This window comes from Pollicipes pollicipes, unplaced genomic scaffold (assembly GCF_011947565.3).
Source record: "Pollicipes pollicipes isolate AB1234 unplaced genomic scaffold, Ppol_2.1 Scaffold_5724;HRSCAF=6776_pilon_pilon_pilon, whole genome shotgun sequence".
NCBI classification, from domain to species: domain Eukaryota; kingdom Metazoa; phylum Arthropoda; class Thecostraca; order Pollicipedomorpha; family Pollicipedidae; genus Pollicipes; species Pollicipes pollicipes.
The window spans coordinates 30,791,212-30,863,300 of NW_023596746.1; the positions used below are offsets into that span (position 1 = coordinate 30,791,212).

Genomic DNA, 72,089 nt, shown 5'->3' on the forward strand with positions numbered 1-72,089 from the left:
CTGCTAATGGAAGGGATTCAGTCTTAGGTGCCAGTTCTCTGACTGCGAACAGAGTGCCATGAGTTTTGCTTTTGGTGAAAGGGCGATTCCTCAATGTACCAACGTGCGGGCGCAAAGCAGGGGCGAATGCTTGCGATACTTAACGCAGGGTTTTAAATGAGTCATCTCAGCACATGCTTTCCCTTTAAGGCCAATACTCCCAAACCCCGACGATAAAGCATATTATGATCTGGATTGCACCAATCGCCAGCCGCGGCAAGTCCAACCAGCATCGTGAACGGCTACGGCTGACTCGTCGACAGCCTTTTCCACGATTAAATCCCCGGAACGCGCGGCGAGAGCTGCCGCGCGGTCCGCACCGTTAGCGCGAGCGCGCGCTGGCCGCCGGCGCGCCGCAGCGCAAGGTTAATCGGCCAGCAAGCCGCCCAGATGAAAGTGAAACTGCGCCACCGGCGCCGCGCCGCGCCGTTGTTCGGCCGAGCGGCCCACTCGGCGCAGATGGCGGCTCCGATGCCGGGCCGATCCGGGTCGGGCCGCGCCCGCCTTTGCGTCGTGCCGCGTGGTGTCCGGAGGAGGGGCGGAGCGTGTACCTGCAGCGCGCTCGACCGCCGGTCATCGAGCGCAATTCGCCCGGCGCGCGGCGCAGGTTTCACAAGCGTCCGCTGGCTGATCTCGTGACCGGCGCGCAGCATGGCTGGCCATGAGGCTGATTCGGCCTCTAATGGAGCCTGGAGGGCCACCCACATCAGTCCCCCTCCCTCTCACTCCCACCGCCCGCCCTCATAGTCACGCACTGGATGGGCGCCGGAGGGAGAGGAGGGGGGGGGGGGGGGGCGCTGGCGGAGCGCGTTCGGCTGGCGACCCGGGCGAAACTGGCCTGACAGGGCTGGCGACGTCACCAGGGCCTCGGCGCGAGCTTAGAGTCGACGGAGGCGGCCGGCGGAGGCAGCCAGCGGAGGCAGCCGAGGGAAGCAGGCAGCCAAGCCGGCTAGGATCGGCTGAGCCAGTCCGAGGCCGATCAGCTCTGTCCGCTCTTCACTCGCTCTGAGCTTTCAGACGGACCGACAGGGACAGTACTGCATTGTGGCGCGGCGCAATGAGCTGCATAATCCAAGTCTGTTCCCGACACCGGGCGTTTTGGAAACCGACGTCGGTGGTTGAAATATCAGGAGTCAAACCTACGCTGATGGCTGGAATATCAGGAGTCAAACGGACGCCGATGGCTGAAATATCAGAGGTCAAACCGACACCGATAGCTGGAATATTTGGAGTCAAGCCGATACTCGGATAAGCATCTTGATATAGACATTCAAATGTTTAACCAACGTAAACAACATTTGGAGCACACCGTCACCATATCTGTGAGGACATACAAGATAGGACATAGGACACAGGATAGGAGAGGACATAGGACACTGTCACAATATCTGTGAGGACAATGCGGTACTTACTCTAGCAGGTAACAGACTGAAGACACGTGCCTTGCATGTTTACATCGTAATCGAGCCCTCATCTAAATATCGTGAGCTACTGGAAATGACGTGCATACTTACACTGTGCAGTTTATCCTTCTTGTACCAGACGTCGTCCTCCTCCTCCTGATAGGCGGCTTCGAGGTTCAGGTCGTCCCGCGACCGACTCAGGATGCGGCGACGGCTCACCATCTCGTTGGATGCGTTTCTGAAAAAAGACCGTATGGCTTAGCCGACGTGGGCAGTGGGTGTAGATGGCGCCGGCCATCGTGTCTCGCCTGTCGCTCAAGGGGGAGGGACGCTTGTTGGCCAGGCTGTTGCCGCGTGAGCACATTTGCCGCCGCTGTTAAATGAGCGACGCCGGGGTTTCAAATAGTTGTAACCACCCCATTCTTCCTTACGATTTCTGGGCTTTAGGAGTTGGCTGCCGAGGTTGCGTCGGGATGACTCACTGTTATGAGCTACTCAAGTGAGAACCGAGGCTAGAATGCTGAACCCAGGAGCTATTAGGAAACATGATTTGCCTGGGAGACATATGTCGGCGGCTGCCGAGGGAGACAAAGGCAGGCTGCCGTAAACGTTTGGAAATGGCTGGTCGGAGGGAAACTATTGTAAAACGGCCACGTCATGTCCCTACCCAGCCGTTGCCAAATCACGACGCGCCGATACCACTGTTACGCCGGTTAAAGGGAAAGCTCGTCTGGTCACGTGCCCCTTAGCCGACGCTGTTCATCGTACACCTTTTGAAACGCGCCACGGGAGTGAGGTCGGTTCACCGCCAAACAACACGAACGATTCGTGATATCAAGCTCGTCTTGTCCGCATGTCAGCTAACCCGTTCAGCAAAACACCGCGGCTCAAATTAGTCCAGCTTCCAGCCAAGGCCAGCGCTCAGCAGAGCACGCACCCTGACTGGTCAGCGCCAACAGGCCGCCCAAACCTGCCACGGCGGCAGCGCCGGACCCCAGCCGCTGACGAGCGCGGGCGCAGCGGCGCGGCCAGTTTTTACCCGGCCCAGCGTCACGCCACGGAGAAAGTACAGCCGGTCCTGGCTAAGACACCGCCGCCGCTCCAGTTCATTAAACAAGCTAGCCGGGCTGAAAAAACCGGCGCCACAGAGGCCGCCCCCGGCGCCGCTCTCAAACCGATGGCTGCTGTCCAGAGCTGACGTCGGTCGTTTGATGGAAGGGGGAAGTAATACACCACACGCGCGCGCAGCTTCGGCGCAGGCTAGCTTACTGAAAATCCCAAATATGGCACGCGGCATGACGCCAACTAACTGAGGGCTGTTTGGAATATAGCGGACTCAAGCGCTAACGAGCGTGAAGTGTTGAAGCGTTGGCTTGCATTGAATGCCATGAACGTTTTTGTACGGACCGCTCAAAGCTTGGCGAAGGCACTGAACGGATGCCACTGTCGCCTGACCGTGACGTTACTTCCGCCTGCGGAACGGCGAGCGATAGCAATCCGCAAGCATTCCAAGCGAGTTTTGCTATGATTCACGTGCCGACCGTGAAACACGCAACGGGCCGAGGCTTCAGGGAAATCGTTCGCTGTCAGTGGCGTATCCGTTTTTGTCTAATCGAGCGGCCCAGCTGCAGACCCAGTCCACAATGGACGGGTGTCCTTCAAGCCCGAGGTATGCAACACTCGCTCTGCGGTTGGGCCACACTGACCCAGATGTCCGGTTGGTGGCGTTGCCAGATACTAATAACGATCCGCTTAGCGCGGAATGTCTTTGATAAGTGGATCGAGGGCGTGACAGGTGAGAACTCTCGCCTGGTATGCATTACGTCACTGCAGGGAACCACGAGCGCAGACGTAGTGAGTGCTGTTTGAGTGGTAGCTGTATTATAGCTGGTGCTTGACGGGCGCACGAGCGGACGGCATTTCATGACGCGGCAGCTTTGCGGCGCGTGCGAGTTTTGACGTTGAAGGGCCACTCGCTCATGTCGATAAGATCTTGTGGGAACGTAGAAGCAAGCTGTATTCTGTCGAGTTGATGCGTTGAAACGAAAAGGACACGTGGACAAGACATGCGTGTCATGTGACAACTTTCCACATAAGATGTGCTGAACTGGTTTACAATGTTCCAGAACATGACATTGAGGCAGGTTGTTGACGACAAGCCGCATCATGCGGAAGTAACAAAAAATTGTGAACACAAATCACATTTTGAAGTGTTTGCAATCCTAACATATTCAACGTACCCGTGCAAGCTCGCACAAACACAGCTGACAGAGCGTTTTAGCCGAGCCTGTTGTTATTCAGAAAGGCAGATACTATCATCTGATAGAAACATTATATAATGGTAGGTGAGCCGCCTGCCATTACGCTAAATTACATTCCCGACTAAACCTATCTCAGCATAATAACACAGCGGGCACTGCAACGTCCTCGTGGCGTGCTGAACAAAGGCACTTCCATTCAATCACATGGTGACCACTGATCATTTGGAGCCAATTAATGGCACGCTGATTGATTGTGAAGCCTTGAGAACCACTTTCAGGCCGGTGACCAATCAGCGACTGGCGGCCCTGTGACGTCACCAGGGACCGCGCCCTGTCACAAGGGGCTGCGCTGGCTGCCCGGAGCCGGCAGGTCCCCTCCAACTGACGCCAACACCCGCTGGAGGCATTTCTGTTGGATGGCGACGCCTGGTCGGGTTTTCCATTGTATTTCTATTCCCGATGTCATTCCATTTCAGATGGAACAGAATGGCACTTCCGTCTTTTAGAGGGAATGTTCCAAATTTGAGGATATTGAAGCAGATATCCGATATGACGGAAAAGTTAACATATGACTATTGATATACTTTTAAATAAAAAAGGCTGTCCTGGACAACACAATCTCTCTATTTAGCAAATACGCTCCTTATTATGTCACTGTTTGGGTCATGGATCGTTTGTATGATAGCATTCACTTGCCGTGCTTCAATCACCCGAGAGGTGGCCCGCGGCGGTGCTGAGTGTGTGCTAAACCAAATATCATAAGATGCTCGTGTGCCGGCCCTTTTCGGGACGTTTGTGCTTATTTATGAGTGAGTTTAAGATTTTTACGCGAATTTGCATGCTCAGGTATAGCGCTGTTCTTAAGGTATTTGATTACAAGTCTTATTTCCGTAACAGCTAGGAGGGATGTACAACTTCTTATATTGCGCAGCACAAAACGTTGTTCATGTTAGCATATTGCTTAGCTTGCACAACATTGGGTAGGAGCTAATTGACGGCCATTGCATCTGGAAGTCGTTCTTATGCACGACAGATATGAACGAGTTAACAATTATATTTTTATTGACCCGGAACTCCACATGGCCAGTGGAAAAGTAGAATTTCAGCAACGTTGTTATGGTGGTATGAATGTTTGGGTAGCCTTTAAATGACCTGCAAATCTTCTTGGGCTTGTAGCTCAGAAACTAGAAAGTTTTGGATCCTTAGAAGAGCAGGGCTGTAAACTGCATCGAATTGTTCTTAAGATGGCTATTTCAGTTAAAAATCCCATACAAATTTGGAACACTCCCTTTAAAGAGGCATTTACAGCTGCAACTACTCACGACCCCTGTGATGGCCCTGGGCAAGCCCCCCCCCCCCCCCCCCCCCCCCCTCTTCCCGAGTGTCTGCGACGCGGTGTGTACATGTCGGCGAGACATGCAGGATTGGGTTTGTGATCAGCCGACCCGAAGTGGCGTCTAATCATTAGTCAATAACCCGGAGCCCTTGACGCAGCATTTACAACTCCAATTGGTGTGCCTTCGGCGCCACGACCCCTTGCTCCACGCCTCGGTTTCATTCGGCGCTACTGAGCCTGTTCCAGTTGGGATGGCCTCATCACGTGCGGCGCGGCGCGGCCTGAGAGACGCCGGCATGCAGACGGGGGGGGGGGGGGGAGGGGCGGGGAACGGGCGTGGATCATTTTCGTCATCGGTAAAAATACCGGTCCAAGGTCGCCCGGCCAGTTAACGCTGCCGATAACTGTTCGGACCCCGAAGGCTAACCGGCCAGCCTGCTACGCTGCCAGCACGGACGCGGGGCTGGAGGGCGGCTCCGCTCAGGCGGAACGGTTCGCTCCTGCCCGTGGGAACAAACCTAGCGCAAAAGCTGTCGCGCGCGGAACGTCCTGCTGACACAGAACAGCGGACCGTTCTCGCTCCCCCCCCCCCCCCCGCGAACTCATCACCGAGCGGGACCAAGATAAACATGCACGCGGAGGTTCAATGCCGTCATTCCTGTGGTGGGTCGACCTCCCTCGCTGTCAGCGCAGAGACCGTTGCCACGCGCAGAGTGTCTACAAAGCGCATTTAACTTTGAGTTCATATCAGCCTGACCCAAATACCCAGGCATTGTTCTGCATCGATCGGTTTTGATACGCTTGGGCCTGTGCATAACTTACGTTACGCATTTTTGGCACTTTTTCCAACCGGGCTCCTTTCCTGCTCACTGCTAAGGATGAGAGAAAGCCACCTCCTCCCAGCAAACTTGTTAAAATGTTTGTTACAATTTCGTCATGAAGCTATCCGAGTCTTGTTCGCGTGCTACGCTTCGGTTACGCTTGACCAAGACCCTCCCCCCCCCCCTCCATTGCGTGTAGAGATGTATAAACGGGCCCAGAAATACTGTATGATCAGTTTAGGTATCAGCATTATTTGCCATTGTCTCTTTATCTATGCAATATATCAACTCCATAGTTTGTCTTTTTCTTGGCAGATCAGTATATTTTAAGTGACATCCGGCCATCCTATGCCATATGCATCAGTGCATATTGAGGTGAATGCTGAATGCTTGTAACCGTTATGCAGCTCAGTTATGGCAAGTTCCCCAAACAGACGAGGGATTAAACACAAGGGATGTGCGCGAACAGGCACACAAGTAGGTAGACATTAGACGGCTATGAAACCCACACAGACTTTTCAAACGAAGTCAATTTATTTCACACCAGGATTTCTAGTATTCTGAAAGTGTCTTGAAAATATTTTGAAAACTACTGTCAACGAAGGCATTGTTGACGTGTTAAAACACTTCTCTAGCATGTAGTTATATCTACTTGCGACATACCTTGAACTAGATGTAGGAGGACTTGGAAATGTATTTCGGTGGTATTTTGAAGCATTATGTGGTAACCACAGCGTGTACTTTTCGGAGACAAAATCAAACATATGAAAGCCCTACCGCATCACAGAAACATGATTTAAGAACGATGGGCTAAGAGCTATACCAACAATGTTATTAGCTGCAACATTATAATGAATTGCCTTCAACACTGGCAACGGGAAGAATTAAAGCACCTTTGAAAAACAAAAATACAGGATACAAATTAGCCAAATGCCACAAAGACCTTGCATACTTTTGTAAAAACCTTGTGCATTCGTCACTCGACCTTTCCTTGCAAGACAGAAGGTTGGACAATGGAGACGATTATCGGCATTAAGCTTACATATTAGTCTCGTTTTTAACATGCAAGCAATAAAGCCGTAAGCAAACTGCTAACCTTGTGACGAATGACACAACAAACTTTGACAAATGGGAGGACGCAAATTATGAAATCCACACGACGTTACTGCTTACTTTTGTTGTGCTCGATCTGGCTGGAAAGCTGCTTAAAAAACAATATGAAGCCTATTGCCAGCAAGAAGCAAGCTATAATCGTGAGCATGTAAGGTCGAGCACACTGATTGTTCGTTTCTTAACCGTTATGTGCGGCAGTTTCTTTCACTTCAGAATAGAGGATGGTTGATTACAACAAGCGATGGCTTTTGCTGTGCCCGTTGGTCCTTGTGAGCCCAAATTTACTCAAATGATCCACACAAAAAAAAAAACAGTGACGGCGGCCACCATCGCTTGCAATCTAACTTCATGGTCAAGATGACGAGGCAGCTTTATCTGACGCTACCCTCCTGAATAATGCAACGTGCTTAAGTATGCAAGGATTGCCAGCTCCACAGTGCAAGGCTGCAGCGCAGAGCATTGCATGCATGTTGCAATCAGCACCTCAATAATGCGCATTACATTCCATGATCTCAGATAAGGTATTGGAACTATAACGCTGCAACTATGAGGCATCAATGGCGTATTACACTGTCATATTACGGTTTTTCAGAAATTTCAAACATAACTCACGGTGTTAGACTATATTACTCTAATATATTTCAAATCACTGCAATGCGAGCCGCAAGGTAATACAGCATCCTCCCACGTGTTTGCCCTGGGTACTAGGCCTTCACGGTCCGCGCGGCACAAGCAGGGTACCGCTCACTTCCCCACCCGCACACCTGGAGGGTATTGCGCGTTCCCCGGCAGCAGCTAGTGCCCACGTCTCACCAGAGGCCACCAGAACTTCTCTCATATCCTCGCCCGCACAGCCAGCGAGTCTCTCCTGGCTCCCCGGTGCGGTCGGCGCGTGTCCCCCCTCACGTTTGCCAACGCGGCCGGCACGTCTCCCATGTTCCGCCAGCGGTCGGCGCGTCTCCCATGTCTCGCCAGCGCGGTCGGCGCGTCTCCCATGTATCCCTGCGCGGTCGGTGCGTCTCCCATGTCTCCGCCAGCGGTCGGCGCGTCTCCCATGTCTCCGCCAGCGCGGTCGGCGCGTCTCCCATGTATCCGCCAGCGCGGTCGGGCGTCTCCCACGTCTTCCGCCAGCGCGGTCGGCACGTCTCCCATGTCTCCGCCAGCGCGGTCGGTGCGTCTCCCACGTCTCCGCCGCGCGGTCGGTGCGTCTCCCATGTATCTGCCAGCGCGGTCGGCACGTCTCCCATGTCTCCCAGCCCGCGTCGGTGCGTCTCCCACGTCTCCGCCGCGCGGTCGGCACGTCTCCCATGTTCCGCCAGCGCGGTCGGCGCGTCTCCCCATGTCTCCGCCCAGCGCGGTCGGCGCGTCTCCCATGTATCCGCCTGCGCGTGTCGGCACGTCTCCCATGTCTCCGCCATCGCGGTCGGTGCGTCTCCCACGTCTTCGCCAGCGCGGTCGGCACGTCTCCCATGTCTCTCCGCCAGCGCAACCAGAGCTCATCGGCTGTTCTCCCGTGCGGTTGCCTCCGCGCGTGGGCCAGGTCGGACCGCCGGCAGAACAATGAATGAGACGCGCATTGTCTTCGATATTGTGCTGGCCGAGAGCTGGAGAGCGGCAGCGACACCCAGTGCGCGTGTGCGAAGCGGACTCGCCATCAGCTCGTTCGCCTCCAACGTGCCGTGCCAGTCCTAGTCTTGCGGTTTTGGGTTTGGATCGTCGGATTAGGGCACATATGCGTTGGTTCGCAAAAGGGTCGGCGTTTTGTGCCCTATAGGGTCTTTGGAATCAAAAGTTTGAAAGGGCTTACACGAAATAGGCCGCTCCGAAGAAAATGAGGTCAGAGGAATAGCGAATTGTCAAGTTAAAATGGTATCGACGTGTTAATGATTCAGTCAACCTGTAATACAAGATTGGTTCTGAATTAGCGTTAGTAACCCTTCTGGCCAAACAAGTCATCACCGAAGTGACAACCTCGATTGTGATAGCCACACCAGCGGAAGCATTTAAGCGGTCGCGGTGACAACGAGGGGCCTCAGGGTCACGACGGCTCAAAAGACATCCACACACCGAATTCGAGGGCAATTTCGACAGTTAGGCATCGTTTTCACCCTCTAATGCTGCTGGAGAGCCATTGACCTCAGCTGATTAAGGCATTGACCCAATTGCGGTGGGGCGGGCGGCGGTAGACCCCGGTTCGTCCGCGCCGGTGTGGCGAAACTCGCCTCGGAGGGACCTCGAGATCCCTCCCCTCCCCCCCCCCCCCCCCGCCGGGACGCGACAATTGAACGGATCATCGGTACGCGGCGTCGCGCCGTCGAGCATCTCGTCCTCAGACACGCCGCCTCTCGGCAGCTCCAGCGAGGCTCGGCGGCCGGCGAGGCGAGGCGCCCGGCGAGGCGCAGCGAGGCGAGGCGAGGCGCCCGGCGATCGCCTCCGCCCGCCTCGCGCGCGCGGCGGCCGACTCGAGCCGGCGACAGATGTTTCCCGGCGGCTGGAGAGATCGCGGTCAGTGTCGGCGCGGTGTGGGCGAGCCGGCGCTCTGCTCGGAGGCTGCCTGAGCCGCCTCGAGAGAGTCGAGAGGCGTCATTTACGGCAGCCGTGTTCTGACGAACAGCGGACAGAATGCAGGCCAGAGGAAAGTGAAATGGCATTAGAGCCCCGTCTCTGTCCTAGCAGGACGAGGGGCGTTGCCGTCTTCATCCTCATCGAGCGGCGTTGTGCAACTTATGCTATTCCGTATTCATGCGAGAAAGCTGTAGCGTGCATGACGTGGAGGCAAAAAGGCGGCTGCTGGCTGGCATGTGAAGGTGCCATTCGTTCGCGACAGGGCAGGTCCAGACCTTGCGCAAAATTTGCCAGTTGTTTCGGTGTACGCCCATGATTTCAAGCTGCGTCACTGTATGCAAATTACCGCACAACCTGGAAGATACGCCGCGCAACGAGATCACTAAATGGGCCACCAGTTCATCTCAAACGAATTCGGACCACGGGAACAGTACGCAGCGTGCCCAAAGCGCCAACAGAACACGTCAAACACAAGGTAGGAATCAGTAACTCGACAATTCACAACTCGTCAGCAGCCACTTGCCAACGGAGAGGGGTTACGCGGACGACTCAACTGACCTCTTGGAGTTTCCCGGACGGTGTATGGGCAGAAAGTCGTAAGTTTTATCCTCACGCGCCTCTGACCCTCTCTGTCCGCCGCGAGGACGTCCCGAGTACGGGTCCTCTATCTCTTCATACGGCGGATGGGGGCGCGGGTTTCTGTACGCCATGGCTGCGGCGACAGCTGCGAGGAGCGTCCAGCCCCCCAGGTCACACAGGCCCTCGGACGGGCGCGCTCGTGACCGGGTCACCGGTCACGGCTGGGTCACGCACGGACACCAGGTCAGGTCGTCGTCACGGCCCAAGACGTGGACGCTCTCGGACCAGTCACTGCTGCTGCCGCTCAGCGCCACCACCAGTCACTGTCCCGCCGTACGCCGCAGGCCTTCGCCGCTCACCGGCTCTGCAGCGGCGCGCTCCGCTCGCCGTGCTGCGGGGGCGCACACTGCGACGAGCGGCGCTGGCGGCGCGGCTGGGCTGACCGCTCACCGCCGGCGGCCGGCCAAGGCTGACGACCGGGCCAGCCGGCCACACCTAGCGCCGTAACCCGGCCGGTCGGCGCCCGCGGCCGGTCGACCCGCCGTCTCGAGGTCGCGCCCGCGCCCCTGCCGCGGCCAGGTCCCGACGGACGGCCGAGGTGCGCGCCTGCGGTCGCGACGTGACCTGAGCACTAACGTGACCCGGCCGGTCAGAGACACGCGGCTGAACGCTGTCCCGACTCCGTTCGTCCACCGCACGACTGTCCACGGCCGTTTTCACACAAGTCCTGATCGGGTTCGACGTATACGCTTTTCCCAGCGGAGTCCGCTTTCTAACCATCCGACGGGCGTTATGTTCGCGACCACGGGCGCACCATAAGAGCCAGCACAGCCCTGAATTTTAACCATCGCGCACTTTACAACTAACGACCGTACAACGTTATGCTGTCGGTCAAAAGCCATGCAGTCCTCATCCTCATCCTCATCCTCATCAGCCGCCAAATTAAGATTTGCCAAATATTTGCCGCCGGCCTCTTTCTTGTCGGGTGTCTGGCGGCCGGCGCGCCAGCTTCCAAATCTGTCGAGCGACAGTTTGGCCGGCGCGAGCCATCTGGCCCTAGCGCAGCGGCGCTTCCCACCCTCAGTAGGCGGCCGGCGGCCCGGCCCGGCGACGGCATCAGGGGAAAAAGCTGCCGACAGACGCGACCAGGACCGCTCTCGCCAGCCAACGCCATGCGTGTCAACAAGGCACTGGAACAGCGTGGATCCTTCTAAAAATGGCAGCCGGGTTCCGGAGTTGGCACAACATTGGACTCCTCGTTATGGAAGCAAGGTGATATAGATGCCCAGGTAATATACCAGTTGCACATGGAAGTGGACGTGGTCCGCCACCTGGCCCCGCTTCCGTTGACGTGTTTGGTCAAGATCAGAAGACTAATGGTCGCAAGCGTGCAATCGGCGCATTATCGCATTAACCCAGCGTAAAAACGCGATTTGGAAGTATCCAAAGGGACCACTCTGGCTTTTCCGGGGCCCGCTCTGTAGAAAGCCGGTAGCGATGGTCTGATTGGTTTCACGGCAGGCCCCTTTTTGCGGCGCTGGTTTTTGAGCGCAAGAAGCAATCGTGGGCACTGAAGATTCCCACGCCATGGCCTAATGTGGCACCGGCGCTGTAACCAGCGCGGTATTGCAAGCACCACAACAAGCACGCAATCGCGTGCTTGTCTGGATCATGTGCTGCGGCGGGGTGTTGCAACCACTTCAATAAACTCCCATGCGCAGGCGCGCCGCACTGGTGGGCCTGTCTGATCCGTGGGATTCTCGAAGTCGGTGGTTTAGATTGTGACGCGTGATAGCAAATCACATTGGTTTCTGCATCCATGTCACGAGTAGGCTCTCCGATGATCTTGTTGGACGTGACGCCGAGTCACGGTTCATTCCTGCAATCCGCTAGATAACTTTTTATCACTTTCATGCACCACCGCGCCATGCCAGCACTGTAGTTTTATTTCGCGGGAGCATCTGGGAACAGCTGCGTTTGATTGTGTACGTGTTGCGTATATAGAGCGTCCACTTTTAAGGTCTAGATCATGTGCTCCGTTTAAGTAGGCCACGTGGTAAGGATACTTATCGGCAGTGAAGCAAGCAAGACCTCAAATGTAGCTGTTGTAGTTGGCGTGTTTTATAATATACACAGCGTCTGGCCAGGGTAATGAAGTTTCTAATAAAGCATGCACGAGCGCAATCGGAAATTGGCCTCTGAGTTTTACTGCTTAGTTGCATATGTATAACTGAACTGAACTGAAATGCAATGACCAGTTAATTTCTCCGGTAAAATATTGGATGTTTTCCATGCCTTTGTGTTCAAGATTGTGGTTTTACCACTCATAAGCGGGCGGTGTTCCCCCCTTACGAACATCGTGCATACGTCTTTAGAGGTGACAGGTGAATTTTTGGACATTTTGCATTTTATCTGAAAGGGTCAATTACTTACTAAGCTAGACCACTGAGCTATAGCATCGTTTTCCGGGTTTGTACGTTTGTACTTACGAAATATTTGTCATTAACGCACCGACATTCACCAGGAATCTTCGAGGTCAAAGCGAGACCTGGTAAAGTCTTGAAGTTCGCCTCAAATTACGTCCGTACCGCTTGGCCATTATCAAACATCACTGCCACGTGTCATTGATGACGTCGGGGTCATTCCAAGTCAAGGATGCTGCAGGTGAAGTTATGCGATGCGTCTAAGTTTCGGAGTGTATATTTTGTAGCTCCAGAATGATCGCTGCATATTGACATCGCGACATTTCATATGTATGCACGGCATCCGTAATAGCTTCGTAATGGTTGGAAAACATCGTACCGCAGCATATATATATATATATATATATATATATATATATATATATATATATATATATATATATATATTCAAGTATAATGCTACAGGCGTCCATCACTACTCGTGCGTCCTTTGACGACCCTGTCGATGTGCACATCGCAACCCAAGCCCGATGTTTTATTAGCCGTTCCGTTCGTCACTAGCCTTGTTTACTTGTTCAGTCGTGGCGACCTTCAGTGAGCATTTCAACGGGTGTTCGGGGTGGAACTGGGGTGGTGCGCGCGTGCATGGGCACATCGCCCCGAGATACAGCTCTGGACGTTCCCACCACGTAATCCAGCCACCGCAACAAACACCTAAAGAACCACGCCATTGGAAATCAAGACTGCCCCCCGGCGCGGGGCGATTATTCAGCGAAGCCGAAAGTGGTACTAATAGTTCACTGTTGCCGACTGCGCCGGCCGGTGAAGTTCATGTGTCAGGGACGACACGCGCAGAGGGTGGCCCACAGGCGCCCCGGAGCGCCATCCATCACAGACCAGCCGGCGGGCACGCGGAGAGCAGCGGCAGGGGCCACCGCACGGTGCGCCGAGCGACCCGCTGCTATCAGCAGCGCCGACAGTGCGTTAACAGATAAACGCTTTTTTTTTTTACTCTGAGCCATTGCTTCATGGAACGGTTCCTTCTGTGAACTTGGCTGAACCCGATCGAATTCCAGTGTGGTTACCCCCGTCACAGGCATTAGCGATTCTAATCGGCCTTATTAGGACCGCGGTTAACCTAATTCTTAGAGCCCTGCGAGGTCCTGCCTTGTTATTCATTTCAGTGTCGCGAATCGTGATCGAGCTTGATTAAACTCGGCGTAATGCCCTTGCTGTTGTCATGCCTCACCCCCGCCTGCTGTGGCTGTGTCTAATCCGTAACTTATGGTCAGCCCGCCCACCATACCCGTGCTACGCCCATCATTCACCGCGGTCCTGCCCCCTGCCGATGTCCTCTCACCGGTCCGCGTCCTGTCCGTGTCTTCTTACCTGTCTGCGCCCCGTCCAAGCCCTCTCGTCGGTCTGCGCCCCGCTGATGTCCTCTCACCGATATGCAGCCTGCCGATGTCTTCTCACCAGTCCGCCTCTGCCGCTGTCCTCTCACCGGTCCGCCCTGCCTCTGTCCTCTCACCGGTCCGCGTCCTGTCCATGTCTTCTTACCTGTCTGCACCTTGTCTATGCCCTCTCGTCGGTCTGCGCCCTGCTGATGTCCTCTCACCTGTCCGCCCCCTGCCGATGTCTTCTCACCAGTCCGCCTCTGCCGATGTCCTCTCACCGGTCCGCCCCTGCCGCTGTCCTCTCACCGGTCTTCGCCCAGCCTCTGTCCATTCACCTGTCCGCCCCCCTACCGCTGTCCTCTCACCGGTCTGCGCCCTGCCGCTGTACTCTCATAAATACGTACGCCCCCTGCCGCTGTCCTCTCACCGGTCTGCCCCCTGCCGATGTCCTCTCACCGGTCTGCCCCTGCCCCCCGCCCAGTCAGACACAGGAGCGGCGCCGTACTTCCCGCCAGGCCGGAAGCGCGGCCCGTGACATGCAGGTCGTCGCACGCGCCGTCGGTGCAGTACGGCTTCCGGCTTCTCACCAGTCGCGCTGCCTGGCTAGCCATCATATCCTGTCATTATACAGCGCCACACTCTGCCGGCGACCGGCAAGGACAGCGGAACCATTAGGAAGGACCTCATTTAGGCGGCATGCCTGGACCGTGAAGCCTTGCGTTGCGCTTAAGGGCGCTTAAGCGGGTTTCATTCCGCGGCGTGTCGTAAAATTGCCCTTTTTATGCTCACGCTAATGAAGACCAGTTACCCAGCATTGCTACAGCTAGAGCGGGGTAAAGGTAAGCGAAAGCGGCTCTTGCCACCATGAGCTGAAGTTGTTTGTGCGCCCCGAACGAGCCAACAGCTTCCGAAACAGACCATAACTAGACGCGGCGTGACGCGGCTCACACGTTTAGCCGCGTCCTGGCCACCTGACTTCAGCGAGGTGGCGCCAGCGCTGCATGCAAAGCCGCGCTGTGCTCTCCCGCGCGGTCCCCTCGCTGCTGCCCAGTGAGCCCAGTGGAAGGCTTGCACGCGAAGAAAGCAAGAGTTTCTAGAAGACGGCCGCAGCTGCAGGCGGGGCAGTGGTCCGCATCAGGCCGGCGCTGGCACGCCGTCTCGCCGCTTTCGCTGCAGGAAGTGCCGGCCGACTGCACGTGCACACGGCGGCCGTTGTGCACGCATGACCCGCCGGTTTGACGGGATGGCGGTGCGAGCGCCCGGCAGCCGAGGTGCTCAAAATACAACAGCTGGTACGCTGGGAGATGTGCTCGCGTTGATCACGACCTAACTGGATCAAACGTGCTGAGGAGTTCAAACAGGTACAACGTAGGCACAGCAATGCCAACGACCCACGCATACCTTGTGATGTCGCACGCTGTAATAAACTGCGCAATAAATCAGCGCGCCAGCAATGCCTCTGGCTCAAGCTCTGGCTCGGCCAGGTATGCGAGTATGAAGGCATGTACTGGCCTGGCTTAAGCTTGGAACCTGCCGGGTATGCCAGTGTGAAGAAACACGATGGACTAATTTGTGGTTTTGTCCCTACAATTTAATGTCCCATTGTGTTGGCCTTCAGTCAGCCGCTTGAGGTGGCTGCTGTGGAAAAGGCACATGAGGGATCATGACTTCCCTCAGTGGTTCCTGAACAAAACAAAGTGATCCTCGGGAGTTCCGGCAATTGTCGTTCATCAACGAACCACCCGGTCGTGGCTTGTAGGCGTAGCACTCTTATGCACCGGAGCCGAATAAAATGCAATACAAGATGTACCTGAGCTTGTTATGCAGCGCCCAGTCTGGAAAACGCGCGACTGAGCTCCTAGGCGCTAAACCAGTGATCTGTCGCTCGAAGAAATGAGCCAGGTGGGTGTTGACTCTACCCGTTCTTCGATGCCTCAAGAGCTTTTTCGGCTGGACTTTATAATGACGCCCTTAAGCACCGCCCGTCGTAGCGACGCCTTCCGACACAGCGAACAGCATCGCAGCCCATCCCAGACAATCCGCCGGTTCGATGCCACCCTCCACCCGCACCCGTCCGGACAATTTTCCGAGCCACTTCGCCGCACACGCTCTCCCTGATCCCTGCGCCCAATCCCGACTCAGCCCGACCCAAATAAAACCCGACGTGTTCGTTGGCCAACTCGCTATGCGCCCAGCATCCTGACGGCTCGAGAGGGCATTGGGACCGGCGGCCGGACCCGCGGGCCGTCCCGCAGTGGAGCGGGCGTCGCACCGAGCCCCGAGCGCCGGGTCGCCGCGTGCCCTCCAAGGTCCAGGCGGCGGTGCGCCGGCCAGCCGGCTCCTCGCGGAGAAAGTGGCTGCACGGCCCGCGGGCTGCACTCAAGGTCCGGCCGCGGCGCGGCGCCACCGTCGCCACCGACGCCTCCCGTGATGGGGCGGCCTCCCCCGAGACCCGGGACACTCTTGGAGTAGGAAGCCCCTCACCAGATGACGGGGGGGGGGGGGGGCGCCGCCCGTGACCGCGGCCCGTTAGCCGCCTGGCGCCGACACCGGTTTCCCAGCTCGGGCCCGGCGTGGCGGCGGGGTGAGACCACAGCACGGCCTCATGTGCACCTCCTTCCGCCGACCGGCTCTCTAAGGTCGCCGGGCCTCGCCAGCCTCCCGAGCGGGCTGCACGCCGCGGAAATGACTTCGCAGGCTTTCCGCGCGGCACGGGCACGCCGCCGGCGCCGCCGCTGCGCCGGGACGGCGCTCGCGACGCGCGTGGCTCGGCGCGGCGCTCCCCAGACGCGCACAAACACCTGGCGCCGCGTTCAGGGATTCGAGGGGAGCGGGTCGCGAGGGTCCGATCATCGCCTGTCAATCAGTCCAACCATGGGGGACCGAGCGCTGTCCGCCTAGGCGGCGTCAACGACCCACTTAGCGGACCACGATTAGGGAGGGGGCTATTTGGTGCTTCGGCTCGGTTGCCAGGCGCGGCTGGTGAAGCCTTGCGACTTGGCCGGAGGTGCCACGATGGGACTGCGGGAGCGCCGTGGTGGTGTCGGAACGCAATGTAGCGCCATTCCAGACCGCCGAGCCCGTCACGCCGCTGGCAAAGGCGCCAGCTGCCCCAGGTCTCTTGTGGTTTCTGCGTCTGTTCAGATTTATGCACTGTTCCGGAACTGGACGCTTGTGCGTGTGAACACTTTCACTGACGAAGCAATCAGTTTCAGAGCTGATGGAATCAAATAGGCGACGTGACGGATTTGTAAATTGAGCAAGTGTGCACTGGTTTTGCTCCTTGAAGTGAGACCACGAGGTTGGAAAGCATCTGAGATACCCTGGCCTCTTTTAGAAAGGCAAACACAGCGCGTCTCTGCGTGGTTCGTATTGCGCATGCGCGCTGATTATTGGCCTTCTGAGGTCGTTGGAAGGTAATTGCTGAGGGCTATCCGAGCAGTATGTCATTAGTTAGAATCATACATCATATCCGCCATGCGTGCCACGAAAAGCACGCATTCCGAACGAATCGGATTGTAAATTACATATATGCCAATCGCATCAGCCCGTGTCCAGCGTGATTAAAGCGTTATCGATACCCTGCCAGGTCATTTACTGGAGAGGAACGTCGCGGAAAATACCGAGACGGCAGAAGGAGGAAGGTACACACGATTACAAAATGCACGTGGCGAATTAACGTCGCAGAATGATCCTTCCTATGTCGTTGTGCGTAGCGATCGAGGCTATCTTTGCAGCATTTGGAACAACTAGGTCATATCACAGAACATGAAGAACGGGTTGCCATAAAGGCAGAACGGATTAGTTGCTCGGAGTATTTGGAACGGTTGCAACATGGCGGGCAGGCTTTATGACACGAGATTCATATTGCTGCTGGCGTTCTAACCTAATGGCGGTCTAACGTGCCGGCGCATTTAAGGTCGTCAAGTGGCGATGCATAAAAAACGCCTGCCGAGATATCATCGGACCGACGACCGTTGTGAAACAGTACAAGCTCGTTTCTGTTACGTTGTACGCAATGCGAGGTCTGGAGGCCGATATCAGAGATAATGGGATCGGGGACATGGCGACACAGCCGGCCCGCCGCGCCCGGGGGCAATGTCACCAACTGTCCACTCCGCCCGGGGCAATGTCACCAACTGCCCACTCCGCCCGGGGCAATGTCACCCACTGTCCCACTCCGCCCGGGGCAATGTCACCAACTGTCCACTCCGCCCGCGGCAATGTCACCAACTGCCCACTCCGCCCGGGGCAATGTCACCAACTGTCCACTCCGCCCGGGGCAATGTCACCAACTGCCCACTCCGCCCGGGGCAATGTCACCAACTGTCCACTCCGCCCGGGGCAATGTCACCCACTGCCCACTCCGCCCGGGGCAATGTCACCAACTGTCCACTCCGCCCGGGGCAATGTCACCCACTGCCCAGGACAGCCGGCTGCGGACGCCGGGAATGCTTGCTGCCGCCGAGAGCGGGCTGGTCCCGCTTACGAGCAAGGCCGGCGGGTGCCATATCACGCTATCAATGCGTGGCAATCGTAATACGAGGGCTCATGTCTCCCGGATGCCACGGCGGCTGGGAAAGGTTCGGTCGGAGGAGACGTGCGTTTCTGCCGGGGTTTGGATCTTGTTTGTGTAACTCGTGATTTCGTAGCGGTATGTCATGGCTGCGCCGTAACCGACGGTCTAGCCAGAGTCACCATAGTAATCCGATTTGTGTGACAGTTACAAAGACCGTGACTTTAGGGCTGCCAGGATTTCTCGCTCGCGAAAAATGGCAGCATAGCTGAGCGGCTGGGACTGGTCCCTCGACGAGTGTCGCCACTCTCACAGGGGGATTGAAGTCAATCGTGCAGAGCAATACCGGACTGCGATAGGACTTACGCACCGATTCGGGCCAAGCCGTCCGGGCACGGCGTTAGGGCAGGGATTGCGTCCAACAATGATCTGAGACCGGCACCGGTAAGCCCGACCCAAGGCTGGCGTCGTTCGGGCGTGACCTGGTCCACCAGCCGGTGCCACCGAGACCGAGGCTACCGAGGTCCGGGTCCGGCCACCGGGGGGCTCTCCTCCCACGAGCGGCTCTCCCCCAGCCGGCCAGCGTCGCGGCGCCTCGCGCTAAAGTGGGCCGCGACCGCCGCGGCCGCTCTAAAACAGAGCGCCGCCTGTCGTGACCTCCCGAGCCGCGATTCACTTTCGCCGGTCGGTCGGCGGTACCGGCGCGGTTCCGGCGAGGCTCTCCGCCCCGACTGGCATGCCTCGCCCGCCGGACTGGCCGCCAGCTCTCGCTGGCTTAGCTCGTGTGATGCTGTAACCGAACCAGACAGGTGTGTTAGCTGACAGAGGCGGGCGATTAATGCAGTTTTTTGTGTCTGAATTAAATGAAGGTCTTGACCAACCCGTTAACTCGGTTGCCCGAGGCGGCGGTTATTTGGGTTTTTCATTAGGATGTGCAAACTAACCTTGTGTTTCGTTAACACGAAACGCTAAACAAGTCAAGCCATGTCTTCAGACGCATGCTAATCACCTCAGTTCCAGACCGCTCCGAGATGCACGAAAAAGCCTTTGTGATTTATTCATGCCGTGGAGCGTCTGTGACTCTGAAATACAGTGCCGCTCTCCTGATGGTAATGACTCGGTGAGCGTCGCAGGGCCGCCAGGTTTTCCCGTGTCTGTAGCGGCGCGACAGCCCCGCTTACACGGTCTCTGCTGGGTGCGCCACTGGCCCGCACGCGACGATATCGCCGCACGACAGCTTCCCGTGGCGCCGCAACAGCGGCCGAGCGATCGGCCCAACAGCGGCCGCGCGATTACCACAACAGCGACCAGGAGATCAGCCCAACAGCGGCCGGGCGATCGACACAACAGCGGTCAAGAGATCAGCCCAACAGCGACCAAGCGATCGGTCCAACAGCGTCCGAGCGATCGGCCCAACGGCGGCCGAGCGACCGGTCCAACAGCGGCCAAGCGATCGCCACAACAGCGGCCAAGCGATCGGCCCAACAGCGGCTGAGCGATCGCTACAACAGCGATCAAGCGATTGGCACAACAGCGGCCGAGCGATCCGCACAACAGCGGCTGAGAAATCGGCCCAGCATGCCATAGATTCCCAACAGGGACCAGGGGAGCGGCGCTAAGTGGGTGGCACAGCGTCTTATGACGCCAACAGCAGCGGCTGATGACCACACAACCCTGGCGGGTCTTGCCCTCCGTGGGCCGCATTCCGACTGTGAAGACCAAGCAGACCACTGGCGACGAGAATGTCATGCATGACGGCCCGACAGCTGCCGGAGCCTGCCCTCATCGGCCGGCACCGCTGCGACGCCCTCTGGCGGGGACCAGTGCCGAGTCGCGCGTCTCTCCTCGCGTCGGATCCGCAGACCAGCACCGAGTCCAAAGGCGGCTCATTATGACCGGGCCGGATATCGGAGGCGATCTGGCCGCCGCGGTCATTAGACGCCAAAGACTCCGCATAGGGCAATATGCCTGGCAGAGACAAACACTCGTCTCAGCGGCGGCTGTTGTCGGCGATACTTTAGAGCTCACGACCAAGGCTACGACGAATAACAGAGCTAGACAACGCTTGTAGCTCCCAGGGTGGCAGCGGTTGAAGCGGCGAGGATTGTTGAACTGAAGGCTCGGTGAAAGATCGAGCACACCATCCGCCGGGAACTGAAGATGCAGATGCCAGCGAGCCGCAGGGGGCCGACACCCCGGCCTCGACCGTCCCTCCCTCATGTCACACCCGCACTGGTCTTCCATCACGCCGATTGTTGTCGTAAACCGATCGCCTGGCTTCACCGGTCGCTCACGACTCAATAACAAGAGCCGTGCCTGGCCGACGGCTGACTGCGGCAGCGACGCGCGCCGAGCGTCTCGCATTGTGTACTTCCCCTCCTGTCGCCCCCGCAGGGCGATCTCGCCGTGCGTACCGCCTCTCTTGCCGCTCCGTAGGGCGACCTCGCCGTGCATACCTCCCTCCTGCCGCCCGTAGGCCGATCTCGCCGTGCGTACCTCCCCTCCTGCCGCCCCGCAGGAAGATCTCACCGTGCGTACCTCCCCTCCTGCCGCCCCGTAGGCCGATCTCACCGTGTGTACCTCCCCTCCCGCCGCCCCGCAGGAAGATCTCACCGTGCGTACCTCTCCTCCTGCCGCCCCGCAGGAAGATCTCACCGTGCGTACCTCCTCTCCTGCCACCCCGTAGGCCGATCTCGCCGCGCGTACCTCCCCTCCCGCCGCCCCGCAGGAAGCTCTCGCCGTGCGTACCTCCCCTCCTGCCGCCCCGCAGGGAGATATCACCGTGCGTACCTCCCCTCCTGCCGCCCCGTAGGCCGATCTCAGACCGCAGCGTGTTTGGCGCTAAGTGGTCACGCAGATCCGATGGAGGCTAATCGCCGTGCGCGCCGCTTTCATCTGCAGCCAGCGCCAAAACAATGGCCAATCACGACAGCTGGTTATCAATGAAATATGGGGTCTTAAGTGCTTGTTTTCGCCCCGCTAATATTTTTCTTTTCGCCTCCGTGCTGTCATGGGTTTCGGTGCGTTTCCTGTCGCTGTTGTATTTGGCTGATGGTAAAGAGCCCTCGAGGCTTTTTTAGTTCATATGAGAGTTGGATATACAGGTTGAGACCGCTAGAACAGAAGTTTGTTAGGGCTCCGTCGCATTCTCAACCTCGACAGTATCACCATTGCGCCTGGCAGATTGGTTGAGTTACGTTCTATGGTCCTAAAGGCTTACGCACGAGAACCCTTGCTATTTTGTTAATGGCATTACCAATGTAGGTCACGAACTGAAATGTATGTCACGACATTCTCTTCATGACCTTCCAACTTTCGACGCGGAGATCATTCATCTTAATCATTCGAGATAGTGAACATCTTTTTTTGTCGCCACCGGAGGACGAAATCGTAGCAAACGATGTTCTTAGTGCTGCATTATCCATGAACTATTACGCAGTGTGTGCATCCTTGTGTGGATCGCCAAACCGAGGTTTAAATGAAGTCATCCATCGGAGGGAACGGCATCAAAGTACCCCGGCTTCCCGCACCGCTCGAAAGCCCGTATGTCCGAGCTTAATGCGTAGGGATTCCCATGCGCTAAGCTGCGAGTCGGCAGTTGTGGCAGAATCCCGAAAAATCCCGTAACTTCCTGCCTTCCCTTCAGCCTGATATATCTGCAATGGTCTGTCGGAACCGCAAGAACTCCAAGCAGTCAACCAAGCACGATGCATATATTTCTCTGGGTCGTATCGCTCTATTTAACACAAAGGCAGTCGTAAGCAAGCTTGTTGAAAGGTGCGACTGCGCTTTTCCTGCGCCCGCAGTTCAAGCCCGGCTCCGAGAGGGCAGAGGTCCTACCAAAAGTCGTGACAAGCTAGTGCCAATACAATGACATAACGCAATACCTCTATTTAGTAGACGAGACTTTGATAATGACACCATCTCTTTCTGATCGTCTCAGCCCTGAGCCGTACCCTCAGCCGACCCAATCGAGCGTGATTCGGTCGGAAGAGAGACCACGCTCGAATTAGCCGGAGTTCCGAGCAGTCACCGGAATTAATGGGTGGCATTCCAATCGTGGCGCGGTCCAGAGTCGTCAAACGCCAGAGCCAGCCATTCCAGCCATTTGCCGGCCTGGCCTGCGCTATTTGTTTTCGGCGGCGGCCGTCGGCCCTGTTTCCCAATAGCGTGATGGCCGTCTGCCGAGGCGCGTGGAAGGTCGACGAGTGCTGCCAGATCTCAGACCGAGGAGCGACGAGAGCGCTGCCATATCTGGGCTGCGCCACGCTACTACCGGTCTTTGTTTCTCTTGACTTTCGGGTGCAGGAAATCAGTAAGTCCTAGTCAGTTCAGCTTTCCCCGTCCATTGGTAAAAATGAATCGCACTGACCACAGGCACGACTTCTCTGTAGCGTACGGAGTCGCTCGCGCTAGGGCAACAGCAACCACGCATGACGTCCGCTAACAAGGACAAAACCAAGCTGGCGACAACGCGAGCGCGACGGAAGCAGATCCGAAGCCGCGATCCGTGCACCTAGCCATCAGTCGTCGATTTGTGGTTACGGTCACACTGGGCACGCCTCGAGCCAAGGCCGCTGACGCATCAGGGCGGCCCTCTTCCGCCTGCGAGCGCCGCGCGCCCGTGCCGGTTACCTCAAACCTTGCCGCGGGGCCCGCCGCTGAACCAATTCCGTCCGATGAGCGTCACCGTCGCAGGCCCATCAGTCAGGCGAAAATTGACGCTCCGCCGCTTCACAGGCCTTGGCGTTTGCGATGCGGCGGGATGACGAGGGGATAACCGCCCGCGCGTCGGCGCAGCTCGCCCGGCCCACCAGCCTGAATGGTCGGCCGACCGTAACAACGTAATCGAAGACCGCCGTCCTGCCTGGAGCGTGTATGGTCGCACGCGGCGGGACGAGCGGCAGGCGGCGGAGGCCGAAGCTGAAGTTCGTGGGGGAGGACGTTTTGGCAAGCGCGGCGAGCAAGCCACGTGCACCGACGGACACTGTCACCTGAGGAACAATAGCAGCGGCACAAAAAGAGCGCACGCGACGTGCCACTGAGGAATGCCGCGAGGAGTCCTAACGAAGATGTAAGGGGTGCCGTCACACATCGGCGTCATCGGCGTCATGGTCGTTGTTGAAAGCAGCGCACAAAAACGGTGCGAGGCCCCCAAGCGCCGCGGCCGCGATAGATTAGGGTCGTGGCTGACACGCCGTCGGTTCGAACCCATGTCCTACTGCTCCTTTAAAATAACCGCAGCCGGTGCGAGAGACCGTCATTTTCACTGCCTGCTGATTTAGGTGCGCGGCTGTACACTTGGGTGGATAACTTATGGATATGGCTGGAAAGCGACCCCACCGCCGGCTTAATAAAAGTGCAAGATGATATTTATATTCTATATTTATATACATATATATATATTGTTTTATACATATATATGCATGTGTATATACATATATATATATATATATATATATATATATATATATATATATATATATATATATACATATTAAAATATAACTTATGAATAAACAGATAAAATAAACTAGTCATTTTACAGTATTAGCGTCAAATCGACCGCAGTAACTTCGTACGGCCTCCAGAACATTTCGCATTGCACAGCCTAGCATACTGAGCAAAGCGTGGGACGTTGACTATTAGGAAATGGCCGCTATAGAGAAATATATTGTCAGTTCCGAAACAGATGCTTGATGTCCAGCAAAAAAGGCTAATGCCATAAACTGTGGGTGCACCAGATACCGGGCAACGCATCCAGATATTCATCCGCGCTCCTCGAGGCGTCTGAGACCGCCGCTCTCCGCTCTCTCCAGCCAAGTGATCACCGCAACACTAAAGCACCGTTTAGGCACATTACTCCGCCACAAATCCACCGCCCACGGCGGCGCCTGCCGGCACCACGACGGTCGGCGGTGATTGGCCAGGCGTGTGCAGGCCCTGGTGATGTGGTGGCCCACACACACGCACACGCACACACGCGCGCAGCTGGAACTGGCACGTCCCCCGCCTCTTTACTACTGGGCGTCTCCGCGGCTGGGGCACGAGCGGGATGCGGGCTTTGCCTCGCGACTCCCAGGTGGCGGCGGCGGGCGGAAGAGCGCCTCCGATGTATGTACAGATGCATTCTGCAGACATTAGATGTACTTTTACCTGTCCACCGTCGTTGCTTTTGCGGCTGCACTAGATACTCAGTTTTGCCAACATTTATGCGATTAAAGGTGGAGCGTTTCGCTATAACTGAGGGTATTGCGTCTGTACATAGTGATGTGTGCGACCGTACCACATATATTAAGGCGACTTCAAAGCTTCTGCCCACCACGCGCCAGACCTCACGCCCGGCTGTAGCTGGCCCCCGCCGTCCCTCCCCCCCCCCCCCCCCCCCCCCCACCGTCCCCCGCCGTCCCCCGCCGTCGGCGCTCGGGTGCAGTCACACCGGCGCGATCCATCACCGGAGTTCAGTCACACCCGGCGTATCCGATCTGGCAAGCCGCAGCCGTTGTGCAACCGATGGCGGTCCGCGGGCGAGGGGACAGCGGGGGGGGGGGAGGTACGTCCCCCCCCCCCCCGGAAGTCGAGCTCGCTGCGGCGAGAGTGGCACTCGCATTGTGATGCACCAGCCGCCGACCACGGCCGAGCGCGTTTGCACACCGCACCTGGCGTACAGCCCGCAGCCGACACGCTGGCCATGAAGTGTCGGCTGTAAAGCAGCACATTGCAGCGGCGTTTTGGGACTCGCCTGGGCTCCGGCGTAACACCGAGACAACGCTAGACTCGAGCCATCCGCCGCCCCTGACGGTCGCCCCTCTGAAACCAATTTTGTGAATTTCTAAGGCACAATAGCTCTCCGCAATGGTGTGTTCATCAGCAAAACAAACTACCTAGGGGCGCTCTCCGGGGCTCACCAGCCTGCCCTGCATCCGAGCGGACCGCGAGTCGGCGGTGGCGGGTTCCCGACGGTGGCAGAGCGTCGCCCCTCGCCCGCCGGCGGCGACTGGGTGGGTGCGGTGCCGTTTCGACACAGCTGACGGGGGGGGGGGGGGGGACGGGCGTGCGCCACGCGACTGCCACGGGGCGGCCGTGCCGTCAAAGCGCCTGCAGCGCTGCAAACTGGCTTGCAAAACGCGATGCCTGCCACCTGTCCGCGATCCGGTGAACACTTTCACCCGCGGACTCAACAGCTTAAGTGACAGTACCGGCGGCGGCGTAATGGCTAATGATCAAAAGGTTGCTGCAATCGTGTTATTAAACGTTGCTCTGGCGTTTGCGGGGATGACGAGCGGTAACGGCCGTGCCGAATGTGTAAGTCGTGACGGTGAATGATAACAAAGTGTGCTTCTTGGGAGGCGTCGGCTTTTCGATGCAAGAGGCTGGAATCACCACACCAATTGGGGCCAGCCGTGGCTATTCAATGGTGCTGGTGATAGTCGCCATGCTTCACATGGTGACAAATGGCGCACTTAGCTTATTTGGCAATATAGCCTGGTAGCCTTCGCCGGACCCGAGGGCTTCATGACCCCCTGCCTTCTGTCTGGGATTTTCAAGGACCAACTTTGGAACCACTTAATGCAGGATACTGAGACTGTGATCACCAGAGTTTTCGACATCATACACGTTACGTTAAAATGTGAGACCTTTCTGCGTTAGACCGCTAATGATGCCGACTTGGTCACGGTCATGTCGGTCGAATTTCGCGTTTGACGTTCGGTAACCTTTGCTTGCATCGCAATTTGAAAACATACGTCAGCTGTCGACCGTCTGTGAGGTTGTTGCCAACTAAGGTATCTTTTTTTCGATTCGCCGTATCCCGTAGTGATTCGTTGCACTTTGGCACACTGAAAAACCACGAATTTCTACAGAGCGCAATCGGGTTAGGTTACCTAAGTGACTTGTATCTGAAGATATAAAGTATACTTGAGATGGCATGGTTGGATCCCGTACACACAAATTTAAAACCACGTGAGGTATGCTTACAGGTAGTATGTTATACCCATGAGTGGGTGTAACAACGAGGGTAAGCTGAGAGGCATGTCCTTCCTCCTGATTTGTACAACATGGGGTTTTGTGTTCTCCAATCTTGCCCGGAGAATGCATGCATGTCACATTTTCCTGTTTATGTCCCCCTAGATTTCAGTTTGACGCCCGTTGTGCTCATTCGTCCCCAAATCTCAGGAAATTAGCTACATCCATCTATTCGATGATAGTAAGGCACTGATGTGATTCGGTATGCCAAAGAAATAGCAGTGCCGTATTTCCCAAATAAAATTTCCACGCCAGTACTGCCATATATCACATTGTTTTGGTGACAGAAAAATAACCTAAAGTCAATTAGGGTAATGTTACACCATCGAGCTGACAGTGCCGATGAAAGGCTGCTATTCAAAGTCACAAGTCTGGTGCAGATCCACGGGGTGGCCCGGCGCCACTTTTCTCCTGGCTCCGGCATGTTTAGCATTCGAGACAGCGTCAGGCGGCGTCCATGAGGCCCGCAATTGGCGAAGGTGAGACAAACACCCGTCCGCCGAGGCTGAGACACAAAGCACATTCGGCTAGCAGCGCGAAGGAAACCCCCCTCACTGACAGCCGCCTGACACCCTGCGGACTGAATGGACGGTTCCGCAAAAACAGCACTGCGCTACCGTCTGATAGAGCTCGTGTTCAGCCGTACGTGTCCGCCACGGATAAAACCCTCGCGTTTAGTCGGGGGAGCGGCAGCAATTGACCACAGGGTAGTTAAAACCGCTCACTGGGCACTGCACGAGCCAGTGCACACGTATGGGTTTAAACCTGTGCCGGGAAGGGAAAGTCGACCCAGCCCCACCGTCCCGTGTAACACGAGCACCTCGTGACTGCCCGCGTGTCAAGATTAGATCACCGTCATGCTAATGACTCGCTAGTGTGCGACTCACGCCCTCTGCCTGTAGTAAACGCCGATCTAGATCTGTTGACTTAGCCCGGAGCCACGGGGTGCGCGCCGCGCCCCGCTCCTCCGCCGAGCGCGCCTCCGCCACGCTCTGACACCTCGCCTTTACTCACCGATCGCCGACTCGCTGTTGCTGCAGGCCGTGCTTGGGCCGGGGCGACATAGGTCCCGTTCCGTTCCTTCAGCCTCGGGCCGTTTCGGCCGTTCCGCTGCGTGTTCTCTCGGCGGCCCGATCTCACAGCGGCACAGCACGGCTCACGGCACGACCTGCGCCGGCGGAGGACGACCGCGGCACCTGGAGCGGCGCGCGAGTGCGCCGCCGCCGCCGCCGCCGCCGGGCCGGTGACGTCACCCGGTGACGTCACCCCCGACCGAATCCGGCGCCGGTTGGCCGGCGCGCGGCGACGCCCCGCCCTGACCCCGGATGCGTCGCTGACCACCGCTGGACTGTCCAAGGTCAGGCGAGGACCCAGCCCTCCCCCACCCGACAGCATGCGGGACTTGGCGGCGGTGGTGAGTCAGCCGCTGCTCTGAGTGGCAGCGCTGCCCCCGGTGCCGCGGCGGCCAGCTGTCGTTACCAATCAAGCAATGGAGCATGGCTCAGCTCGCGGCACCATTCCTCTTCAATTCCATAGCGTCCTGAGGGTGGGTTCGACTGCGTGCCGCTTTCTCTTGATCTCAATAATAGAGCCGGTTTTAGGGAATCCAAGTCGGACGTTTTCGAGAACTGAATAAGGTACACGCATGCATCCATTTTTATTCTTGATTCCGTAGTTTGAACCGAAGTTCCGCACTTCTCCACCCCTTATTTACGGTCTGACTCAAGAAGCACCGCCCATACTTTTTATTCCTATGTTGCACCTGACAGAATGCATTTTTCTTCAACCAGTCTCTTATGTGCCGCCGTTTTGCTCCCATGCATCAGCCTCCGTCTCAGGCAAACTGCCTGCAAGCCAAAAAATTACGCCACCGTTCATATAGCAAAAAACGTATGGGTGACAGGATACTCAACGTCCCAATGTGCTTGGGTATCCTAAAGTGCCTAGTCGAGATGGCATTACATAAGATTTATAAGGGTTTTTCAGCAGCCACTTCTGGCGCATTCGCCAGTTTGAAAATTGTGGCAGCCAGAAGAGCACGCACATAGCACCCCCGAGAGTATGCCCCCCCCCAACCTTTTTACCAATTTTATGGTATGTCTTATTATGCACGAAGTAACACTGAAAAGAGTCCGATAGGCCCGTCAAAATAAGAATTTCGAGAACATGTGATGCTTTTTTACGACACGCCAGAAGTTACGCGCGCCTGGTGCGCAATAAACGGCGCGATTGGCTTTCTGTGTGTTTTGTTTTAGGTTAAAACTTCACACATTCCACTGTAAAATCCTGCGTACGCCCCACTTATAGCATGCAAACAAAGCTAAAATCGGTAACAAGTGTCAGCTTTGTAGCGTCAGCGGTTTAGTAACAGCCAGCGAAAACCGTTTTAGTGTCGTTACGCTTCAAAGGCCGTTACGCTCGGCGGGCCGTTACCGTTAAAGGGTCGTTATTACTCCATTCCCGGAGTGTGCGGCTAACTCCAGTTGCTGACTAACGTCAACTCGGTGGCGCAGTTGGCGAATTCCCTTGCTATGACAGGTACGATGCATTTAGTTCCAGTCTGGACCTCAGCGCGCTTTTCCTCGACCGACTGCCGCCCAGCAGATGGCAGCAGCTGGGGAGGGCCTGGCATGTCGCGATATCAGGTTGCATCAGCCAGCTCCCGCGGCTGTGGGCTCACGTGCATGGTCTGTCTTTACATAGACCCTTCTGTCCGGTGACTAACGGGAGCTCGGGCTCCCGCGGGTCGCCGGACGGAAGGGTCTATGTAAAGACAGGCCATGGGGTCACCAGAGCAGTGTTCTGTCCACCTGCCCGAGAAATCTGGAAAGGTCTGTTGTGTGCATGCACGCTACGATGGGCGTCACACCCGCCAGCCAGTGGCCAAGACTGTTTCTCAAGTGCGCCGAAAACAGAAGCACCTACTTTGTACGGTGCACACATGCACGTGCATGTGTTAATAATCAGAATCTAACCAGAGGACCCCGTGGCTCGTGCTGGGACACCGAAAACATTTGCGGAAATGTTGAACTGTCTTCGGACGGACGTTCGATCCGTTCGCTGAGCCTTTCGCGGCGGGGGTGGGGGGCATAGCTGAAGAGAACCCGGAAGGGCAAACTTGCAGCATTGCCAACCACGCTTTAGTTTTCCCTTTTCTTCCTTCCTACCGCACTCTTACTTTCCATATCCATCTTAACAGCGTCCCGTTTATCTGCGGCCCTCTCTCCGCCGCCCTGCCTCTGCCGGCGGTTTTACCGCTCGACATTTACATACGCGCGATCTGGGCGGTTGCGTCAGGCCTGTTTGTTTTCGGGGGGCGCCCGGTATGATCCGAGCTGGGTCAGGCGCCCCGCTGGGGCACGAGCGCCCGTCGCGCCCACTGATACGGTCAGAACGAGCTCTCCGGAGCTTGGCGCCAGCGTCGGCCGCCGGCGGAGAGCGGACGTCCCAGGAGCCGGCGGAACGTCACGGCGACGTTTTACTGCCGCTGCTCTCTCGAGTAAATGTTTCGGATGGCAGTCAAGTCGGGCCGGTGCTGGCATGTTGACGCGTCTCGTTTGTCCACCTGGCGTAAATGTCAATCCGAGAGCCGTCGGTATGCAGTGCCATGGGTGATAGCTCTGGAATCAACTGTCGGTATTGGTCGTATGTAAGGCTCGAATCACCTTGACCCATTTGCGGGGTGACCCGAACGCGCAAAGGACAGGTAAAGCAGAAGTTAGTACGTAGTCTGGTAGGGTTATCAAATTGTGATTGATGCGCGCGTGTCGCGTCGCGCGACTCCTTACGTAGTTTGAAAACCACATAGATTCACGCGGCCAACTTCCGTTTCACCTGACTTCCGCACATGTGGTTCCCTCCAGTCGTTATCTCCAGCCATTATCTCCGCCTCTCTGTCGGCAGTCCGGTGTTGTGTTGGGAAACAGCATGATAGCCTTCGAGCTGCCGCTCCCGAGCGAGGACAGCCCGGTCCCAAACCCGGTGTCCCTGCCCGCGATCTATGACGGTCACCGCCGATCTGTCGCTCCTGGACTGTCCTTGCGTAACGCCTCGGCCATCGCGAGACATTCCACGTCCCAACCGAACGCAGTCTTGTCCAACAGCTGCGAGAGCCGCCTCACGCACAGCGCTCCTCCAGCACGCGGCCGTCGTTCTCCAGCACGGAGGACGAGGAGGCGCCGAACATCCGCGTGGGAGGCGCTGCGTGGCAGACCACACCCATCGTTACCATGATGCAGCTCGGGCCGACATAGCTCACATCACGCGCGCAGCAAACAGGCCGCCAAGGAGAGCAGCTCGGGGCCACGACGGGGCTCCGCGACCGCGCCCTGTACCGCTGCGAGGTCGGCCGATCGGAGAGTCGAGCGGCGGCTCGGTCTCCGGCGGCCCGGCCACTCACCGATTACGTGGGAGGCCGATACCACGCGTGCGCGTGGACACGGATGCCGTAGCTGTCACGCACGAGCACGGGCGTGACAACGAGCACGGAGTTCCAAAGAAAGGAGACACAGAGCGTGTTCGTAGGGAACACTCAGTTTGCGAGTCGTGTCCAGAGCATGATAGCGAGGACGCTTGACAACATACGTTAACTCCACATACGCCGCCAAGCTACGCGTCAGAAACGGAATGCGTATAATTTCATATCCTTCCAGGACCGTTGAGACAAAGCGTTGCTGATCCCGTCACGCCTACCCACCCACGCCCAGTGGCCACGCCTGGCTCGCCGTCATTTCGCCGCCGACTTGTTTCCCCGGTCAACGCAGACTCGGCCAAGGTTCCCCAGGCAGCGCGTTGCATATTTACTACTGCGGCGCTTCGGCCGCCAGTGGCGTGGCTGGCCGCCGTGGAGGCCGCCGGCCGGCTGTTGTTCAGTCTGGGCCGGGGCCACGCCCAGCGGTGCGGCGGGCGTCTTGAGCCGAGCTCACGCGCGGACGTCCATCGGACCTGTCACGCCCCTGTGCAGCGCCTCGACGGCCGCTGTCCCACGGCCGCGCGGCCGTCGCTGATGCCGGCCCACACGCGCTGGCCGGCGCGCCCGCCGCGCGCTGATGAGGGCGGGGTCGCTCGTGGTGGGAAACATACCGAGGTGATCTGAGGACCTGTGGCAGCCTCACGGTCGTGACCGACTTTGCTTGCGCTCTACTTAGGTGGCGGTATGGCGGGAAGAAAAAGAAGTAAGCTGTTTCTATAGCAAGAAAGTTTTGTTTTTACCTTGCGCACGTTGGCCTTTGTTATCTATTGCAAGAGCGAGACCACCCTGGCACCGAATCATATTCAGCGTCAAGGATGCTCACCACACACATTCATAGATTCAGCCCTATTCAGCGGTTGTGACACCTTCCGTGCTGCCTGGGACTCACTCGACCCCGAGCTAAAGTCCGTGCAGCCCCTCATTAGGTAGCCCATTTGGCCACACTCTCGGCCGGAATCAGCCAGCCCCAGCCGTCTCGAATAGCCACGATCTCCCATGGCTGTGAAGGGTCACGACCGTACGTGAGTACGGGCCGTTTCCAGGGAAAGTTCTTCATGAATCGAATCTGCGGGATGAAGTGGAACATAAATCATACATTTGATCATCCAGTGTTTCATTTTCCACAAGCTTCAAGTTCCATCTGGTCTCCGGCCTGTGCCGGCTTAGCAGGCATATCCCCTCACAATAATCCGTATTCTGCCAAAACTAAGTCGTACTTAGCTTAATCAGCAATATAGCACACCTGAGTGCGTGCTCCTGCTTGGCATCATCACTCACATTCCTTCCAATCCATTTCGACAGCTTGATCTAATCCTGTTCTAAATAATCTGTTTCTGTGGAATTTTCAGATTTATCCTACTCTTCTCTGTGGATTAACCCACAAGCGCATGATTGATGAGGTTAGAAATAAATCTGGTTGGCCTAACCCGCTTTCGCACCATCACGACGGCGGAGGCAGATTACAGTAGCACTCGCAGCGGCACGACAGCCAATCCCACTGGATTCGGTGCACGTGATGACGCGGGATAGCGAGAGACAGAGATTGCCATTGCATCAACTATTATTATCCCGGTGTATATTGTGGCCGCTGACGATTACAACGACCTAGAGAGCACTGTGTACTGTATATTGGTATAGGTTTTGTTCCGTATAGGTGTTGTGTGTACAATCTTTTGGTTCCGAACTGACATAGCAAAATTACACCAATCGTGAAATCCATCTCGTAACTTTTTAAGTGCATTTGCGAGGAGCATTATGCACGCAGATAAGACAGTAGTAATAGCCTTATTCCTCGGAGAAAAACCAGGAGAATGGAGATATGGATGCGATGATATTTCGGCCACACGCTCTTATGGAAACGAAGAGCAGAAATGAATGAAGCTAATACAGTTAATATGATAATAAATTAAAGTATTTTATTTAATATACTGAAACACATTATTAAAACCTAATGTGATTTGGTGTCAGGGATCACATAAATTATTAATAAAATTAATAAAATTGAAGTAAATTAATTCACGTCTGTTCTTCGTTTTGATAAGGGCACGCTGACAGAATATGACCGCATCTATATCCGCATTCTCCCTGGTTTTCTTCGAGGAATAAGGCTATTCACATGCCTTATCAGTCGTGACATGCATTTACGCTCTCAATTTCGACATCCAAACTTACCATATACGATGATGCAGCAGATGTTGTGAATCATCCTTACGGTTTGTGCGACGAACCGTTTGTGCCGGGCTGTGATTGATTGTCTAACACAACATCATCAAAAGCGATGGCCCATTTTATGATATGATTTCGCCTCCTTTTGTTTGACTTTTGACTGACCTGTTGCATGATCGTGGTCTTCGAGTCTCAGCAGGTCGAGTTCGCCTCCTTTTGTTTGACTTTTGACTGACCTGTCGTATGATCGTGGTCTTCGAGTCTCAGCAGGTCGAGTTTGCCACTTTTGTTTGACTTTTGACTGACCTGTCGTATGATCGTGGTCTTCGAGTCTCAGCAGGTCGAGTTTGCCACTTTTTATCCCTCCATGTCCTGTCATGTGTAGTAAGTTATCTAAGTTCAGAAAGTGCTTTGCGTTTTGACCGGAAAAAATCCCGTGTTCATTCCTTTTGCTTTATTGCCATATTTTCTTATTTCTTTTCATTGTACTTTTTTGTTGATATTGTCTCAATATGACTTTAGCAGGCTTTCCAGCTACCCGTTTCACAATGCAAAACCGGACAGGCGTCAATTGAAAAAGCATGGGTGTAAATCATACACCGGTCGCATTAGTTTGTCTGTCCTGACGTCTGTCAGGAATAAGCGTAAAGCGTTTAGGGACACTACTATACGTTACAGATGTGCATATCTGCATATGTGTATGTGGTACATAGAATGCGTTCGCGGACCAGGAGTGTGCGCAAAAGTACGCCTGTTTACCGCGTACTCGTACGTCAGTGTGTGCCCAGCATTGACGATATCGGGGAGACGAACGACAGGAAAACCCACAGTAGAGTTGCCCATGTAGGGTACAGCCGACTCCAGCCTACTCGAGCGCGGCACACAAAGGGCCGGTGACATTCCAGCCTCGGGAACCGGTCGTGGCAGCACCAGCAGAAGAACCGGACTTGACCGGCCTCAGCCGACCACCACCGACCTCTCCACCCCGGGTTCATGGCTGGGTTCACGTTGGTGACACCGACCTGTCCACCCCGGCCCATACTGTGTTTTCGCCGGCGACACCGACCTGTCCAACCCTGCTCATGTCTGTGTTTTCGCCGGTGACACCGACCTGTCCACCCCGGCTCATGGCTGTGTTTTCGCCGGTGATACCGACCTGTCCACCCTGGCTCATGGCTGTGTTTTCGCCGGTGGCGTCGACCTGTCCACCCCGGCTCATGGTTGTGTTTTCGCCGGTGACACCGACCTGTCCACCCCTGCTCATGTCTGTGTTCCCGCCGGTGACACCGACCTGTCCACCCCGGCCCATGGCTGTGTTCCCGCAGGTGACACCGACCTGTCCACCCCGGCCCATGGCTGTGTTCCCGTCGGTGACACCGACCTGTCCACCCAGGCCCATAGCTGCGTTCCCGTCGGTGACACCGACCTGTCCACCTCAGGCTTATGGCTGCGTTTCCACAGGTTGTCGCTCCAGCGCCGCTGGCTGCTGTGGCAATGACGCGCATGAGGCAAGGGAAGGTGTAGGCCTTTGGGCACTTGATGCCCCTACTTCTTCATGGGAGGGCATCTGCGCGCATTACGATGGAATAAACCGAATTCTCAGCCACAAATTGGGTTAATACACCGGCGTCTGCATTCTCCGTCTCGGGATCTAAAAACAGACATCGTGGTTACAACATACACCTCAGGTCACCAGAGGCCATAGAATAATCGTGCAGGTTGGGTGGGGGTTGGGGAGACATCAGGGGAAAACAGTGGCCTACATCAGTGGGGTTTCGCTGGACAGGAACCTGGTCACGTATGGTCGTCTAAAAGCGTGCAGGGCAGAAACAGTTTTCACGACGTCATCGGCAAAGGTTTCGTTACCGTGCAGTCGCTCAAGGGAACCGAGGATCAAAAGCATTCACGACGAAGGCCTGCGCGATCGGTGAAACGATGCCTGCTATCGTGAACTCGAATCAGCCGATCCAGCTGTAGGGAGGGGTCAAAATCCAGGGATCTGCAAAAAATGGGAGGTACCGGGAGTTCTTGTAGGAAAGCACTACCTGAAGACATTCATTACACATGCGTGCCAAATCGGAAAAAGGTGAAACTTACTAGGGCTGCAGGCAAGGTGACTTATTTGTATTATCCGCATTATCCATCTTATCAAACGTTGGCGTGCCGCCCTGTGGCAACGGCGATGAAGCACGCTAGCGGCGTACCAATTATCATGGAAGGAAACTCACGTTGAGCATGTGATAATTGTTCTCAGTAGCCTCTATTCATTGATGCTGCACAATGCAATGCTGGCTACTTGAGCTTTAAAGCGTTGTTTGCCTGACTTGTACCTTTCATGCACTACCGTGTTAAGTGACGTTGCTGTGTTGTCACGGGTCTTCATAGCATAAAATATGGAACAAAACGCTTTGCGACTTGCCCTTTATTTTGCCGAGTCCGTCGGATCTAATCGTTCTGTGATTCAGACAACGCGTAGCAATCAAATAATGAAAATTAACAGCAGCGATGGTCTTTGCAAAGATAACTCAGGGTCATATCCTCACCAGCGTCAATTTTAAGTTTACTTAAACAAGCCCCACTCAGCTGTTGTATCCTGACTCCTTGCGACTGTTGAGTGTAAATGGCGATGTGAGCGTCATTCAAGATCAAGTTAGCGTCACCAGAGGCTTTGAAAAGAGTTTAACTAACCCTAAGACCGATGGTGCAACAAAAGTTTCGCGAGGTCTTCATTCGGCAGCACAGCAAAAGCAACAAAAACACCTTTTTTGTTTCTGGTGTGCATACGCTACTCCGAAATCCTCTCTCTTAACGTTTTGCTCTAATTCTTTACAGTCCTGCTCTGCTTCAGCATTCCAACAGCTCCAAAGCACAGTGGCACACCACGTTACGTGACAAGAGATGACATCGTTTATGCCACACACTGATTGTTATCGCCACATGTGTGATTAACTTGACCGGCCCAGAAAAAAAAAATACAACATCTAGTGGTAAAATCTACCATCGACATAGATCAATCTTCAATCAATGTAGTAGTAAGGCCGAGAATGAATGATTTTCATGGAGTGAAAAACAAAAAAGAATTAGGCTGTTAAAAACGAATAAATAAGTGAGGGACACTTGACATCATACAATCTACAAAAGTATGTGTGGCATGCAATCACCGAAGCAAACAGGAATGAAATGCGCATTTAATCAAAAAAGATCAACTAATGGTGAAATGTCATCTTCGCGCCTCTTTTCTGTGTGCGTTAGAGAAACAACCTTGAAGTGACGGCGACATGGGAGCGACGATCGGTGTCAAAAAGGAGAGAGGTGGGTGTGTATTGCGTGCGTCACGTGCTAGGAGTAAAAATGCCTCAACCATTTACCAGAATTTGCGAACGTGTATCAACGGCAGCGACGTACATCGAGATGGCGGTGGTGGAAGCGTTGGCCACAGCTCAATGTTTGCAATCTCAGGAAATGCCAGGCATCGCCCTTCTAATGCCACGATCGCAAAGAATATGTGGGATATCGGGAATGACACCTCTTATCTCAAAAGTGGGACTTTATTTGGCGGCATCCGCTGTCCGGTTACTGCACTGGCTAATACCAACTGAATTCACAGTACCAATATGGTAGTTGTATATGCAGCTCCTGACACCAGATAGGCCGATGTCAAGGCGATTCAGGACTAACAATTAAGAGACCAAGCTAGTTAATCTCGGGTTGCTCGCTGAAAGCAAATGACCAGATACGTTAAGATGGATCAGCGTTACCTCTTGAATTTTGGAAAGCTGCGTAAGGATAAAAAACGTGATTTGACGAACCTAAACGAGACCTGGTGATTCGAGAGCATCGTATAATTGAAAAGGCCATTAGTGAAGCTGCAGATAATGTATGGTATTAATTGTTCCAATAATACATTGAGTGAGGGATGGGCATGGTGTCTTGCCAGCCTGCGTCGAGGAACGTGTCGAAAATGGAGAAGCTGCTGCGGGTTTGGATCGTTTGTTTGGTTCCGTACGGTGTGGACGTGTATATAGGACTGTGGACCTTTATAGGTATCATTTCTAATTATTTCGAAACCGCCGTTATGTCCCCTATTTAATCTGTAAAACGTGTTCACACGATCAGGCTGCATCTTTGGACAGCAGCCTAATTGTGCATACCATGAACATCATCCTTGAGCATTGCCATTAACCACCTCCACTGCGGTGTGGTGCTGCCACCTAGGGAAGCGAACTATAAGGTATGGTTTTTGTCTACTGGATAGCTACCAGCGCCACTGATCCTAGCGTACTCTACTAGCGCCACTGATTCCTAGCGCCGCTGACTTCTAGCGCCATCTACACCAGAGCTCATCCCTACGTGTTACACCAGCGCCATCTATACCCCAGTTTTATGACGGGAGCGATTGGATACCGTCTGGTCTTTCCAACGCCGTCAACGAACTACTTTGACTCAGACGCTGAAACTTAGGCACTTTTCCTGCCTGACTGTCAATATGAGAATATCTGTGTCATTTCGGACTCTACATTTAGTGGACGGGGCTGGGTCTTGATTTTTGGAACCGTGGCAAGGTAAATCGCACTCTTTTCAGACACGTGCATTAGCGGTTCGTTTCTAGCTAAGAACGTCGGCGTCCAAGCAAAACAAACTTTCATATCATAATAAGCATAAATTCTAACTATTCTGGATTTCTTGCTGATACCAGTGGACGTAGAGCACACGAAACGTGTGCGGTGCCATGATGAATCGACGTTGGCTTCGTCGCTGAAATCCAGTTGTTAGGTTACTATATGTCATGAGTTATCATTCAGGCATCTTTTGCGGTCATGATTATGATTTCTTTCCGCTGTCGCCCGTGACGATACCATTGCAAATAACAAGGTGTTGGGGTACAATCACCACTCTGCTTCGCGTAAGGAACCGTGGTCGAAAATCTGAGGCAGAGTACGGAATTTTCCCCGGAGAAATAATGCTGTAACCATGAACTGTAATGGCCCAGACATCTAGCTAAGTCTTGCCAACATCTGGGTCAAATGCTTTGCTCGGAATGCAAAGAGAACAAGTTGACCTTTCTCAGTAATCACCGACGAGTTTTGTGAGGAGGTGATAACTGTAGTGATCATTTTAAAATCCATCGTAAATTTTTTAAGAGGTGCAGCACGTTGTGCGCACCGTGAACATTGCTACCTCCTGCAATATTTGTTCAATCAAAACTGAGGGCCTTTAATGTCTTGCGTCCTCGACCGTTAGCAGTTGGCTTCAAGATCTCCGATTTAACCCAGCGAGAAGCTGATCGATGATGATTTGCGGCCCGTGTGCAACAACCTCAGATAGGTGGAATTACGATAGCCGAGATATCACCAGAATTTTTTGCTAAAATGTATGCGCACAATAACGATAAACAAGTTGACGTCGCCGAGCATCTTTCACAAGGCACTCCCGTGAAGAAAATGTAGCCACTGTGTCTCCGCCGCCGAATGTTGCAAAAACGCGTATCAAGATGAGCAGCGACGACAGATTTAAGTAAAGTAGGCAGTTGAAAACACAAACACAGATAACTGTTTGTCATACGTGTGATTTTTTCAATGCATGTAAGGCACATTCTTGAAGTCCTTCCTATATCAAGGTCATTTATATCATGTCAAAACACCGGATGACGCCACAAATAGGACAGTTCCTTCGAATGTTTTCTCGCCGAAATAGTTGTGACTTTAGGCGCACACAAACGTGACCGGATGCTCCCATTAGGGTCTGGTGCATACCTGCGTTTGTCGTTCGAAGACAACGCATCGCTGTCTGGACTGCCGGGACGAACTGTGGTTCAGGACGCTGTTTTTAGTGTCCAGGACACTGTGCCATTATGCCATTACGGTCCAGGACATAAGTCGGGATACGGCCCTAGGCGTTTTAGATTTCTCACTGTGCGTTTTTAGCGGAATAAACTTATTTTGCGGTGCGAATACCCCTGTACGGCGTTGAGAGGGCCGCTGAAGATCTCCTTTTCCGCGTTATGACGATGCGTTGCTGCCTCAGGCCTACCGGCCGGTAGCATGGTGGCCAGAATACGACGGCCGGTGAAAAACCACTAGCATGCGCTCAAAGGCGGGCAAGACTGCTGGTCGAATCCTTCGAATTCGTCGATAAATGTGTGCAAATAGTCCTCAGCTCTTGTGATTAGGCGCTTAAGCAGTGCATTAGAGCCCGCGTTCGTCCTGTTGTCATATGACATATGACGGCTTCTAATAAGAATAAATTATTTGGTGCACAGGCAGCATAGACTAATTCTTTGGGCAGTAAAATTAAGCACACAGTCTCTCAGCGAAGTCGAGACCTTTCATACTCTGTATTAAAGTGCCAACAAACTGCCGACTATTTACGATCGATCATTTCATCATTCTTCCTCGTTTCGAAGTTACGAACGCGTGCCAAGTGTTCATAACGTTGAATGGTTTGGTACCTGCTAAATGCCTTTCTGACGGCAATTTTCACCTATTAGAGGGAAATAGATGATCCATATCATCCATAAACACTGCGTAACAAGCTAATGGGAGTAGTTTAATGGTAGAGAGAATGCCAGAAAGTAGAGCGCCTCGGTGCCACGTTGAGCTCAGTTAGAGCACATGTTCATTGTTTGTTATGGACACATTTCGTATGCGCATCCTTTGTTTTGCACACTTTTTCTGTTTATCGCATTTCTACTTTCAATTCAACGTATTCTGTTGCGTTTCTATAATCCTTTCCCTCTTCCACTCCCTCATTTTCTCTCCCTTCTTTACGCTCCCCTTCTCCCTTTGTATCTGTTTCTCCTATTTATCTACCCTCTCTCTCTCTCTCTCTCTCTCTCTCTCTCTCTCTCTCTCTCTCTCTCTCTCTCTCTCTCTCTCTCTCTCTCTCTCTCTCTCTCTCTCTCTCTCTCTCTCTCTCTCTCTCGTCCCCTCCCCCGCTTTCTTGTCCTCTCGCTCCAATCTCGATCAATCTCTGACAGGGGAGAGTGAGTCGAGGGTATCTACGCGACAGAGCGCGAGCGTGACCCGCTTTTGGCAGGGCCTGCTCGACTTAATGGCGCGGAACGAGCAGGCACTGCCATGGCCACGCCGGCCGCCGGCCGCCGGCCGCGCAGCTCACGCGCGAGCTCGGCACCGCCAGAGGACGCGCCGGCCCGGCCAGGCCGCGGTCAGGCCGGCGCCAGGGCCACGCCGCCGCCCCGCGTGGCCAGGAGGGAGGTCAGTCGGGCCGCCGCCGACGACGGCCCGTCGCCTTGACTCCGTTGTTGACGAGCGGCCGGTTTTTGTTCGGCTGCCTCATGGCGTGCAGGTATCTTCGGACGGCGGCGACGTGTTGAGGACGTTTGATTGGAATTGCCCGGCGGTCAGTGGTATGACCACAAACGGCATCACTTTTTCCCCCTGTCGAGAGATGTTGAGCAAGTGCATTATCAGGACCCACTCTATCTAAAAAAAGCGAGCCAACCATATTGAGGCCGAGAGGAAAAGCACCATCAGCAAAACTGCATTGATGCTTCCAAAAGTGCTACTTGGAACGAAGCGGAAAGAGGCATAGGTAAAAGGCGCCTTTCCCTGTCAAGTTCCGCCAGACCAGCGTCAACGGAGTTCTTCGCATGGCCTTTTGATAGGTTGTTAGGACATCCACCCATTGTTAATTTGTCATGTCCTGGCTTCACAGCAAATGATTCTCAGTCACCCGTGTTTTCTTCTCCTTTACTGAGGTTCCTATTAAATAAATCCCCAATGAAGTAAGCTTTAACGGCTTAGTAACGCTCCTGATTGGATGGCCTTACCACGCGCCCGTGCTGAGTAAACGTTAACCTCATGCCCACATCACTCTGGGTCATCTCTGTCCGTCCCGCAGATAAATTGGTGCTCATAGAGAGAGAGAGGCGTTCATCACGATAAGCAGCTTTCACACCTCGTGGTAGCCGCACAAAAGGGCACAGGGAGTTTATCTATCATGTACCTGACTGGCCCAACACACATTTTGAAGGGCTAATCAAACAACGAAGCCCACCCAAATCGTAACCTTTCTGTACCAAGTCTGGGACCCAGTGCATCGATCATCTGGCCGTCGTGTGAAGCAGTATGGTCTGACATCGAGAGACACGTTACGCAACAGCCTTTCCGCCTAGCTCTCCTGGGCTCACTCTGAAAAACTGGGCGCCGTTCACGGCGGTCAACGCAACGCACAGTGTATCTACCATTTTTTATCCCACAACTTACGCTGGAAACAAAGGGAGCGCGCGCTGAGGCATGGAGCACACGCAAGGCGAAGGTCTTCGAAGTAACGAGCGAAACCTGCCACAAGCGTACCGCCAATCCGACCGCGACCTCGGCGGAGGCAGTGGACCGTGTCATCGACTCCCGCTGGAGCGCCCCCAGCGGCGGTGTGGCGCTGGGCCTGCCTGGGGGCAGGCGCTGTGCCGCGCGGGAGATCGGCCCCAGGGCCAGTCCAGGCGGCGTGGCCCAGCCCCGATGGCTTGTCAGGCACCAAGAGGTGGGGGAGGGAGTAGGTATGCACATGACGGGTAGAGTAGCTCCGGCAAGAGCGTGTTTGACATCCACGCGGGAGGCCCAGGCTGTAACGCCCATGTGACCGCCGCATTGATACACGCCCATATACACTCCATAGCGAGTTGCACCACGACGCGCGCCGTACAGCCCCAAACACAACACCAATAGTGGGTTGAAATTAGATCTGGGGGGAGGTTCCGAGCACTGAACAGGATGACCAGCGACCAAACCAAAAACAAAATATTGAAGCCTAGCCGCTCCCCCCCCCCCCCCCCCCCCCCCCCCCCCAATGAATCCGCTCTTTGTCGGGTGCTGCGGTCAGTAAAGGGCTGATTCTTGCCTCGCATTGTCAGTGACAGGCTGCTCATGTACCTTGAGCATGTACCCACACCATTCCATGCATTGTCCGCTATTGTTCGTTTTTCATCTCTGTTCTTGCTTTGGCATTACGGAATTTCGGCAACGCAACGCTTTCTGCAATCATGTGTTTTTGCCCTTTCAATCGCTTTCATATGAGTGCAAGCATCATCCTTGACACACACGTCCAAAAAGCGTCCAAGTTTCTGTCATACGAACGTTCGCCACGTTGACCTACAACCGAAGATTCAGCACGCTGGGTCGAGCCGGGTCAAAAGCGCCGGTTTCTCGGTCAAAAGCTGCCCCACAGACCGTGATGGTGGTGCGTGTCGCCGTGACCCGGGCAGGCGCTGGCCGGCGCCGTTACGCGGCTCGCCGCGGCCGACGCCTCGTTACTGGCCAGGGTCACGCCGGCGCCGGGTCAGCGGCGTTACGTCACGCCCGCCGTCACGCGCGCCGAGGGCGGCGGCGTGACGCGACGCGACAAAAGGCGCCCGGCCGGCGGCCAGGCGGAGGGGCGGCGGCTGTGATACAGCTCACCGGTGGCCGCGCCGCGCTCTCTAACGCCCCGGCGAACGCAGCGTTACGCCGTCGCTGAGCAAGGCTGCTTACCCGCAACCGAGGTTATTGCTTACGCCTCTCATGTGAAGTCGCCGCGACTGTTTGCGTCGTGCATTGTCCCTTGGGTCATTTGCAAGTGAATTATTGCGGCGCGTCTTATAGACATTTTTGTGTGGCTGGCAACCCGAGCGTCACCATGATGTTGGTGGTGACGTGATGTAAGATGATAATGATCTTATATCATGACATTGCCTATCATAACCGAAATCGTGCCATCGAAATGGTGTCACGGCCGCCCGCCCTTGTGCGCAAAGGATGAACGCTCCCGTTTTGGAGGTTTTTAGGATCGGTGTCCGATTTCACCATCGGGGCAAACGCAGACGTGGAATCAGCTGCACTGTTCAGACAAATGTACAAACTACACCTTGGAAGGGATCTCAGAGTTGTCCGGGCTGTAGGTGCGCCGGAATTGACAGGAAAGCGACCACGGTTTGAACCAGCTTCAAAAGTGATGTAAAACATCTGACAATGTAGCCTAAGCCAAGATATGTTGAGCCGTGCAATATTACAAAGGCGTGTATCCTCGTCAATTGTAATCTGAACATAACGAAAAATTTGCGTTTCTACACTTATTTGGTAGCGGTTGGCCGGATTGTAACACCATTCAGAAGTTCTCGATTTGATAATTTCTCCCGTAAATTTCACATCAATAGACCACCTCTGCCTGTTAAAATACCTGGAAAGGTAGACTTTCTAACGCATTGGCCAACCGAACTGGCATGGGGTACGGATGGTGTCTGGCTCTATTAGCTTAGTTTTTTGCATAATCCAGATAAAGGTGGCGTCAGCTCTCACTTGTGTTAGGGCCACGCCCGTCCAACGCCGCACAGGTCGGCCTCTGGGTTTGACATTATGCGTGTTACAAAGCAAATAATATGCGTCAAGCTGTTGTACAGATCGAACATGTCATGCATGGATATACACATATTCGTGCTTTATTACTGTTTTGCACTTGTATAACAGTGGGTCTGGATTATGACGCTTCTGCATTGTGTTTGCGCATAGGCATTGTGTTACATGCATCCTTGATATGACAGGAAAGAAGACAAGTGGAAAAAGGAGAATGGAGAGGGCATGAATTGCCGTATTGGTTGTCACCTTCAGCTTTCAGATATGATGATAAAGAGTCGCAAACAGAGTCGTTTGATATAAATAGCCATAAAACAGACAAAAGCATTGTTCCGTGCAAAATAGAATTGCTTTCGTGCGCTTTCAGCTCGCTACACAATAACAATGCCTGAAATTTTTCAAAACGTGGTGGGTAATTCAGAGCTTCGTCCTGCACGATCATTTATCCTCAAACCCCATCACCAGGTTGGACAGGAAACACTGACATGGATAGAGAATACTGGCAAGGCAGGTGTGACCGCTGCTTTACATTCTTCCATTGGCATGCTAGCAGTGCTATAATTCTCTAATCGGAAGATCGCGTTCTGGTCGGTTCACCGCTCCAGTGTTCGTCATTGTTCTCCATCCTTGCTCACAGCAAGTCCTCAGTGGTCGTTACAACATCGCACATCAGCATTTCCATCTGTGTTCAACCATTCCAAAGTACTGAAGGAGATGAAACTGTACATTACACAACAGCCTGAGTTATTGTGCAGTTTGGGGATAAGGGCTTCATGGACGCTCTGGGCTAGGAGACATCTTACGCTGGTCGTGTGACGCCTAGCCTTGGAGCGATGCTGGTGTAAAAACGGCATGCTTACTCGGCCCTCGTGAACATGAGTCGCGATGGCATGAGTAATGAATGTCTGTCACGCTAGAACACACACAGCGTAGGAGGCAGCCTGCCTCACACCAGAGATCTCGCCATTGATCACCATAGCCGTGCCTGGTAATTTTTAAAGTGGCCAAGCCCGTCATAATCTCCGCAATTTCTGTTACAGCGACCTGCGTTATTTTCTGTTTAAAATACCTCGAATATGGATGTGTGAATAACGTTCCGAGCGCGTGACCTGTTTCATCACAATCTCACGCCAGCACGCGGGAATGAGTCGCACACCACGGCGGCTGTCGTAACTCACCTGGTGATTTTCTTGCCGCCGAGCTTGGACGGCCGCTGGAGGGACATGGTCCAACCGGAGCGGCTCATGGCGACTTGTGTCACGGCTACTCACTCTCACTGCACTGAACCTCAACGTCCACCGACCACAACAGCCGACGAGAACCGGCCGTCACGGAAGCCTCAGCGCTGTGCGGCGGTCCTCCGTCATTCAAGACGCATCGGCACGGTCCGCTCCCAACTCCCGAACACGACACTAACACCGTCGGCGGCGCGGCGAGATGTCTTCCCGCAGACGCCTGCTGCGTTGCAGTCTCCCGACTCCGCGGCTGCGCCGCCGCACTCTCCGGCGCCCGGCGCTGGTGTCTGCGGCGGGCTCTGTCTGACGCCAGGTACGGGCGCCGACCTTGCAGCCGACGAAGCGCCTGAGGCGGTGCGTCCCACACCGCTTCTCCTGACCGACAGAGGGCGGCGTTAGCAGCGCCAGGTGACCGGATGCGACCGGGCGGGGGCGTCGGCCGACCTTCGTACGCGGAGCGGACGCGTTGGCCGCCGTGACGGGTTCACACGCTTTCTCGGCATAGCGCAGGTCGATCGGGACTAATTTGTCGCCGCCGATACCACACGTCCATCACGCAGCGCGCGCACGGCGGCCTCAGTCACGGTCAGCCTTGTAAACACACAAAGGCTGTGTGGTAAACGCATTGGCTGCGTTTCGTGAAGTGAAAGATTGCGTTGAATACCGTCAAGCTTACGAAGCCGCAGATGAATAATAAAAACACTTTTCATTCACCAGCACCTGAAATAGCCAGGGCATGGGCGGTTTGACGTCCGCTTATGCCGTTTTTCGCGACGGTCAGGAATAGTGTGCTGAATCTTAACTTGGCTAAACCTAGATTTTAAAATGCAATGTATTGCTTATCAAGTCGTGTTTTAGGTCAGATCTGGGAACGAAACTGCAGGACACTCGACGTCTTTAAACGCACACCGATGTGCATCAAAGTCCGTGAGCTCAGATACTATGGCAATGTTTTCGGACGTTAAAAATATCACCGCACTGGCCCGGCATAAAAAAGTCGCAATAGGTATGGTTGTGTTAGTAACGGTGGCAAACGACTAATATTTCATGCTACTTTAATGCATTATGCTACAAATGTGACGCCATCAATAACAATTTTACCTTGATCATCTCGAACACAATTCGTCTTCGCAGAAGCTCCGATTGTCTGGTAGCAAATAAGATCCCAGTTTGGCCAAGATAGTTCGCTTTCATAACACCGTCAGGAGGACCAGCGGGGTGGATCGCTCGGATCACCCTCTTCAGTATGCTTATTGGGACTGCGTACCAGGGTACAGACTGTGTCAGACGCTGGAGGCAGTGGGCCGACGGCCGACACTGGGGCTCAGACGCTGGAGACGGTGGATCGACGGCCGACACTGGGGCTCAGACGCTGGAGACGGTGGATCGACGGCCGACACTGGGGCTCAGACACTGGAGACAGTGGACTGACCTCCGACACTGGGGCTCAGACGCTGGAGACGGTGGACCGACGGCCGACACTGGGCTCAGAGGCTGGAGACGGCGGGCCGACGGCCGACACTGGGGCTCAGACGCTGGAGACGGTGGGCTGATGGCCAACACTGGGGCTCAGACACTGGAGACGGTGGACCGACGGCCGACACTGGGGCCCAGACGTAACCGCTGTGGGCCGCAGGTACTGGGGAAGACAGGCACTTGGGCTTGGGTAGGACCTCCTTGTGTGGGACCTAAAGACACTGGAAGTCAGACATCCTCACCGAGGTAGGAGCTTCTGAAGTGACATAAGCACCCAGCGATAGACGTTCGTCCTTTTGAACCCAGCTAGGTTAGTAAGCTAACCGGGGACCTTTCCAATTCCCAACTCATGTGGCTGGGATACTTCCGGTTTATCTTAGTAGTGATTCAGCCGATTGCTTCATTCAAACGGCTATTCGCAGCCATACGCGCACGTTCGATTTCACAATGAAATCGGAAGGCACAACTGGAGGATTTTCCCTGAAAACCAAATTTGGCGCGCCGCAGGCACGCTCAACGTCTGGTGTGTTGTAAAATAGCATCGCCTGTTTTCAATCTGCTTATTTTTACATGTTTGTCGCAAATTTTTGCCCGCTTACATTTAGTCACTTACATGGTAATGTGTGCCATAGATTTGATAAGGGGCAACACGTTCCCCGGCGGCTGTTGTGTGCGTTTGGTCTTGTCGGTAGCTGCAGCATTATTTCGAGGGTAATTAATCGTGTTGTCTATGGCTCACTGGTACCAAGCTGCAATGCTTACGTTTAGGTATTGGAGAGGTACCAACAATTCGTAACTATATATCTATGTTGCAAACAGCATAATTAGGAGGATAATTGATAACATGATGAGGATAATTAATCGTGTTGCTTAATGCACACTGATACGAGGCCGCAAGGGTAATGTTAATTAGTAGATACGTTCCAACAATTATGCATTGTATATTTGTGTTGCAAACAGAATAGTGAGATGGTTCTAAGTAGTTGGCGTGTGGATTCATGGGTAAACACAAACAAATCAACGTTTGGCCATCGACGTTAGCTGAAGTAAGGTAATGACATGTCACGGAGTCAAATTGTGTCTATTGTTGAGGATGTGATAAGATATTTACTCGCGCAACAGTACCATTTTCCTACGAATTCCCTACAAATTCTTGAACTGGCCTTACGCTATGCATAAAATAAAAATGGGGACAAGAACTTGCCGTTCGCTCTACATTGTTTAACAATTGCAATGAAACGGCGTCATCTGAAATTAATTTCAGTTATCTCCTATCGACCTTTCTAACGTTAGTAAGTGAAAAAGCAAATCTGAGGTACCTAACTGCACTTCTGTGAGCTTGACATTGTATTTTGAACTTACGGTATTGCAAAAAAACGCTGGTATATAGCACTGAGAAATAGCACCGCCAATCACGATGTGCAAAGGTTCAGCTCTGTCACGAGCCATCTAATACTTTCATTTGAAGGTTTGCACGTTTCAAAAAAGGTTTCTCCGTTTTGAAAGTTATTCAATGCAGGAAAATCGAGTGGAAGTTGAGAGGATCTACGATTATTCAACGACTAAGGTCTCTCCCCCGTCCTCTCTCTCTCTCTCTCTCTCTCTCTCTCTCTCTCTCTCTCCTCTCTCTCTCTCTCTCTCTCTCTCTCTCTCTCTCCTCTCTCTGCTCTTATCTCTCTCTCTCTATCTCTCTCTCTCTCTCTCTCTCTTCTTCTCTCTCTCTCTCTCTCTCCCTCTCTCTTCTCTTCTCTCTCTCTCTCTCTCTCTCTCTCTCTCTCTCTCTCTCTCTCTCTCTCTCTCTCTCTCTCTCTCTCTCTCTCTCTCTCTCTCTCTCTCTCTCTCCCTCTCTCTCTCTCTCCTCCCCTCTCAGCCTCTCTCTTTGGTATAGTTCAATTCTCTTACTTGGGAATGCATGCGTAAATAAATAGGGAGATCTATTGCAGTCTTACGCATTCATCCCGGCTGATGACCAGTAGCGGGATCACAACTCGGAGCTGTTACAAGAAGCACGATCCACACCAGCACACAAAACCACGAGCCTCGCACGAGAAAACCCACCTGGCGTGCCCTCCTTTCAACTCACTCGCCTCTGCAGCGCCGGCAGACTATCACGCTTTGCCGGTGGATCCGTCCACCACCTGGCGTGGTGTCAGCTGCTGCTACCGTATCCGACGGCCGGCGCTGCAGCTGGTGCGTCTGGCGGCTCCGCCCCCCAAAGTCGAGAGATGCCGCTCCGTCAGCGCCGGACGCCAGACTACCTCTCGGGAGAGCCGCTCTCCGCTCCGTTAGCGCCGACTCCCGACTAGCTCTCCGGAGAGCCGCTCTCCGCTCCGCGGTCGGGCCCCGTCGGCGCCGATTGGGCAAGGCGAGTTGATGGCCCGGCGGGCCCGGTGAGACGCAGATACGATGCGATGCGATTTTATGTGATGCGATATGATGCGATCTGATGCGATGCAATGCAGATGTGAAATGGGAGATGCTCTGGGTCATCTCGTGTCACTGTATTTCGGGAATGATGGTCGGCGCTTGTTCCATAGCATCGCCGTCCCCTGACAATGATGCACAGTGCACATCGCTCCCTTACACCGGTGTCCCCTGGGATCGAAGGCCGATGCACATTGTCTTCTGAAACTTTGACATTGCTGTGCCCGACACACAAAGCCAGCATGCACCATTCCTAGTGCTGCTGTATTTCAGGAGCATTTCCAGCATGCATTAAATGATTTGTTCGTGTTTCGTGACTTATGATATCTGCAGAGATATCACCTATTGATATAACCCTCCTATAGAACTGACTGATTTCTCGTGATATCATCGTCTCACTGGGTGCTTGTGCCTGTGCGCGTTGTCTCCTGATGGCCCTGTGTTCTGAACTGACGTTGGCCTCCAGTATCCACTACTTCCCCCAAAAGGCTTTTTTAGAGATGGCCACCGGTTCAAATCATCCCCTGGCATTATATTAGCTTCTGAGAGGGATGGTCCATGTACGGTTGAGTATCTCGATGCTGTGTGCGGGTTACTTGTGTGTGCTACTGCCGAAGCAGGAATACGGTCAACATCTGTTGGGCAATACAAAAACCAGTGTTAATTTCAGCAGCAGCCGGGTGGCACGATTGGTTCAGAGGCTGCCTAATTCTCCGCTCCTCACTGCATGCGCCACACTGTGTTTTTCCACGCATCCCACGTGATATGCGGGACAGCTGTCCCCTTCAACATCCACGTGCTGTGTTGCAGAGCTAGCAAATATGTGCAGTTCTTCTAATGAACCTAGTAGCGACTGAAGGACATATGCTTTTCTCGATTCCCTTTACTCCCGCTGGAGCTGTACGTCATTTCATTTTGGTAGGATTACCAAACAGTGCATAAAATGGCGTTACTGGTTAAATGATCGGCGAGTCGACTTGGACCCCAACCGCTGTTTCTGTTGTTTCACACAGACGATGAAGTAACGGGTCAAACTTTAATCAATGGATCACGACAATGTGATGGATGGAATGTTCTATCCGGCGAAAGTAAAATTTCAGGTAAATATCCTCGATCATCCATTACACAACAGGCTCGAGAGAATGCAAACAAGCGTCGGGACAGGATAGCACCGTTAAACAAGCCGTCTGGGCTTATGTCAATAGTAAAGCACGTCCAAACAAAATCCAGCACGTCCAAACAAAATCCGGCACATGAACACATCCAGCACTGAACAAACGTGTGGTCACAGCCCATAGAGCCGTGAGGCACGGGTATCGGCTTCAATGTCTGGCTGGGCCTGAAGCGCAAACGACAGCCGCTGGGCACCAGCTGGCCTTGTCACACTGATCAAGTCCATTCGTTCGGCAGTTCCGCCGTCATCGCCGCCTTTCCCTCGGACGTTATCGGCGATCGGTTCAGCATCGGGCCGCGGCTGTGTTTGACAGCGCGTGGGATGCCTGCTGCTTGCTGAGATGAGACGCACAAGGCCGGCTGGCGCCGTCGGCGGACAGCCGCGATGAATCACTTTCCAGCAACTCATGTCTGGTCGTCGGAGCTAATGCCGGCAGTCTGCCCCACGCAGCTTCCGTGATGGGATGTGCGTCGATGCCTGACGGGGCTGGTGCTGGCGCGAGCGGAGCTGACTGGCTGGCCGCGCCCGGTCTAACGGTCGCCCCCAGCGGCGTGGACGCTTCGTGGGCGCTTCTCGCCCTCGGATAGGTGGCGACTTAAGCGGAAAGTGAGAGCGCACAGGGCAGGGAGCGGCGAAAAAGCGTGCCAATTATGGCGCTGCGTGAGCACGGGGACCAGCGGGGGGTAGTGTGGCCACCGTGTCGCCCGTCTGACCGGGGTCATTAGTGGACGCGCCGCTTCTCCCGCGTGCTCTCGATCAGTCTCACAGTACATTGCAATGACTCGAGCAAACAAGTACCGACACGAAACGCAAATATCGGCTGTCTCAGGACGGTGCTTACGGTTGTTTTCCATTGTCTACGCACTGGGTATCACGACCCACGAACAATGCCTGAAACTCTGGACCCGGAGACGCAGTACAAACGGCGAACAACTGTCTACAGCCTCGCTCCAATTCCGCACGATAAATGTGATGCCACTGCGAACACTTGTTCCGTGTTGTCGACCCTTGACCTGAATTGATCGTCCTAAGATCACGTCATTAACGTCATGGATTGTGCAAGGGGCATCAAACACCTTCGGTCGCCCATTGCCGTAAACATCAGGCAAACAACAGCCAAACACCAGCAGGTTCATTCACAGGGCCGATGGATTCTCGTGGCGGCGCGCTGTTCACGCAGATATATGACCAGCGTTCATTAAGTCATGCTCTTCGAATCACGTCAAATCGTTCAGTATCCGTCAGCCGTGCCTGGGCATCTCAGGCCCCAGCAGCAGGTCAGACCAGTACCTTCCAAGGGATTGGCGGGATCCTCTAAGCGGCCAACCCCGTTCACGGGAGAGGCCCTGCGGACGGACACGCTTCAATGAATCGCGCACTCTTCCTGACGCCGCCGCATAGCGCGCCCACTCTCCCAATATGATAATTCATAAAAGAAGCATCAATTATGACGGCTTTTGATGGCGGCCAGCCGCTGGCTGAGAATTAAGCAACTTCGCTGCGAACCGCCGCAGCGAGGAGGTGAGAGCGGATCCGGCACGGCCAGGCCGGATGGGGGCTGATAATCGTAGATGTGTCTGCCTGAATGAGAACAGATCGGGCGCGGCCAGGTCGGATGGGAGCTCATAATCGTAGATGTGTCTGCCTGAGTGAGAACAGATCGGGCGCGGCCAGGCCGGATGGGAGCTGATAATCGTAGATGTGTCTGCCTGAGTGAGAACAGATCGGGCGCGGCCAGGCCGGATGGGAGCTGGTAGTCGCAGATGTGTCTGGCTGAAAAGGGGTGTCCGGCTCACATGTGTTCCAGGCCTGGCAGAGCGTCAGAGGTTCAATTGCAGTTGCTGACGAGAGGTTCTGAGGCATTATCAGAGCTAGGCCTGTGTCAGCTCTAGAGAAGACTCATGTTAAAGAGGGCATCAACCTTAACTCAACATCAGGCTTAAGTGAGCGCATTTTCCAATGGAGAGCCTGTCTGGCTGATCCACAGGCCTCCCGGACTCTCAGTGCTGACCAAATGGCATCAGGCCCCCGACTCAAGCGGCTGCAGGTGGCCACGCCGGCGCCGCGGCCGTCGGCCGGCGGCTCGCTGACCCGGTCAGTGGACCGAGCCGGTTGCGCCGGCCGCCCTGCAGCTGTCGGTCGGCGCCGGCTGGACTGGGACCGCGTGCCGCCGGACGGCAGCGTGTGACGGCCCGCCGCGGGCCCGTCACGTCACGCGTCCGCCGCGCGCCGCTCACGCCGGCCCGGCGATCACGGCTGGGCGGCCGGCCGACGGCGCTCCGGGAGAGGTCGGCGCCCACATGGCCGGCCGCAGAGGCTGGGTCGGCCGGCCGACGGCGCTCCGGGAGAGGTCGGCGCCCACATGGCCGGCCGCAGAGGCTGGGTCGGCGGGACGATGAGGCCTGGGTTTGCCAGCGAGATGCGGTGGGCTCGTGCTGATGGGTCCACCGTGTGCTGCGGGGCTCAGGCCGCGTGTTGGTACGGTGTTTGGGACGCGAGGGCTTAAGGAATGCTCCTGCTGCGGATTTAGTGTCAAAACGCGGAAGGTTTGTTGTGTTTTAGATGATTATCTCTTATTGCAATTCACGCGGTCATGCTGCCGTCGAGGGATGAACACGGCCTGTGTGAACCAGACTTTAGGCAGCGTCGCAGTAAGGATGGGGCAAAAGCTTGCTTGGTATAGAGGGGGGTGTTTCGTAAAATGAGTTGCGGGGTCTGAACAAAGAAAACGACGAAAGCTGCCCAAATAATACGAAAGCTACCCAAATAAACAAATGGGTTTCCCTCAGATTTGGCCCACTTACGGATGAAGGTGGCCCAAATATCCACCCATCATCTCCACGGCCCACTTTCATCCCAAACTGAAGGGGTCTGGAGCACAAGTTGAGGGGCCTGGAGCTCTCCCCCTTCCCAGCTGAATAGTAAACTATAACACTGCTTGGATAAGACTGCAAGGTCGGGCGTTTTCAGGCTGACATGTCACCATCTCTGCTTTGATCGAGACCGCACCCAACATGGAAAATTGTTAAGTGAATGAGCAACTATTGAAGACATTAATGGTTGGTCAACAACTTTCCAATTTTCATCAGGGTGTCGACAATGCAGTGGTTAACGCGTTTGCATTGACCACTGCACGTCTGGGAAACCATAGGTACGGGGTTCGATTCCCCATGGTGTCCGCCCTTCCTGTCATTGTGAGAGGCAGGTGACGCCATACAGCCTCATCAGCTGAGTGCGCCGTAAAGCCCCAGTGCCCCTCCCCAATTTGCATGCTAGATACAGTGATAACCGAAACGCAGATGGCGACACGTAAGCCTGGAAACGCACCGCCCACCGCAAGCAGTCACTTTACCATGTCATTTCGTATAGGACATCATGCAAGCAGTCACTTTACCATGTCATTTCGTATAGGACATCATACAAGCAGTCACTCGTGATGGCGACGTCCACGAATATCATGTGAGCTGCGACTGATTTTACATGTGTGAGTTGACTGCGACCGTGTAGTTGAGAATCTAGCACCGAGACATGATGTGAGCACGAAAGGCTCCGATCTCCAGGTTTTTCGGCATTAGAAGCTCCCAGGATGTACTATAGAACGATAAATAACAGGAGGTCCATTTGTGATCATGAGCACAGCTTTAAACATCGAGTACTGACAATGTAACGACATTCCCTTGATTACGTCGTTTGACAGCATCTCCTGGCATACTGAAGGTCAACAACTGTCGGTGTAAGAACTCTGAACTCATGGTGCCGAGACGGGTACGAAACTCGTAAGGACTGCCAAGGTTGCCTGAGACACTAAGAGAGCGTTCAGGGTTCAGGTACAGGTACTTAGGGTTCAGGTACCTTAATTATCTATCACGATATTTCAATGCGGTCGTAATTGCCGTTGCACCTTTTGCCTAAGCTGTTTTCAGAAATGCCTTAAACTTCTGAACGCAAGATGACTATATTTGGATAGACGAAGGTGGTGAATACTTGTGTACCTTATGTGGAAAATGGAGCACCCTATCTTTTATGCGCAGCAAGTCCTGGCCTCTCTGTCAAGTTCTTGCTGAGCGCAATCGACGTTCTGGTGACCGATGAAGCAGCTCCGTCGCAGAATATGTCCTAACGGACATCCCTTCATCGATACATTGCATGCCTTGCCATGTTAGACGCGATTCCTTTAAATTAAATGAGCGGTTTTTGAGTGGGAACGCGAAGCACGTCGTCGCGCTGGCTTGCGACGAGACAGCGACTGCAGTGACAACATTAGCGATCAGGGGACATGGTGCAACCCGAGATTTAAAGCCATGCCCCCACATGTGGAAGCCGAAGGGGCTAAGTACATAGTCACTACGCCCCACATTTGTCTCGCTCAGATCATACAAAGTAGAGATGCGTTGAATGCACAACCTTGCATCATACATGATTCCATGACATAATTTGACAAATACGACGTGACATTGACAGGTACTTGTTACTTGTCCGTCACGATAGTCCAGTTGGCTGTAATGCTTGCCTTCCGATTCACCGACCCTTGGAAGGGTGGGTTCGAGTCGCTTTGGTTGTTCGCTATTTGTCCCTGACCGGGATGTCTCCGGCCGGTGGCAGCGTCCGTTCGGCCGCGCTTAAGGTCAGGTGACGTCAGAGGGCAGGACGAACCGTGCTGAGCATCGCGGGACGTTAAGCTTTCGCCAATAGATTGTGCCGCTGACCTCGAAATTCCCGATCGGATGGTGGTGACGGGTTTCACACAAAAAGCACTGCTTAGCGCGGCCACTGATTCCAGAGGTCCATGCAGTCAAAATCGGACAACGAAGGAAAATCACGATATTTTGACTTGAGTTAGACGGCAGGAGGCCTTGAGCTTTGACGTCGTCAAAATGCTTAGTGTTTATACGGATTTCACGCATGGCCGAACAAGCATGAAATATCCAAGCAATCAAAATGCACTTGGGTGGAAAACACGTACATAACTGCGATCGAAAGTGGAAGGAGCACACATAAATATTGTTCATCAGGTGTGATTGTCTGGACTTAAAGAGTAAACTATTCAGTTAATCTCGGCATGTTTCCCCAACCAGACAAATCTGGCCATTCGGTAACTTAAATCGTTTCTATTCACAGGCAAAAAATTGCTCCTAAGTTGTTCCTTTATTCACGTAGATCAATAACTACACCACATGCTTGCACATTATGCATCGTCAATGCATGGTTCAGTGATAAACCTCACATAGCATACACACGCAGTCGTCAAAGACACGTAACTCAATCATCTGTATACCGTGCGGTAAGTAAGTCTGTGTAATCGATTGGCTATTTCTTTCAATATTTGCAGAACGAGTGCTAATCGTTTCAAGATTGCGATTTGCGACCGGTGAAATGTTTCGTGATAACCAAAGTACTTATTTTCCCAGATACGAGAACAGTTTTGGGACCATATCTTATACACTGTTTGCAAATACGCTGCCATCGTACACAAGAAGAACTTAATTTCCATCACAAGTATCGAAAAGTCGTCGTTACCCCGCTGTGCCTGCACATTTCACCATCATCTCCGTTCAAAGCGGTCCCGCGCTGCTCCCCATCCCCGCTCAGGTGCCGTTTATCACAGCTGGAGCTGTTGACATCCGACTGCAGTGACGGCCCCCAGCCGGCGTCTTTCACAGCCGGCCGACCGGGGCGGCGGCCGGCCCTCCGTCACGACCAACGTCTCTGGAGGCGCGTCCCAGCAGCGGCCGGCCGCGGCCGGCGAGCGCGGCGCGGCGAGAGAGCGCACCGGCCGCGCTCTGGACCTGCTCCTGGAGTCGTGTCGAAACGGCCGCGGCGCCGCACGACCCGGGCGAGTAAATCCCGCCGCCCAGCGGGGGAGCGTTTCTCTTTGAACGGCGACGCGGCGCCGCATCGCCGTGACCGCTGAGGGAGGGGGGTGGGGGGGGGGGGGGTGGGGGGTGGCAGGACCGTATCCTCATCTGAGAGGATTTATTGGCGATTGCCCTAGTCGCACTAGAGTTTCCGGCGTGTTGCTGATGTGAATGCCACATCACGAAACTACCATATGGAAACCAGCTTATAGCTGTTCATTCGTGGATCAGAATAGCTCAAGCATACTTGCTTTAGCCAGGTTAGTTTTAACAGCTTTGGAGCAAATGCCCGTTGTGTTTAAGCACGATTCAATGGCATCAAGTAAGGATAAAAACAAATGAATAACATTTTTGGTTAGCTGCCAAATACCTAGAATTGGAAAGGCAGATTTTTTCCTCACTTCAAAAATGAATGTATTCATCCCTCTCTTTTGTGAAGGATCTGTGAGAAGTGTAATCATTTGAACTGATGATTTCAAGAGTCGAACTACACATAAGGTGAACAAATGACCGCGAACCGCTAAGGTAAGTCACGTACTATTTTCAGACATGGTGTGTTGCATGAAGGGCTCATACAAAAAAACTCACTTTCCCTGTGCTATTTTTTCCAGCAGGAGCATACTTGGGTTTCATTTTGCGGATATCTCATTGAAAGCCTTGTCCAGTGCTCGGAACCACCCCGGGTCAACTGACGCCCACACTCAAAAGAATGCAGCAAACGTCAAAACCCGGTCGCGGCTTTTGGCGTTTCCACAACAGAGCTGTGCGCGCGTCGTCATCCCTCGGGTACTCCCGGCGGTTGACCGTTTCCTGGTTTGTTATCGGGTTGGCGACACCTGTGCTTCTGCGGCACTTTCGTCTCGGCACCATGCCTTGCACCGCAATCGTTTTTAGTTAACTAATGCATGTGCGTGAAATCAAAGGTCTTGCAGTTTCCGACGACACATCTAGGTTTCTTAGACCTAAGGGAACCAGCATGCACATCGGCAACAGTGCTGTATAGTGCCATCTAAGCTGCACATCGCTGCATGCCTTGCATGCCACCGCTATAAACAAACACGCGAACTGACGGCGCTAACACTGAACTGCTGCCAACCACAGACCATGCACACTTTTTTGCTCGAAAATCTCGCCTTAGCCTCCGCCCTTCCCCACTTGTTATCCCTGCAAGCACGCGACAGCCGCTCTACCAAATGCCGTCAGCTGGGTGCCGTGCATTCGGTGCGTCGCCCGCGGGCTCGCCGCCCGCAGCGCCGCCAAGCGGCCGCTGCGTGGACCAGCGCGGGCGGCAGGTACTCTGTCTTCCGCGTCGATGGGCTCATGACTATCGCCGTCAGGAATTGGCAGAATATCCACATGCACTTTCAGTTAAGGTGTGCCAGAGCTGACGTGTGCTCAGAGCTCTGTGTGTCATTGGGCCTTTACGACGCACTCAACTGCTGAGGCTATATGGCGTCGCCTGCCTCTCAGCCTGGCAGGAAGGACGGGCACCGCGGGGAATCGAACCCCGTACCTCTGGTTTCCCAGACGCGCAGCGGTTAACGCGGACGCGTTAACCACTACACTACCGGCACCCCGTGCTCAGAGCTCGTTTTCGAACCTCTAGTATACAAGTTTAGAAAGAGAGAGCGAGGGGGGTGGTTTCCAGGACGAAAAGGCAAGTGGAAAATGCCGAAAGAAAAAAAAGTAGAACAAGAGAAGTCGGACGTCCTAAGTCAAAAGGGACAAAATTGGCAAGAATAATAGTCGCATTGGAAAAAGTCAATAGACAACAAGTCGGCGGGAATAATAGCTGAATAGATGAAAACTTACAGAAAAGAATCCACAGGAAGTCAAAACACAGAACATCAACATGGATTAAAGTAAACTCAGAGTGGTAAAAAAATCACCAAACCAAAATGATCTAAAACTGAAAAGTCATTAGGATTTGACACCTAGTATAAGAGGCATATAAATTTGTGACCTCTTGGAGAGACGGACGGGCCCGGATGGGGCTGGATAGGACTGAATGGGTCTGGATGCGATGTGATGGAATGTATTGGCACCGGTCGGGACCGTACGGGACCAGACCACCAGATCGAACTAGACGTCACCAGACGCGACCACGGGTGACCGGATGTGATTAGACAGTATCGGACGACAGCGAACATGGACGAAAGGAACCGGTCGGAGCAGGCCGGCACCAGACAGAACCAAACGGAACCAGACGAAACCAGGGGAATCTGGACGGAGCTGGACGAAGCGTGACGAGATCAGACCGTACTGGACGGAGTGTGACCTTATCGGACGGGGCAGGACTGGACCAGACATAGGTGGCCTTCAAAGAAGATGCTACCTAATGGCCTAAATAAAGCGCAGACTAAAGCGCCAATCGCTTCGGGTCAGCCCTCGCAAATTATACTTTTATTCCTGCCCACTTGTTCTTTGACTGCTTCCGAATCGACTTGTACTCATTGTAGCTTCGATTTTTTGGTCCGGCTTATATCCCAATTGAATTTTATCCCTGTCCACTTTATCTCTATTGATTTTTGTCGATCGACTTCTTTCGTTTGACTTTCTGTGTTATTTGACTCCTGTTCATCCGACTTTGTTCAGTCCAACGCTTATCCGGACACCGTTGAAATATGACCCTAACACCTCAAATTCACTCAGCATGCTCTTGAATGTCGCCCAGAACCGGATGCATTGATCATTCGTCGTAGCAACATATGCGGAAGACATAACTGAGCAAAGCGCTTTCGCACCCAAAATGAGTGTGATAGTAGTGTAGACAACTTCGTGTGCCGGTGGATTGAAAACTGAGTCGCTCCTGTCCAGCGATTCTCTGTCTGGGGACCGACATCGGCTTCTATCTTTCTGGTGGGGGATGGGAGGGTCCGTCTGGCCAGAACCTGTTTGATGAGTGGCGACTGCTGGTCTGGTTGGTGGTGGGGCGGCAGATCCCTTCCGAACAGTGGCTGCAGCTTCTAACTGTTCAAAGGTGGGCTTCTGAATATAACTTCTGAGTCTCACGTGCTTTTTTCTGGAACGCTAAACTGCTTCTTAAGTCTGGCAGGCCTTAGCAGCTTCTGTTGGACGGATAGCGGCAGTTTTTGTCAAACAGATGGCGTCATCTTCTGTAAGATGGATTGCGGCAGCTCCTGCCGAACGGATAGTGTCTATTTCTGTCAGACAGATAGGAGCAACTCTTGTCAGACGGAAAGCGGCAGCTCCTGTCAGACGGATATTGGCAACTTCTGCTAGACGGACAGCGACAACTTCTGCTAGATGGATAGCGGCAGGTTCCCATCAGATGACACCGACAGATCATGTATTGCGAGCTACTGTCTGTCGGACGGGTTTCCGTCTGACGGACAGCGGGCTACTTTTGTCTAACAAGCTTTTGGCTACAAACCTCAGTATATCATGCGGCTGCACGTCTGTCTGATCAGACCATGCCCGAGAGACGGTGCCGTCGATTTTGTCTCGCCAATGACAGCAGCTACAGTTTGACGAATGGTAGCAGCGTCTGCGTGATGGGTGCTGTCAATTTCCAGTATGCATCGGGCTTACGCGTAATGAGCTTGTGAATCCAACGGGTTTATGCCTGATCTGTTTGTGTACGACGCGTTCCTGTCTGACCGTCTTCTTTGTGACAAGTGTTTCTCTGCCGGGTAGCGGTAGCCTCTGCATGTAAGTGTCGTGTGATGCGCAGTTGTCGGGACATTGCGGCGTCCCGACGCGCGCGGAACGGCGACGGTGCACGGCACGGGCTGCCGCTGCGCGTTCTGGCGTCCCCGTGATGCTGATTGGCCGATCCCCGTGATGCTGATTGGCCGATCCCCGTGATGCTGATCTTGCGTCCCCGTGATGCTGATCGGCCGATCCCCGTGATGCTGATCTTGCGTCCCCGTGATTCTGCGTGCGCCCCTCCCAGAGAGCGAAAGTTGTAAGAGGCAGTCATTGGTCAGTTCTCGGGATGCTCGGGGCGGAGTTCGACTTGTGCGGACCTAGGCACACCCAACATCAACATCCACGCGAGCCAAAGAGCTAAGATGAGGCGGGAAACCGGTTAATGGACGCGGTGGTCGGACTGGCCAGGCGCCATATATAGCTGTCTCCTCGTGCACGGCTGTGTGCCCTTATCCACGCGTTCCCATGTCCGCCGTTTTCGCTGATGGTTATATCTAAAGACAGTGTCTGTCGTTTTACAAACATGTCATAAAATGCCGCAATAGCTAACTCAAACATCACGTTCCCTTCTCAGGTTTGTCCATTTTCTCTCATACAGGGTTAAGGTTTCATTAAATGTCGCAATCAACCTTTCCACCTGTCTGTCCTTTTCAAGCGCATAGATAACACGATTGGGATGCAAGCCTAATCCCCTCTGATTATACTTTTGGCACACACAGCGATGTCATTCGTAAATTGATATTTACCTGTTCCAAGCATCATTGTTGATTCGTTGAATACCGTCATGCTCCTGAAAATATTGTTTTCTAATAACCACGTTCTTGCTTCTTGTCAAAGTCTCTTTACTACTTGCACCGCTCTATCACTGTTTTTTGCAACACCCATGTAACCTAGACAACTGTTTGTGCCGTGGGTCCTTGTTATTATCTTAAAATGTGGCGCCCCGTGCGATGAACTTATTGTAGCTTCCAAATATTCCGGCAAGCATCATGTCAGCAAAAGTGGTCGCCATATCGCTTTCTTCAATTACTTTCCTATCTGTGTTCGTGCTCCCGGAATTTGTTACTGGGAAGCATGATGTATACATTTTTCGCCCCCTTGAAACGCGACAAAATTAACGAACTCGCTGGAAGATTAACAGGTGCTGGTAGCTTATCCTTCCCAGCACGAACCTATGTACCCGGTAAGATATTCTAAAGCCCTAAGTAATCCAACAATCCGTTCATACCATATGCACATTTTGGCTGTCTGAAGCTCACCATGAAATAATTGCGATCAAGCAAGTCGCACAGGTTCTTAGACCTTTTACATGCCAGTTCCGTATCTCTCGTTTTGCGAATTCCGTTACACCTGAGAACCAAAGATTGCATCGAGTAACAAAGCGTTCAAAAATCTTATGCACCTTCGTGAGTCTGTAATATTCTGAAATAACTTCCTTTCAAAACGGATTTTGGTGTTCTGTGCAAGCATTGCAAGCGATTTTTGCTGTGCCACAGAAAGTTTCTTTTACTGACTATGAGGACTTATATCGTGGTCTATAAATGTGCCGAAGTAATTGCTCTCCTAACCTATGATACCTTTAAGGCAGCTTTATACGTCGGAAGGTCAGGCATGCCTTACATGTCACAAATGATCCCATCATCTGTGGCACGCATGCACTCTTCCGACTCACTCTATCCTGTTTTCCGATCCGCAAGAACTATAATATTGTAATATTCACACGCCGTAAAAATATGCATTGGTAGTCCTCAGTGCTGCAAAAAGTGGGTAAATTTTGGTGTTAAGAGATTTTTATAACAATTGGCTTCCTCTTCAATATACCTCTTACCCCGAGATCATAGTCGTAAGAATGCTTCAAAAAGTGGGGGCCAAGCTCAGGGTGTACTTCAGAAACTTTCCCCGGAAAGCGAGCCCGGTGACCGCCGGGGTGAGGTAGGGATGGAGGTTGTTGTCGCTCTCTATTCATATGTCATGGCTGCTATGCTAGATATGCATCTAGAGCTGTTTATCACTGGTGCACAATCTTGCCTATTCGACTCATTTGTCGTTTGGCAAATAAGGCTACCCAGCTTCCCTAGATTATTCTTACATTTTAACATTGTCTCTCCTGGGGAGGCGAAATTCCACGAGCGGGTAGGCATTTTGGGTCATTAAGGAGCTATCTGCCTCCAGTGTAAGTACCAAAATACGGTCTGGATATGGGCTGGTGGGAATTTAGAAAGTGGATCGATAGCTCACAGTGCAACAGATTTTTCATGCGCCTTCATTTCGCTGGCTGCTTTTCAAGAGATAAGACTTGTCGCAGAATTTTAGGCGGAAGCAAATTCGGGATCTTTAAACTGCTAGAAGCAATGTGACAAAAGCCATAAAACTGGAGATTCTCTTTTAAGAATTAGGCCAGATAATAACGTCCATCTGTCATATGTTCTTCATCTAGACCCTGCTCCTGTCCGTCGTCGACAGCCACTGCCCTGGCCCGGATGTCTCCCGCATGACTGAATGCGAATTGATCGTATTGCTGCTTTGTTGCATAATTTTGGGCCAGCTTTACTACTACATGGTGCGCGAAACACGTGTTGGACACCTGCAACAGTATCTTTTTTCCGAACTATCTTCCCTCACGCCACACCATCGCAGAAAAATAGCCTCTGGGAAGCTGTCTGCCCTAGGAATGAATTGGCCCAACGGACACTTCATTGCCCATCATGCAACGTATACGGCTTGATTTGCTTTTGTGTGTAGGCAGGGGCGTAGCCAGAGCCTTGCCAAGGGGGAACACAGGGTTGTCAAAAGCCCATCTTATGGTGATCCCTCTAAAATCCCCGGATATAGCTTACTTGTCAACAAGTGACACAGTTTTCGTCGCTTTATTGCCATTTTTACCTTGTAACCAGAACAGAAACCAGGAGCTACCGTGAGCTCAATTCTGTTTGTATTTTGAGGTCAATAAACTGCAGGAATCAGGTATTGAACGACTGCATTGAATAAATCACTGGCGCTGCTAATTTACGATGGTTAGTTGACTCTTTTTAAACCGATAGAATTCAGAAGCTTTGTCAAATATTTTATTTGGGTTCTAAAGACATTGAGGACATCGCAAAGGATAGGCCGATAGGAGGTAGGATTGGAGGTAGATCGATATGCGTGATCCAAATTTGAAGATGAAAAATGGATTGCAGATCGAGTGGTCAACAACGTGTATCAACATGGCCAAGCCATGTTTGCCTGAAAATGTTCACTGTTCAGTCAAAATCGATTAGCGATGCAAGTTTTGTAACGTATTTTTAACATGCGCGCTCGCAAACCTTAGCAACACAAACCTCGATACCAGACGTTGCAGTCTCCATAGTCCGCGGAGCTTTAGCTCAGTAGCTAATATTTAGCCATGTCCCACCGGTGGACGAAAATGATGACGCTTCTGAAATGATTACCTTTAAGCGCTTTAATCCACTAGTAATGTAAGTTATGTGATGTAATTTTGAGCATGCGCACTCGAAAATACTAGACAAACAAGCCTCGACCCCTGGCGTTGCAGTCTCTGTAGGCCGCGCAGCGTCGGCCTAGCAGCTCATATTAAGTCGTGGCTAACGGGTGGACGAAAATGACTACGCTTCTGAAAAGTATCCTTGGACGCTTCATGACATCAAATCGTACATTTAGAAGGCAGTCTGAGCGCATATTTCACGTGTGTAATTTTAGACTGATGACAAGAACGGATTGGCCTTTAAAGCACCGCGAAGTGGGGCTGGAATCTGGTGGTTGAACTGGAAGAGTTAAGGTAATATCTCTATTTTCGTGTTTTCGCAGCTATTTATCTATCCAGAGGACAGATTAACGCGGCGCCCGCCGTCTGGTGGCACTTGCAGTGGCTGAAGCGGTTCGGTTTTACGGAAGCTGTAGCCCACGCCATCCTTGTCCTTGCTCTCGGGGTTTTGGGCGGGTTTGTTCAAACCTTTTAATGCAATTTTTTCACTAATGCATCCTGAAAAATAAACTTTCTCAGGCAAACATGGTATGACATTGCTGATTTCTTAAATTCATTTCGACCCACCCAATTCAACAATAATGAGACCCCCACTCTACTCAACGATGATTAAACCCTTTATTTCCTTCTGGGCAAGGGGCCTCTTCAGTAGAATACCAGGGGTACAATACCGTTCCCGGTCAAGGGCGGAAGGGCCATTTCGTCCCATCGCGAAGTGTCTTCTGGCTATCATTCTGGTGGCACGGGGCGGGATCTTCTGGTCGATCAGGAGGCCATTAGCAGGGTATATCATATCACATTGTTCCCATCCCTGACACGGGAGGCCTTCTGACCCGCGTAGTTAGCCCCGGATCAGCGTAGGAATCCTCAGTGGCGCAACAACACCCTTGATCACCGCAGGTAGTCCGATAGTTGTCAAATAGGTTCCAGTTCCGTGTTTTTCTGTGTTCTTCAGAGATATTGAGTTCTCCCTGACTGTAGATTGCAGATGAAATGGGGTTCATATTTTGTATTAACATGGCTAGCCCATGTTCGTCTTACTATGATCAAGATCCTGTCAGAGCTGATTACTGCTAAGAATATTACGTAATATGGTGTTGAATCGACGCCCGGTGTTACAGTTTCCAGGCAGTGCGGGTGGGCCTTGCGGCTGTAATAAATAGTAACGGTCAATGAACAAACGAAAAAGATGACGCATTTTAAGAGGGACGGCTGGTGAGCTATGTAAATCGGCATGCATGTTGAATGCAGTGCAAAAGTAAGTCAAATGCAACCTTAATCTGAAAAGTGCGGGGGCAGTTAACATTGCTGGTCCCCCATCCTGAAAAGTGGGGGACCATGGCCTCCCTGCCCCCCCCCCCCCCCCGCCCCATCTGTTCCTACGTCCATACCTCAGATGTAATAGCTACTAGCTCCATTTCACCAAGATTCATATCAAAATTGTTAATGTACATAGGCCTCATCCTTATTTTCGAAAATAATCCCTATAATCTGCATTCTCTCCACCCACTGTATTTTCAAAAGAAGGCATGAAGGCTCTTTTTCCTCTGCGTAATTTCCTGCCCGCACTGCTCGTGTGTTATCAATATTTGGCATCAATGCTGAGAATTAAGCGAAATCTAGAATGACGTCAAAAAGAGTACTGCTACCGTTTGCAGACCAGTACAGCATGCACGGTGCACCATCGCAGCAGCATGATGCCTTGCACTCAAACTCTCCAATTTATTCATAAGGTTGTTCTGAACACGCGAGGTTATGCATTCCATCACCAGCAAAAATTACAACTGCTCGAAGGACCACCTCGTCTGCACGACCTACACAGACCAAGTGGCCGTGTTAGATGTCCATGGTTCAAAATTTTGGCTACCGAGCACTCGTATAATATGCTGAACTAGTCCACGACTTGTGGCGAAAAATGTTGGTGCCTCAAGATGACATAGATCAGCTTCGAACTCATGCAGTTGACTACCTTCAATGTCAAGGCTCACAAACAAAACAGTCGTCCGATTCTGCTTAAGATATTGAGCCACATCGAGTATACGTCTAGTATATTCTCCAATCAATTTGCTCCTCATGGAGCGTGTTTGACATGTGCCAATCAGCTTAGAAACTACCGGCTTAAACCTGTTGGCAATAACCCCAGAAATGGTCTTATAACAGGTATTTTATAGCATTACCTGTTTGTCAGAGCCTATTAGGTCCCTAGGTCTGCCTCCTTTTGGCAGAGGTGTTGCCGCCATTACACGGTGTACGTGACAATGATTTGTCGTCGAAGTATTCCTTAACACCCTGAAAACAAAGTACCTGACGTCAACCCAGAAACGTTTATAAAATTCTAGTGAAAATCCATCGCTTCCTGGAGACCTGATGTTCATATATACAGACAATATGACTTTGATTGCTAAAATATTTGACCCGCAATTCTCGCCGTCTGGCCAACAACCTGGTCAAATGCGCGTGGATTATTGCACGTCAGATGCCGGCAGTTGACGAATTTAAAAATTGCGTCTCTGCTGTAGGTCATCCTGAACTTTATCCACAACTATCGAACCGTGCATTTTGGATCTAAATACATATTTGCCAGCTTATCTCTAAGAAAAAAAAACGGCGGCAGGCTGCACATGGAAGTAGGTCTAGTCGGCCTTGTGGAGGTTGTCTCATTCCAGAAATGATCATAACGCATAATTACGCGTCCTGGTAACCATCGGCAAGTCCGGCTCGAAGCCATGTCATACGAATGTTGTTCATGAAATGCAACGAAGTTGGCGAATACGTATAAGGTTTTTGCTTGCTCAGAACTAGAATGAGAGAATTCCCGATTGGGGCTGGGCGCGTCCTTCATTAAATGTAGGATATCGGCCCACCAGGTTCGAAGACCGGACATTGACACCCCTTGGTGTTTCGCCATTTTGGCTAGGCACACCGTGAAAAGTCTGGTTAAATGGGAAACTGAATGCATCCACGAGGGAGCGGCAGCTTCTCGCCAAGAGCCCATCACCGACCCAAGGCCTTTGTACGAGCGACCCAGGGCCCCTGTATGCCCCTGGGCTTGTGACAAAGATTTTGCAGAACTCATGTTGTTATACCGAATTTTGTAGCGTTTTTACATCAAGCGTAGTATGCACTTTGGTTACAATCACTTAAAAGGTACTTTGTGTAGCGGGAAATGATTCATCGCAAAGCACTATGGTACCGGTGGCATTGCTACGGGTTGAAAGATTGAGAGAATATTTTGTTTTGATAAGCTAAAAAGACAAACAAATGAGTACCGTCCCAAAGAATTGGTTGGCTTCCTACGTCGTATTATGAATGATGGCGCACTTGCATCAAAGCACGTCTTAATTTGGTCTTCATTCAATCAGTTTAGCATAAGGCGTTAAACAAATTTGGTGTTCCTGTGTTTGTGATTGCTGATCAAGACGGGCTTGAATTCGCGTCAAAGGCGTATTAAAGTAATCCCAAATTAGTGCTATTATCCCGGACGTCCCCAGAAAATTTCTGATCCTTGAGCCGAAAGACCGCTCGTCCATCATCAGTTCGATCAACGCCTCGCGCACCTGGATACTGAATCAGCACTGTGGGGATGAAGCTATGCATGCATCAGTTATGATGTGAGGAGGGGTTAGTGGTTCCTTGACTGACCGTGTTTAGATGCCGGATGACTGCAGCTTCACGCCGAGGTGCCAGGTCCGCCTCGGGTCACATCTTTTCCGTACTTCTCTTGTTTTCCTAAGTCTTATCCTTCCTCTCCAGTTCCTAAGAAAAGATGATCATACAGGTATTTAGGAGAGGGTCCGTTGACTGACCGTGCGTAGATCTCGGTTGGATGAAGCTTCACACTGAGGTACCAGCTCCCGGCTTTGCCTTAGATCATATTTTCTTGCATTTATCTAGTCTTTCCTGAAATCGTATCCCTTCTTCTTGAGTTCTTGCTTCTTCTTCTTGAGCTTCTTCTTGAGCTCTTAAGCTCTCCGCCGACTTCTCGATTCGCGTTTGCTGTCACACCACTTACTATTCAGCTGCGGCCCCCTTGCTCTTCGCCCCTGTCCCGTGATTTCGAATCTTGCATTTTGCGCACCTTGGGACACTCTATTCCCTACCTGTAAGTCGCCCAGTGCGTGAGGTAGGACCTGTCCTTCAACCAATCCGTCCACGGTTTCCACGGAACTTATGGACTTGAAGGCACCTGCCCTCTTTCGTGGACAAGCAGGAGCATTAGCTTGGAATGCAAAGCTGCTGAATGGCCTTGTTATAGTGTTTAAAAGCCCTTGCTATTGCTTATTCAGAAACGATACCGGTGCGTCGTTGGGAGCATTACGACGACCTGACCATCTGGTGATGTTTTCATCACATCAACCCCTGTTCACTGCGTGGTCTCAGTTCCCTGGGGCCGGAATTAGCATTGACGCACCTTTCGAGAAGTTCCGGTGATCTGGCTTGGCTGCGTGACCGTGTTTTCCGCCCGTGTATGATTGTGCCTGCTCGGGTAAACGATGGGAGGAGGCGTTGTTTTCCGCCTAACGCTGCTCATTGTCTGATTTTGTGTCCGCCAATGAAGCCAGGGTCAAAAGGGGTGTCAACGCCGAAATGCAAAACAAGTGAAATGTTTTTGTTCGAAATTTCAGTTGCTGAACTAAGTCATTGGAAATGACAAAAAAATAAATGTAAATAAATTAATAGACGAAGGATTTGACAGAAGGAACAGAAGTCAAGTAGGTGATGTTTCGATAGTTTTTCTGGGCGTCGGTTTTCACGTTTCCTCGATGCCGTTTACAGCATAGCAATGTTTAACTACTGGTCATGCTTTCAAAACGAGTAGTTCAGCTTCAAGAAAGCGTTTTAAGAGAGGCGCTTACAGGATGCTGTGTATGCCAACTCCATTAAAAGGAAGAGTCTTCACTGCATTCATAAGTGAAATCGCGAGGTCTTTCTCGTGCAAGCTTTTTTCAATAAGAAATATTTGAACACTGTCTGGGCGAATCAACGTCTTTTTGTTTTGTTCTGTACAAATAGCACTCAATCATATGACACTTAAACTTTTTTGTGAAATGCTCACATTAAATTGAACGACAGTTTTATTTTCAGAGAACTTACACAAGCTTATCGTTACCCACTAGCGTGACAATGTTTAACTTTGAAGCCATTTGGGTTTTACTAAGTTTGACACTGGGAAATTCAGGCGCTGAACTGCGAGCTCCAGAAGATAGCGAGCTTAAGCAACATTTAACTGGAAGCATCCGCATCAAACGTCACCACATACCGGACGAAGTAGTGAGGTGCATATCAAGAAATTATTTTCCAGCCAATGTATCGTGCTCACCAGATGTTACTAATTGGAATGATATTCACTGTGTCAACAACTCTCTTGGAATGTATGCAGCGGGTGCACGTTTTGTTACTTTCGGCTCTGGTCCTTTTGGTGTAAATTTTAACCCGTTTGCTCCAAGACGGCCTTGCAACCCAGGCCCAGATCCAAAAGAAGTAAAGATTGAAGGCCTCATTGTAGATAAGGCAAAACTGCAGGTAAACGCGACGTTCCTTATGCAGCTATTAAAGCAAAAGGAAGATGAATTGCAGGAATTTAAAACAAAACTGGAAGCAAGCGAAAAACTGAGGCATATGCAAGATACTAAGATTGAAATATTTCGGTTAAAAGTCTTAAGATGGCAGGAAGGCACAATCGACTGTCAGGGAGATATGATTATGGAAAGAAATAAGTCGTCCGTTGCGCTGCAGATTGCGTCAGCTCATATTGAAGCCCTTCAAAAAGAAAATGATATGCTCGAAAAGTCCAGGGCCGAATTGATGGATACTGTATCCGACCTACAGACATCTCTAGACATGAGTAGAAATACCACCGATTTTTGTCGCAAGAGACTGTTTCTCTGCAAAACGCATTTAGATCAATGCCTGGAGTCAGAAAGTAGGCTCACGAAGTCGATGGAGGAAGAAAGCCAAACATCGGCAGAGTACACGAGGAATTCTCAAAAAGAGCAAAAAGAACTTCAAGAAACTCTGAATAAGGTTCGGGTGAGTTTTTCAGAATGCACAGCCTCACTGGATGAAACAAAACTTCAAAATAATGATCTGCGGAAGGCTCGCGACGAGTGCATTGGTCAACTTAGTAAAGAGGAAGAAAATCTACATTTCTGCGAAAGAAATTTGCACCGCTGCAGAGCTAACTATTCAATCACAGTAGACATCACAGAGCATTGCAGAAATGAAAAGGAGACATGCTCGAAGAGATCTGCGCATTTAGGGTCTGAATATAGAAAATGTGTGGAAGACAAGAAAACATTGCAGAGCGAACTACATGCCTCGCAACGAAAAAGGCACGAACTAAGTGGAATCAGAACTGCGCTCATTGCCCGATTGAGCGTCATGAACCAAACCATTGTAGAGTGCAATAACCAAGCTACAGTCTTGATCAGACATTTGGACTCCGAGAAGGCGGCTCACAGTGATACAAAGGCCAAATTGACTTCGTGTAATATAAATATAGGTCAACTTACTTCGGAGCGAGATATCTTAGCAGCCGAACTTAATGAAGCCAAGGGATCACTAGAGAAGTCACGCGCATATAAGGCAAATATCATCAAGGAAAACAACCTTCTCCAAAGAAAACTATTTTTGGCACTGGACAAAAGGCAAGCTTTGCTCGAAAAGTTGAAGCATTGCGGCAATTTGCTGATCAAATTTGAACTTAAATACCAGGTCCTTGGCCATAATTCATCATTGTGCCATGCAAAACTTCAAGAGACTCATAACATGTATGATGTTGTCCTTGAACAGAGAAATGCGTGCTATTCACACAACAATAAGAGCATCCACAGAATTGACCAGTGGAAGAAACAGTACTTGACATGTAGCGATGGAACTGCTCATTTTCAGACAGAGTTGAAAAAATGCAGTTCTGATCTAGCTACCATGAATGCAATGTACACTTCCTTAAGAGAAGAGAATGACATGGTACATAATATTAGTCAAAATTTGCACTTAAGACTTAAGAAATCTGCAGATACCGTCTCACATTTAACTGTGGCGTTGTCAACACTTGAAATCAGAACTAGCGATCTCGACAGGGAGAAGAATGAGTTGACGAAAGCATTGGAAGATCACCTTGGCAACATAAGAACATTACAGCAGAATCTTTTGGATTGCCGCAGCGAGTACAATGATTCACTTGAGGTCATTGTAACTCTGAAACAAAATTCATCTGCTACCTTGACAATGTTAGATGCCCTAAAAGACCAGTCAGTGGCTACACTAGCTAAGCTCGTTGACGCACAAACGGCGTTATCGGAAGAAAAGACTTTGCGTGGCAAAACTGAAGAAAATCTCAGCAGAATCGAGTATAGATTAAAAACGACGCTGGCCCTGTATGTTAATGAACATAACATGAAAACGAATATTGCTGAGAGGCTGCGCCTTTGCACCATCAATCACACCGAAGTTGTCGGTGAGGCGCAAGTGTGGCAGCGACGCCTCGCAGAGTGTCAAGACCATCTTGCTGATCTGATTCATAAGCACCAGCAAGAGACAGAACGCATCCAAAGCAAGTTGGAGACTGCGCTTGAAGTGCAGAACAACGCGGAGGAGATCACTAAGAGAAAACAAAGCTTCTCTTGCTCGGTGTGAGGGCAAACGTGCGGCTTTGGAAGGAGAAAAACAGGAGTTGGTCCATAAGCTAAGCGGGTATCGCCATATTGTTCACGTAAGGGAAGTAAAAATACATCAGTTGCTTACTATCAAAATGTTGCTTACGCGGAAGCTCGATCTTTGCCTGGCAGATAACACTAAATGTACAGGACTGCAGAAAATATACCAAGACAGATATAAGCGATGCGATGAGGACATGTTCAGAACGAAGACAGATTTAGAGGCAGTGAACAAAGAATTGGAGCAATGCAACGCGAACTGTCACGAAGCAAGCTTATCATGTCCAGCGGCATCCCGGGGCGAGGTTTATATCAACATGGGATCTGGGTGTTTGTTGCAAACTCACCACAACAGCTCTTTGTCCCTGATGAAGAAATACTGCGATGAAGCTGGTGGTCAGCTGGTGACACTTTCTCCTGAAGACCATGCCCTGCAGAAAGACATTTTCCGAATGCTGGAATATTCTGAGACTGCACCCAGAAGTGTTTGGGTGATTCGTCCTGGGCAAAGCTCGAAGGAGTGCTTCTCGGTGGACATGAGCAAAGTTAAGCATGCAAGTAGCAAGGATGTCGTGGAATTCATCATTACGCCGTGTGATGAAGAACTGCCAGGCTTGTGCATGGCAAAATGGACGAAATATGAGGTATCATCAATAAGCCCCTATTCGATATTTTACAACGAAACAGTGAAACTCACTAGCTTAGACTGGTCTTCGTAGAGATAGCAAGTGCAAGTGTTATTCATACTCATGCCTAATGTACCATCATTCCAGCCTGGCCAGTGTTATTATGATTACTATCAGTTCAAATGACAAATTCTGCATTGCATTCTGCAAATTTAGATAATGGATTGCGTTGATGTGTTAATGAGCTTCTTACCAACTGTGTTGTTCATTTAACTAGGTATATTTTCGAATGCATTTGTATTTAACGTGCCGTCGCATAGGAACAGAGAACAGCCAACAACATCTAACGAAATACAAATTGTTGGGATTCTGTCTCATTTTATTAACGTACAAAATAAAAAAATGGACGCCTTCTGTAGCGCTTAAGCTGTACACTAAATGGCCTTGATCATAACTGATAGACTAGCCTTAAAGCGCCAATTAACTTGCCAGTTTCGGCATTTTCGGTGCTTCCTACAGCGTCAAGAGGTTGGTCTGGCTCCCTGTCGGCATTATTTACTACTCCACACTGCTCAGGAAAAGGCATAACAAATGTTTGCCATGCGCCCTGCTAGACATGTTAGAATTTCACACCCTGTGGGTGGGGATAGGGTGGTGGCAGAAGTGTCTTTTACGGTTTCTTTGCTCCAAGGAAAGCAGACATCACTAGTGTACCTGGGGTTCCAGATGGCACTAGGGTCCCCGGGGTTCCAGACGGTACCAATGTCCCGGGGCTACGATATTTCGGTGGGCTCCACAGACAGCAAATGTACTCTGCAGTTTATACATATTGACCTTACGGATACAGCAGATGAAGAAGGTGACAAGAGGGCGAGTGGGGTTGAAGAACGGCACCAGAAAGGACTATACTGAGGACCACAGGCTGGGATGTAGCGTCAGTACCTGAACGGAGAAAGTACGAAGTGCCGTTCAAGGCTTTTAATCCTGTTCACGTAAGGGACAGAACGAATTATTCAAGTTATCGCAT

At 52.6% G+C, this 72,089-nt stretch overlaps 1 long non-coding RNA gene across 1 annotated transcript; it reads right to left on the reverse strand.

Moving 5' to 3' along the window:
- Window positions 1–1,558: 1,558 nt before the first annotated feature.
- LOC119103562 (uncharacterized) lies at window positions 1,559–48,427 on the reverse strand. The gene is made up of 3 exons (XR_005094778.1): window positions 48,228–48,427; window positions 44,637–45,068; window positions 1,559–1,680 (listed from the first exon to the last, which is right to left on the reverse strand). It is a non-coding gene; the product is annotated as an uncharacterized LOC119103562 (long non-coding RNA).
- Window positions 48,428–72,089: the final 23,662 nt, after the last annotated feature.